Below are 72,089 nucleotides of genomic sequence, written 5' to 3'. Positions count from 1 at the left end.
AGTAGGGCCAGTCTTAATTATCTAATCATTGTAGAGAAACTCTGCTTTGCAGTTTTAAGAACATACTATTAAAATTGAGAGACTGAACCCAGCTTTTGGGATAAGAAATCACCATTTGACAAAACTGCTGGGAAAACTAGGGAAAAGATATGGCAGAGGCTGGATAAAAACCAACATCTCACACTCTGTATGAAGAGAAGGTCAAAATGGATACATGATTTAGACATAAAGGGTACTACCTTTAGCAAATTAGGGGAGCATAGAATAGTCTATCTGTCAAATCTATGGGTAAGGAAAGAATTTATGACCAGAGATAGAGAGAATTTTAAGATGTAAAATGAATAATTTTGATTATGCTAAATTAAAAAGGTTTTCCATAAACAAAATAAGGCAACCAAGATTAACAGGGAAACAAAGAATTGGGGAAAACATTTATAGCAAATATTTCTGTCAAAGGCCTCATTTTTCAAATCTATAGAGAACTGAATCAAATTTATAAGAATACAAGTCATTCCCCAAATGATAAATGGCCAAAAGATATGAATAGGCAGTTTCCACATGATGAAATCAAGGTTATCCATTGTCACATAAAAAATGGTCTAAATCAGTCTTGACTAGAGAAATGCAAATTTAAAAAAACCTGAGGGCCCACTTCAAACTTATTAAATTGACCAATGTGATAGAAAAGGAAAATAATAAATGTTGGAGGGAGTGTGGGAAAATTGGGACATTAATGTATTTTTGGTGGAGTTATGAACTTACCCAATGTAAAAAGGAATTGTTTATCCCTTTTTTAAATTAACAGGGGACCTGGAGGTTCTCTTACCATAGAGATGTGTAAGGATTAACCAGCCCATAGTGACAGGAAGTAAAAACCATAAAGACAGGAAGTGAGGTAGAAAAAGGGTAGAAAAGGGGCCAATATTAGTTGGTCAGGCTGTCAGTTGCTGACAGTTAGGTGCTGGCAGTTGTAGGGAAGTTGGCTGCTGGGATTGTGTTGGGTTGGTGGTTGGCATTTAGTTGCTGGAATATAAAAGGTGAGCCTGAGCTTTACTGATAAAAGCTTTTTGGCTTTAGTCTTTAGAAGGCTTTTGGCTTTAGCCTTTAAAGGATTTTTGGCTTTACCCTTTAGAGGACTTTTTGGCTTTTGGGTTTTTTCTTTCTTGAACTTTTTTGGGAGGTGGTTGATCTTCAATGACAGACCTAATTGGGGTTGGATTAAACACTGATTGGGCTGATTTTGATTGGGGTGGAACTTTGTGGGATGGTTGTTATTAGCGGTAGTTATAGACAGTTATAGGTAGACATAGGCAGTTTTAGGTAGTAATTATAGGTAGTTATAGGATAACTAATGTAGACATTGGGAAATTTTATTTCTCTACCTCTTTCCTATATTTCCCTCCTCTACTACATTCTTTTCTATCTCTATTTTAATAAAACTAAATTGTTAATTTTTAAAAGGTACTCTTTTATTTTTGTCAAACCCCTATTTTAACCCTTACACCAACTTTTAAAAAAATTTATTTTTTTTTTACCAATTACATGTAATAAATTTCCATACAAGTTTTCCTAATCAATGTGATCAAATTTATCTCCCTCTCTCCTTCCCTTTCCCTCCACTGCTGGCAGGAAATTCAATCTATATTATACATGTATTATCATGCAAAACACATTTCTACATTGTTCATTTTTGTAAGTGAATAATCTTATAAAACCAAAGCCCTAAAGCATAAACCCAAATAAGTAAGTGATAAAATTTATGCTTTCATCTGCATTCTAATTCTAACAGTTCTTTCTCTGGAAGTAGGTAACATTCTTTGCCAGAAGTCCCTCAGACTTGTCCTATGAGCCAACCATTATGAAGAACAATTTGAAACTATGCCCAAAGGGTTTTAAAACTGTGCAAACTCTTTGATCCAGCAATACCATTAATAGGTCTGTATCCCAAAGAATTTTTTTTTAAGGAAAAGGACCCATTTGTATATAAATATTTCTAGCAGCTCTTTTTGAAATGGAAAAGAATTGGAGGGATTGTCCATCAATTGGGGAATGGATGAACAAGTTGGTGTCTATGATTATAATGGAATACTATTGTGCTAAAAGAAGATGAGAAGGATGATGTCAGAAAAACCTGAAAAGATCTACATAAACTAATGCAGAGTGAATCAAGCAGAACCAGAACATTATAGACAGTAACAGCAATATTATGTGATGGACAATTGTGAATGACTTTGTTATTCTTAGCAGTACAATGATCCAAGACAATCCCCAACAACTCATGATGAAAAATGCCATCTGCCTCCATAAGAAAGAATGGATGGAGTCTGAATGCAGATTGAGACATACTATGTTTTACTTTTTTCTTCATTTTTTTTAATTCAAGTTCTCTTCCACAAAATGACTAATATGGAAAAAATGTTTTACATTATTGCATGTGTAAAATATATATCAGATTGCTTTCTATCTTAGTGAGGAGGAAGGAGGAGAATTTGGCTCAAACCTCAAAAAAACAAAGATTAAAAATTATTCTTTTCAAGGGGGCAGCTGGGTAGCTCAGTGGAGTGAGAGTCAGGCCTAGAGACAGGAGGTCCTAGGTTCAAACCTGGCCTCAGCCACTTCCCAGCTGTGTGACCCTGGGCAAGTCACTTGACCCCCATTGCCCACCCTTACCAATCTTCCACCTATGAGACAATACACCGAAGTACAAGGGTTTAAAAAAAAATAAAAAAAAATTTAAAAAATTATTCTTTTCATGTAATTGAGGAAAAATATAAAATAAAAAATAGATACTGCCATCCCAAAAACTTATAACTTCCAAGACATGTGAATAAAAAACTTTCAAAATTAAAAAAGGAACTAAGAGGCAATGCAGTACAATAGGAGTAGAGGGGGAGAACAGCCAAGTGACACAGTGGCTAGAGCACCAGGCTCATCTTCCTGATTTAAAATCTGGTTTCAAACAGTCACTAGTAGTATGACCCTGGACAAGTCACTCAACCCTATTTGCCTCAGTTTCCTTATCTGAATAATGAACTGATAAAGAAAATGACAAACCAAACCACTCCTTGCTAAGAAAACCCCAAATGGGGTTATGAAGAATTGGACATGCCTGAAAAATAATTGAACAGCAAAGTAGAATAGTGGACAATAGGCTAGCTTTAAAAGCAGAAAGACCTGGATTCATATCCTGTCCCTGGAATATACTAGCTTTGTGACCAAAGGCAAGTCAGTTGTAGACACTGCCATAAAGTATAGTCCATAGCTTATGCAAGTGAGTTGCTGATCTGCATTAGTGGCAGAAGTTTCCACACTAGGAGTTCATTATACCTCTGAAATCACAAATCTAGATCGAAATCTTTTGAAATTAACTGTGAAAACATCTGTCTTTAATATAATGGGTACACATGTCTCCTTTGTAACTAGCAATATTATTTGTGTACAAATGATGAAGGTACTTTGGTCTTAGAAATAGTCTATTCATATAGATACCCTCTGAAATCTTGTTTACATTATTCATTTATTCAGCAAAACTTGCTTCAGAAAGTAAACTTAGCCTAGCTCAACACTTCACAGATTTCCATTGAGTAGAGTCCAAAACAAGAAAGGTCCCACATGGAAGCAGAATTTGTGACTGCTTGTGTGCTTTGGCTTAAGAATGATGAAACACCATTTTAACCCCTAAAATATCTACCTAATTTGTCTGCCATAGAGCTAAAAACTGTCATAATTCAAGTAACTCCTTGGAGTCCATAGTTTCCAGAAATATAAGGTTAAAGATGTATATATGCTGTCTGAAAGGACTATTCTTTTAAGCCATCGGTTTTCTTCTCACACCAGTTTTCATTTGTTTAATAAATTAGCTAGAGAGGCCTTTGATGAGATTTGAATCCTGAAGGAACATAATACAGAACAGGTCAATTTAGATGAGCTAAGGCAATTGGCTGAGCTTATTGGATACTGATAAAAGAGAGTATGGAGGGAGCAACTGGGTGGCTCAGTGGATTGAGAGTCAAGGCTAGAGATGGGGGAGTCCTAGGTTCAAATCTGGCCTCAGACACTTCCTAGCTGTGTGACCCTGGACAAGTCACTTAACCCACCATTGTCTAGTCCTTACTACTCTTCTGCCTTGGAACCAATACACAGTGTTGATTCTGAGACAGAAGGGAAAGATTAAAAAAAGAAGAAGAAGAAGGGAGTACTGAAAAAAGAAGACAGTGGAGCAGGGATGTAGATAGTCAGCGACAACATGAGGTTATTAAGTACCTTTGAGAGGAGGTGGAGGTAAGGCAGTTCTCACCATTTTAGCCAGGAAAAACACATTGAAAAATGAATGTGGGAAGTAATTCAATTAAATAAACATTTATTAAGTATCTGCTTTGTGCCAGGCACTGTGTGAAGTGCTGGAGTATGCAAAATAATCTTTATAGATGTCATTATTTGCTGAATGACCAATCAAAGTGTTGCTTCTTGAGAGCCTAAATGTATTTGTGAAATCAGGACATCCATGTATTCATTATTTTGTTTAGGGGTTCATTCATTTTTCAGCTGTATCCAACTCTTCGTGACTCCACTTGGTCTTCTTGGCAAAGATACTGGAGTGGCTTGCTCTTTCCTTTTCCAGCTCATCTATAATACAGTTGAGGAAACCAAGAGAAACAGGGTTAAATGACTTGCCCAGGGTCATATATCTAGTAAGGGTCTGAAGTCAGATTTGAACTTAGAAGATGAGTCTTCCTGACTTGCAGCATTGGGACTCTATCTACTGTGATATATTTGGTCACCAATTTAAAAGGTCACCTCAATCTTGTGTAATTACTTCTTTAATTTTCTTTGCTGTAATGTTTGATGGTGCAGTAGATATGGCACTGTGCCTGGAGTCAGGAAGACCCGAATTAAAACTTGGCTTCAGACATTAACTGTCATGGGCAAATTGCTTAATCCTGTTTGCCTCAGTTTCCTCCTTTATAATTGAGACTCTATAAAGTGTATAAATTGAGACTCTATAATTACTCCTCTATAAAGTGAGACTAATAAATAGCACCTACCTCCTAGGGTTGTTGTGAAGATTAAAGGGATAACAATTCTAAAGAGTTTGATCACTGAGCACATAGTAGGCATTTCATAAATATTTATTTCCTTCTCGTTACTCTCACTTATCCAAGGTTATACAGATAATAAATAGCAGAGTTGGGATTAAAACTTAAAAGACTTTCACATCCACTGTTCTCATCACTATCCCACAACCCAAAACTTGTTATGAGATTGCCAGGCTGGGAGATCTGTGGGCACATTCAACCTGAATTTCAGCAAAGGCATTTGACCAATCCTTCAAGACATCCTGAGAAAAAGGAGAAAAAGGAGTTAAATGATAGTCTAGCAATTTGGATTCAGAACCAGATTGAATGAATACACCCCCAAAGAAGTGACCCACCTGAAGAGATCTTTGGTGGAAGCTCTATTCAAGCTTTTTGATAATGACTTGAATGAAGGCACAGTTATCAAATGACACAAGGTAGGAGGCATAAGTAAACAATGTGGAATCAGGATCCAAAAATATATCATCATGCTAGTAGGATAGATTGGATCTAATGAGGTGAAATTTAATCAGTGTGAATCCTTACTTTGGGGTTCAAAAAATTCAACTGCACATGTCCAGATGGTAGAAAGTATAAATGAATAATAGTTCCTATACAGAGGCAGCTGAGTGGCACAGTGAATAAAACACTGGATTTGGAAATCAGAAAGACTTGAGTTTGTGAAAATAGGATTAATTCTCCCCTGGACTATTTTTAAATTAATCAACAAAAACTGAAAACATCCCTACTCAGTGTTAAGTAAACTAAGTAGGGGGGCTTCGCAAGCCACTTGCTAAAAGTGGGTGTCAACTCCAGAAGCAACTGACTGCTACCTGGACAATGCTAAGCAAATTTAAAGACTGCAATTGGTTCCCGTAAAATGGAGGAAGGGATAGGAAGTGATGTGGAAAAAGGACTATAAAAGTCCTGAACTTCCTGACCAAGAGGTCTCCAGCCTGAATTTTCTGCTTGGAGGATCTTGGACTGGGACTGTGGCTTGGGACTTCACCCTGGGACTCTGGCTCTTGGACTGCTTCTGGTAAGACTGCTCCTGGATCCTCTCCTTTGGAGCTTCGCTTGGGTGAGTGAGACGCTGACTCTCCTTTCCTGGCTTCTGGAGAGATTAGTTCCCAAGAGGTCTTCCCCTTCTTGGAGGAGGCCACATGGATTGAACCCTTGTTTAATTAACTACTGAACCCTCCGGCTGAGGGGTTAATGAGCCCTGCCTGGGTTGAAGCTGAGAACCGGAACAACATTTAGGGCAGTGATGGGCAACCTTTTGAGCTTGGTGTGTCAAAATTTGCCCAAAAAACAAGCATAACTCGGGTGGTGTGTCACCTCGAGAAAAAAAAAACCATAATTTCACTATATTTATAGTTTAAATAACAAAAATGTATAATTATAATATATAACTGTATTTAATAAACTAAAATAGGTAAATTAATATAGGTAGAATTGTTATCTATAGTGCCCAGAGTGTCTACACTACACTACACTGCAGCAAATGTTTCATCCTTGGCATACAGCCCTGTACTTCTCTGTATGTGGCCACGTACGGCCGTGTGTCATCGAAAATGGCTACACGTGTCAGTGCTGACATGCGTGTCATAGGTTTGCCATCACGGATTTAGGGTGATAGGCTAGACTTCTTACTGTACCCTCTTTTACATTTCACTACTTTCACTCTTTCCACCTCTTTGTAAATAAAGCTACTAAAAGTTGATTTGACTTGAGCTATAATATTTTTAATTCAGCAACCATAGTATTATTTTAGAACTCTCATATATTTAGTTAAACCCTAAATTTTAATTCCTTAAAAGTTAAACTCTGGTTTCAAAAGTCAACTAGTGGCATGACTGACTTTGCAATTCATTTAACCTCTGTCTCAGTTTCCTCAACTGTAAAAGGTACATAATTAAAGTACCTATCTCTAGGGTTGTTGTGAGGATCAAATGACATGATAAAATGCTTTATAAATCTAAAAGTGTTATAAAATCTTAGTTACTATTATTATGATGATGATATAAAAAAAGATTTGATGGAGGTTTAGTACAGCATGAGTCAACCATGAGACATGGCAGCCAATAAAGCTAATCTAAAAAAACGAATCTAAGACTAATCTAAAAGCTACAAAAGAAAGGTCTAGGGATACAGGCCAGTTTGATAAGCTCTTTTACCTAGAAGAGTAGGGAGCATATATAGATAGAGATAACTAGTCGTTATTGTTCTTTAGTCATTTTCAGTTGTGCCTAACTCTCTGTGATCCCATTTGGGGCTTTCTTCACAAAGATCCTGCAATGATTTGTCATTTCCTTCTTCAGCTTATTTTATAGATGAGGAAAACGAAGCAAATAGGATTAAGTGACTTACCCAGGGTCATATAGCTAGAAAATTATTGTCTGAGGCTAGATTTGAACTCAAGACTTCTCGACTCCAAGCCCAGCACTTTTCACTGCATCACCAAGTTGCACCTGAGGCAACTAGAGGGACTAAGGAATGTTTATGACTATAACACCCTGATCCAGACATTCTACTAACCCAACTACTGTGTATCATCTCCAGAATAGTATCATATCCTCTCCCTTAGAAAAATCACATTTGGAGTTTTTGTATTCACTTCTGAGTTCCACATTTCAGGAAGGGCAAGCAACAAACTTGAAAATATTCAGAATGGGATAAGCAGAATTGAAAGAAGATTGAAGAATGTGTCATAGGAAGGTCAGTTGAAGGAACTGGGGATTATTAGCCTGGAGAAGAGAAGACTAATTGTTACGTGGAAGGAAGATCAGTTTTTGGTCCCCCCAAAACAAACAGGAAGTTCTAGAGAGTAGACTTGGTCTTTACATAATTAACAACTTCTTTTTTTAAAAAATAATTTCTTAAAGATAAAAATGTCCTCAAAGTGGAAATGATACTGTGTTCCCTTTTACTAGAGGCACATGCAAGCAGAAACTGGTCAACATCTTGACAGAGATACTATAGATGGAATTCCTCTCCAGATACAGGTGGAGAAATTGGCTCCAAGATCCCTCCTAGTCTTCAGAGTCAATGATCCTATGGTCCAGTCACACCAAATAACTGGGTAGAGGTTCACAACAAAGCAGGCCTTGAAGCTTCTCAGAGAAAAACTTAGAGCAAAAAGAAAGTAATAGTGTGAGAAGAGAGATGAGGTAATGGCTAGACAGCTGGTCAGTCAGCAAAACCTAGGTTCAAGTCTTGCTTCTTATACCTAATGACTATTTAACCCTGAACAGGTCCTTTAATCTTCCTCTGCCCCTAGAAACTCATTAGAACTCTAAGTTGCAGAACAACTGGTGAGATGAACTAGAAAAGAGAGCTTCTTCATCAGTGCAATCGTAAGTATGTACTTCTTCCCCTCAAATAGTGGGAAAATAAATGATAATTATTTCTATTTCATAGAAGTAGGAAATTCTCTCACAGATTTTGGGGTACTAGAACTAGTTTATTCCCTTATTGTTCTTTTTCCTCCTTGGCCACCATTTGATTGCCAATTAATTTTTAATTTGCCTCTCCATAAAGCCTTACTAGTATAATTTTTATTGTATTATGATCTGAGAAAGTTGCATTTACTATTTCTGCTTTTCTGCATTTGTTTGCAATGTTTTTAATTCTCTAGTACATGGTCAATCTTTGTATATGTACCATGTGCTACTAAAAAGAAGGTATATTCCTTTTTGTCCGTATTCACTTTTCTCCACGTATCTATTATCTCTAATTTTTCTAACATTCGATTCACTTCTCTTACTTCTTTCTTATTTGTTTTTTTGGTTTGATTTATCTAGATCTGATAGGGGAAGGTTGAGGTACTCCCCCCCTCAGCATAGTTTTATTATCTATTTCCTCCTTAAGCTCCAATAGTTTCTCCTTTAAAAAGCTGGATGCTATACCATTTGGTACATATATGTTGAGTACTGATATTTCCTCATTGTCTATACTGCCTTTTATCAGGATGTAATTACCTTCCATACCTCTTTTAATCAGATGTATTTTTGCTTTAGCTTGGTCAGAGATTGTGATTGCGACTCCTACTTTCTTTTTCTCACTTGATTCCCAATAAATTCTGCTCCCACCTCTTACCTTTATCTTGTGTGTGTGTCTACCTGCCTCATGTGTGTTTCTTGTAAACAACATATGGTGGGATTGTTGGCCACCATTTGGAGAGAGTCTTATGTAGCATGTTTCTGAAGGGTAACATAGATGGGTGAATTTCCCTTAAATATGTGTAAACAAATTCTCACCATGCTACAATTATTAACATGGTAGGTATATACCTCTTCCCAGCATCATTGCCCCCAATCCTAGAAACTGATAGAAATTCTAATGGTTTTATAACTTGCTTACTTGTTTTTCCATCCTGTGAAACTTAAAAAAATAAGAAGGAAGTCCACACATTTGTTTTGGGATCAACTAATAACATTGCTATCAAAACTTGGAAGAAAACATCTGATTCAGAATCTCTGGGACTATAGCCATTAATAACTCAATTAAAACTTATTTCCAACAGTAGTGAGACATAAATGCCCAATAACTGCTCCACTTTTCTCTCCCCCTCAACTTGACTGCTTTGGCAGCCTTGGGTTTTGGGTACTGGGGAGTTTGTTGGGAATGAGAAGCATTTTCCTTTGCTCCACCTGCTGGACAAAATGGACAAAAGCCACTGGGAATTGTCCAAATATTAGCAAGTACAACCTTGGCCCCTAAAACTTCATGTCTGGAATGCATTTCTCAGAGCCTATAAGTTGAGCATGGGCCAGAAACGTGCGCTTCAGTATTTATAATTTGTGTCCTTTGGCAGAATGTCTATAAAAGTGTTATAATTCAGCTCCCTGTGTGTGTGTGTGTGTGTGTGTGTGTGTGTGCATGCGCTTGTGAGTGAGTGTGTTTGTGTGTATGTAAGAAAGGGAGGTGAGGAGAGAAGATGATGGAACCGAAGATTTCTGACCGCATAAATGGATTCATATTAGGGATCTCCAGATTTCTCTCCATTCTCCTCACTCGCCTCTGGAAACACTAATTTGTCAGTGCCTCCACTAAAATGGGATGCCAAGAATTGAATATTTTACTCTAAATGTGGTCTGACCAGTGGGACTATCACTTCCTTTGAGCTAGACATTATATTTATGTTTAGTGTAATCTAACATTATTAGCATGTTTAGCAGTAATATCCACTAAATCAAAATGGTGGTGTTTTTGTTTTTTTAATGTAAATTCAGGAACTGCAAGGTCATTTCATCCCACTTTATTTTTCCATTGAAAAGCAGCATGGTGTGATGGATGGAAAGCTAGATTGGGGTCAGGAGGATCCACTCCTTGTCTTGCCTGTGTTACTTGTAGAGGGGATAGGGGATCATAAGCAAGTTGTTTAGTCTGTCAATATTCTCAGGCAACTTTCTGAGAATCTAAATTCCTGATCATTTGCTTATCAGCATCAGTATAAGAAATTTCCATACTAGGAGTTCTCTACATTGAAGAAATCACAGATACAAATGCTCCTCCCCACAAATTAAAAAAAAAATTTTTTTCTTCTCCAGGATAGCTGGATTGCTCAGTGGATTGAGAGCCAGGCCTAGAGATGGGAAGTCCTGGGTTAATATTTGACATCAGACACTTCCTAGCTATGTGACCCTGGGCAAGTCACTTAACCCCCATTGTCTAGCCCTTACTGCTCTTCTACCTTAGAACTAATACACAATATTGATTTTAAGATAGAAGGTAAGGGTTTAATTTTTTTTCTTTCTTCTCTAAAGACATACCATAGGTTGTTTTGAATTTTTTTGGTTTTGTTTTTGGTGTTTCAAAAGGTCCCTGATCTCAGCAATGCATTATCACTTGCTGTCTCCACTGATAGTGATAATGGTGGTTAAGATTAAATAACCTCTATGATGTCATCTAGTCCTGAATCTAGGCCCAAGCATTTATTAAGCACCTACTGCATGCCAGACACTGAGCTAGACTCTGGATCCTATAATCCAGTGGCTTGATAAGGTGATTTTTCTCCTAAGAAACTCACAGTATCAAGAAAATATAGGGAGGTGATTAGTATTTTTGAAGGCAAAACAGTTTTAGAAGGCAGGACTATTGTAAAGGCTGGGGCTATTGTTTGCACTTCGGAAACTCTCCTCTAAAGCTGACATCTAGATATATTATAATTCCAAACAATAAGAATAAAACCTGCTCAGCTCCCCACTACTATTAAATATAATATAACCTATAAATATAATATAACCTATCTTTATAGTCTCTGCTCTTATGGCAGAGAAGAGAATTTTGTTGGAGTTACAATTTCCTCTTGTGTTATGGGAGAAATAGCCCCACCACTGCAATTTCCCAGGACTCTTAATGTAATAGGGCCCTCTCATGCAGATGTTCTGCTGTGTGAATACTTCAGGTTTTTCTGTTCATTTCCACTGGGAATCCCGAAACTAAACACATTTGACTTTTCCAGGCTATAACCATTCCTGGCCCTCTGTAACCCGGGGTCACATAAAGTATGTTCTGTGAATTCGTCTGGTCCTGGGTCTCAGGGAACGGAATCACCGTTCTATTTCTGACTCTTTGGTTTATTGGCGAAACACAAGCCATGCATGTGGCATATACACACCAGAAGATTACCTTCTAGCATCTTTGTGCTAATGGGCTTCACCAGCCACCCCAAATCTTCTCTGGGTGTCCTGGGCCCTGAGAGGCAAAGCAGTACTTCTACGGGTTCCAAGAAACCAGCTCTGCCCAGAATAGCTGGCCAGATCTGAGTGGCCCCAGAAGCCGGAGCCAGGATAGTTTTATAACAAAAGGAACCGGAACATTTAAGCACCGGTTGGGAGTAGGTAAATGTGAGGCACCTTTAAACAACATCAATCCCGAGTGAGATATAAAGATAAACACATGGCTGGGTAGAATTCCTCCAGTGCCAGGGTCCGAGTTTTTCATGGACTCATCAGTCCTTCTAGCTGTTTCTATTTCGGTCTCCTCCCGCCTTCCTCTGTGGGATGGAGCCTAGTTTGGGCCAATTGCACTAGCCAGAAGCTGTTCTATAGAATATTTTGGAGAATGAAGGGTCTGAGCTGTTCCTGCCTATAACAAACCCACCCTCTATGGGTTTCTGAGCCAGTCTTTAAAAATGAATTTCAAAGACAGGAAGAATATAAAACTGGGAGAGCTACAGTGAAGTATGTATCTGTTAAGCCTGTCTCTGTCTTTATCACCAAACACTGTGGCAGAGTAAAGTAAACTCTTAAATTTAACATTGGTCCAAATAGGGTGTGCCCAACCCTTCATTAAGGTTGATATAAAAGACATCAAGGACACATTGAGGTTTGGAATGTTTATATAACAAGACAGACACCAAGTTTCAGCAGCTGAACATGTAAATTTAGCCTCTGTGACAGATGGAGATTTAGAGGTAAGGAAGTAATTGGGGAAACAACTCCTCTCCACATTACAAACATTCTAGGCCCATTAGTGGACCAAAAAATAGGCTTAACAATGTAGTCATTTTATCAGGCAAACCAGCTCTGTGGTTTTAAGCTATGATGTGTTTTTTCTCTTTTAATTTTCTAACTGTGGCCGAAAAGGAACAGAGTAGGATGTCATAGTATTTCAGCCACTACATGGTTACAAAGAGAGTCTAAAAGTTATTCTGCATATTTCTCTTGTAACCTGAGAAGATGTCATATGAAATATTAGGGGACAGGTGACGGATCATGGCCTCAAAGGTTAAAGCCTTCTGAATAGGCTGAGAGGAAGCATATTATGACCAAAGGCATGAGGACTTTCCTTCGTGTTATGTTGGAGGCTAAGGATCTTTTTGTGGGTGCCAGGGAGGGAACATGGGGGCGGGGGCTGAAAAGGAGTCAGTTCCACTTTTCATGGGCCACTCAGTTAATGGTTGTTGATCCAAACTACAAGAGGCAGGAGGTCGCTGGATATTGGGACTGTCTTGAGGACAGACTCCATACTGCCTCTGTCTTTTATTAATGGTGTGACCTGGGGCAGGACATTGAATCTCTCCGGCATCTTCTGGTGATCTATGAGGATAAAAGACTTCCCCAAACAGATGAAGTCAGAGATCCTTCACTTGGGCTCATAATTCAAACTGGAATCCTTGGAGATCTTCAAATGAGAGACACGCTTACAAATCCTACTGTGTGAACAGTCACTCCTAAATTGTTGATAATTGCTTTTGGGAAATAAATCTGTTTGCCACTGAGAAGGCAAAACCATAAACAGACAAATATACTTGATAGGTGGCTGCTGTTACGCTAGTGGTCAGTGTAGAAAACATAAAGTTTTCTGAGATGTGGGGATTTGCTGCTGCTGCAGATGGCAGGTCACTCCAATGAATACGATCCCTGGTGATACTTGACTTTCATTCTTCATTTAATGGCAAGAGTCACCAAGATGAGGATAGTTCCCTTACCCTACCCTAATCCTTGGAGGCAGAATGAAAGTTTTTTAAACTTGTTCAGAAAAAATTAGAAATTTAAAAGTCTGAATCATTTGTACCACAAACAGTGACTGCTCTCCTTGTATCTAGGTAGACATTTTTCGATGGCAAATGGGCAATTTTCCAGAAAGAGATGGTTTGAGATCCCAAAGGTAGGACCTTCTCTTTGCATGTGTGGCAACTCCTCTGAGTGTTTGGTGATTATTTTCAAAAGGATTGGCAAGAGAGGCAGCTAGGTAACATGGTGGATAGAGGGCCAGGCTGGGGTTCAAATCTGGTCTCAGATACTGTCTATCTGTGTGACCCTGGACAAGTCACTTAACCTTGTTTGTCCAGTCTTTACCCTTATGTCTAATGCAGAAGGTAAGAATTTATTTTTTATTCTTATTTATTTTTTTAATTAATGATAAATATTTATTGACTGACTGACTCTTGATTGATTCAACTGGATTAGAAGTTTCTTTTTTTAATTATATTTTTATTTTGATCATTTTCCCATAGTTACATGTTTCATGTTCTTTCCCTCTCCCCAAACCTCCTTAGCCCCCCTTAGCCAATGCACATTTCCACTGGGTTTTATATGTATCATTGATTAAGACCTAATTCCATATTATTGATAGTTGGACTAGAGTTATCGTTTAGTGTAGAAGGTAAGAATTTAAAAGAGGTAGGGAGAGACGGCAGGGAAGATCGTGGGGACAAAGTAAGGATCATGAGATCGCAGATTTAGAGCTGGAAAGGACCTCAAATACCATCCAGCCCCTTATTTTACAGAGGGTAGAAACTGGGGCCCAGAGAAGTTAAGTGACTTGCCCTATGGCACATAGCTAATAAGTATCTCAGGCAGAATTTGAACCCAGATCTTCCTGACTTCTAGTCCGAGATTCTATCTACTTTACCATACTCCTGGATGGATGAGGAAAGGGCATTCGGAGTTTTGACTAGCAATTTTATACCCTGAGACAAGTAACATAAATGTGCCCTCTAAAAAACTTTTGTAATTCATGATACGAAAATAATCAAAGAAATAATTAAGACAAATTCAGTTGAAAGGGGTTGATAGTGGTTCATAGATGAGAGCATCTAGCAGCTCCTATTTTAACTAGACTCAGTTGTTTCTACAGGGCTTCCAAATGAACTTCTACAAGTTTATAAGTTAAATTTTAATGCTCTTTAAAATTTTTCTGCATTAGGACAAAGCTCATCCTATCTAGGGCTATTCTGTAAGGAGAATTTCAAAGATTATAGGAGAGAAGTAAAGGGACCAGAGGTTTTAAAATAAGCCTTCAAGCTTCCTGAGTGCAGAAATCCACTGAGTCCAAGACTATACTCAGCTGTGGGAACTTATGGAATTTACCTTATTACGTTCATTCACATTATTAGTGGCAGATCAGAGTGGCAGAATTCACTGGTTTGTGATGTGGCTGACTTTAGAACAGATGGTTCCTGGGTAATTGTATTTCCCATCATCTTGTCTGTTCAGAAACAAATAGTGGCTTTGAAAACACTGATGAGCCAAAGGATTGATCAAGCAAAGGAAGGGTGGGGAGAGGACAGAACCAAATCTGATGGGGAGAGCAATTTACTCTAGGCACCTGGGAAAGCCAAAAGAAAAATGAGTGATATCTCATACGTAGACAGTGTAAATTCATACTACCTAACATTTTTCCATGGTGCCTGTGTGCCAAAACATAGGTAACTACTACATGCTGTTGTTGTTCGGTTGTGTCCAACTCTACTTGACCCCATTGGCTTTTGTCCATGGAGTTTTCTTGGCTAAGATACTGGAGGGTTTGCCATTCCTGTCTTCTTTGACCTGTGCATTGGGTTCTACCACAACTTTGTCATACATTGAGATATTCTGTGACAATCTAGAAAACTTTGGATTCAAAGACCTGTTTAAAGAGGCCTTTGTTTGGATTGACAGCTTAGAAAGTTTGATAAACAAAACCTGAACCTCCTCTATCCCCCTCCTCATATTTATCATAATGCTCTTTCTATTCACCTTCACCTAGAAGAATACCAAACTTCCTTCACAGAACATCAGGTGCTAACTTCTACTTGAGGTCTTTCTTGAGTTCCTCAATGATGAGTGCTCGCCATCTTGAAATGAACTCTTAATATACTTGGCATTTATTTGTTTGTTTCCATTAGAACATAGAACTAGAGGTAGAAGGAACCACAAAAACCAACTAGACTAATGCCCTTATTTTATAGATTATGAAACTGAGCCCTGGAGAGTTTAAGTGATTTACTCGAAGTCTCAAGACAATAAACTTCAGAGTCAGAATTTGTACCTAAAGTAAATTTGAATCTAAAGTCCTTAGGCTCCAGTGTTATTTCTGCCAACACTTCCTTCCACCCCAGTAGAATGGAAACTCCTTGAGGGTAGGAACCATTCCATTTTTGTCTTTATATTGTCCAACACCCAGCATAGTGTCTAGAATACAGTAGCTTTTTAAATAATACATATTTGTTAAATTGTATTGCCTTGAAAGGCAAGACAAACTCATTACCCTTTACTGAAACAAGCTAATTTAAAGGAAATCCTTTTGGCATTTTCAAGACATACATCAGTTAGTTCCTTAGGAAAACAAGCTGGTCGACCAACCACACAAACATTAACTCTTTTGATAGGATTAATAATACAAAGAAAGAGTATAACCTAGGTTATAGGACTCATTGCTTTGTAGGGATAAGGGATATATAATTCTTGGATCATTGTTTTTTTTGTTGTTGTTGTTTAATCATTTTAGTCTTGTCTAACTCTTGATGACCCCGTTTGGGGTTTTCTTCGCAAAGTTACAGGAGTAGTTTGCCATTTCCTTCTCCAGCTCACTTTACAGATTAGGAAACCGAAGTAAACAGGTGATTGAGGCAAATAAAAAATAACGTGCCCAGGGTCACACATCTAATAAGAATCTGAGGTTGGATTTGAAGCCAGTTTTTCCTGACTCTAAGACCAGGAATCAATATACTACTACCTTACATCTTAGATCACAAATCCCCAAACCTACAAATAGAGATTCACTATTTTCAATATACAAATAAAAATGAAGAAAGATGCTCAAAAAGTTATTTCCATGACAAGCAGGATGTTTTTAGAAAAACTTGAAAGATTTGCGTGAACAGAACCAGGAGAACATTGTATACAACAACAAATTATAGGATGATGAACTTTGAAGGACTAAATTTTAAATAGCAAGGCAAGGCAACCCCAAGGGACTTATGATAAAAAATGTTATCCACAGCCATAGAAGGAACTGACAGAATATGAATACAGATCTAAATATACCATTTCTTGCCTGATGTCCTTTATGAGTTTTTTTTCTTACATGTACAATATATGTTTTCTTTTATGATGTTAGAAATAAGGAAATTTTTATCGTATGGCAACACTGGTATAACCCAAATCAGAGTGTTTACTGTCCTGGGGTGGGGTATTTGAATTGCAAAAAGTCAGAAAGCATTGTGAAAAAAATTGTTTCTACATGTAATTGAAATAAAAATAAAAAGAATAGAAAATACAAAAAAAGTTTTAATTTTTAAAAAGTATTTTCATGTCAGTGATGCTGAGAAGGATCCTTTAGTGGAAAGCTAACTGGACATTACTTACAGGAATAATAAAGGCATTCTCAGAGAGTCATTCCATTATTGAACTTTTATTGAGTTTAAGTAAGGTGCTGAGTCACACATACAAAATGGGGAACCACACATTTCCATGGCTAGACTTTACCTACAGCCCCTTAGCTGGGTACAGAGTCCAGGCCCTGACTTTCATACCTTCTTAGGACTGGTCAGTTTGCCATCATTCAAAAGAAAGCTTCTGCTTTAGCTCCAGCCTGCACCCTAGCCCATGTCAACTGTCTTGCACCTGCTCACTGTTGGTCCCAAAGGGGCCACATCTGTCACCATGGCTGGAGTAAAAAAATAACAACACTAAGCAACGGAAAACACAAGGGCTCTTGACAAGTAAATAGGACAGGAATGTCAAATCCTACATCATGAGATGGGTTTACAAACAGGGACATGTTACAGACAGGTCAGAGACAAGGATACACTTAAGGGAAAGAAAAAATAACGGGAGGAGATCCATCCTTAATAAGAAACCCGAGAAAGGTCCAAATGGAGCAAGGAAAGAAGGAACCAAGCCCAAGACCACCAGGTTTGGGTCATTTTTCTTTTTGGAATTAGAAAGCTGTCCTCCTGGCCTGACACGCCCTTGGGAGATCTAAGGGGACATTGTATTAGGTGATAACGCGAGCTTTTTCCACTGATGGAAACTGCTCCATCTTTAGAGAACGGGACATCTGGTACTCAATTTCATTTCCTCAGTCAACCGAATAAAATGAATGAATCAGGCCACTGATTTTTGCATAACAGAAAGGATTGGATCTGCAATATGTTTCTTATATAACAAGCATCATGCCCTGGGAGAGCTCATAATGGCAAAATTTGGTGTTAGTGCACGATGAGTCATCCCAGGCACAAAGCAGCCAGGTCACATGACTTGGCAACTGTGTCCCGAATTGTTGTCACCCCGTGTCCCCACAGATTTTTGTTAGTCATGAAAGTAAACTGAATCAGTTTGTGGAAAAAACTGCTTCTGGGCAGTGGAGTCTCAAGTACGGGCAGTACCATAGAAACTATGGTGTGTGCCATAGAAACAGTAATGGGTCTAGAGCCAGAAGCCCTGGGTTCAAATCCCAGTTATGTTATTTCCTAACTCTGTGACCCTTGACTCTTCTGGGCTTTAGTATCTAATCCATGAAATGTAGGAGAAGCTGACCTTCTCCTACACACAGATGGCTGTCTGTGGTCATTTCTGGCTTTCAGCTCACAGTCTGATGATTCTCTAGCTTCTTCTTTGGTCCAGAGCAGAGTCAAGAAAGAACTAAGTTACTGGATTAATGGCAGCATCACGATGGGTTCTGTGACAATGTACAACTGGGTCTGCCTCTAAAATCATAAAGTCTTTCCCCATTAGTTAGCAACAGCATTTAATGATTCTTGAGCTAAGCTCAACGACAGACCATTACAGACTATTAGAAATCCCTTGAATTTCCTCTTTGGATAAATTTAATCTGGTTTAGATAGAATGGCAAGGAGATATTATCCAAGATTACCCTATCATTCCTAGCTCCTTTGTGGGGTTTATTAAAGGACAAAATGGGATAATTGATGTGAAAGGATAAAGGGAGATCACAGAAGGGAAAGGAGTGCCGTGTGGCATCATTAATTACAGCCTTAGCCACTTTATTTGAATTATTCAGCAGCATGGTGACTTGAAACACCTTTTCTGGGAGCTGTAACTTTTCCTTCCAATCTGAATGTGACAGTCCTGTTGCTAAGGTGTTTTCTCACTTCGCATTGGCTCAGCTCTCTCATAAAAACCTGTGATGGAAGCTTGGAACAGGCTTTGTTCAAGGTCCACGAGACCTTGCTCAAAGATAGGCTGTTGTTCTTCTCTGTCTTAGACAAGATACCCTTTTTTTTCTGATAGAGAATTCATAGCAGCACAATGGGAAACCAAAGACAGAGAAAGAGATTCTTCTTCTGTGAGTAAGTATAATAGGAGTTCTAGAGAATTGACTACCATATGATACTGCCATCATCCTTAATAAGTGAATACTAATGAGGCTTAACTGCAGGTGGTTTCTAGATTATGTATATGATTAAAACGTATGCTCTCAATAAATAATATGGAATAGTAAAGCTATTTAACAAGATACCAGCATTATAAGTCAGAGATGAGGAATATTTGTACTAGTTTGCTAGCCACATGGTTCAGGGTTTACTTCAAGCAAGAAGCATATTCGTAATAATGGAAATACTACTTTGCCTTTGGTAGAGTTGTACCCTTTGTGAAGAGAGCCTTTGTAAGTAAGTCCTCTAGATACTGTCCAGAAGGTACTCTCTCACCATTAGTGAAGGACTTGAAGTCAATATTTTTCTAGAGCAGGAACTAGGAATTTTTGTACCTGGCAGAATTATAATTAGCATGGGGTGGCTAGGATACCAACATCTTGGGAGAGAGGCATTCTTCTTGCGTGCTACAGTCCTCCTCCAGACCCTTGCTCATGGGAATCACTACTACTCCCATTCCTATTCCTTCACTGCCTAGATTAATCCCACCTTAGTGGTCTTGTCACTCTAAGCCATGCTCTTTTCTCCCATGGTTGAACCAATGTAACTTTAACCAGAATGAATTGCCCCCACTGAGCCAGGGGACAAATTATATTGATTAATAATGTACACTGCCTTCAGTCCACACATACACATACTTTCCTTTCCTTGGGTGCTGGAATTCCTAGTTACATCTTTGAAACTGGGGCAAATAAGCTGAGTTGGTGGTGGTCAGGCAGGGGTGGCAGCCCTGGTCAGTGCAGTCATGACCCTGGGAGTGGGCTGCCATGGCAATGAGATCCTGGAAGGAGCCAAACTAGGGTTGGACAGTCTGCCGGACTGTTCTGTGAAATCATGAAAGAAGAATGACCCATTACTGGATATCGGTACCCTACGTCCTATGCTACAATTCTGTTTTGTTACTTGCTTTGACTTTTTTTAATGTAGGCATACATATGATAAAGCAGTTCCTTGGAGTGGTTGGTAGACCCCCTAAAAGTAGGAGTTTTCAATTTTAGGTAACTGGTTAAAAGGGAGATGGTCTCTTTGCAAAGTTTCATTGGAATTTCAGAACTTAAGAGTTATTCTGCAGCTCCCTTGGCTCTTTTCTACTCATTCACATTCATTAAGGTTCCCAACATCTCTACAAACTGGGGTCTACAAACTATATGTAGTGGGAAGAACACTGGATTTGGAGTCAGAGAACCAGGAATCAAATCTTACCTCTACTATCTACTAGCTACATGGTAACCTTCAGCAACTCACTTAACTGATCTTGGTCACGGTTTCCTCAAGAGACTAGATTAAATAACTTCTAAGGTCTTTTTGAGCTCTATAATACTATGACTTCTGTTCCTAACGGGAGAAAGGCTCCACTATTTATATAGTCACTTTTTCCTTCCTTCTCTTTTCTGAATTCCTCCTATTTGAAAGCCATTGGACAGTAGATTTTCCCCTTTTTTACAACCTTCCCCTTAATTGATCAGTGCTTGATTTTCCTGCTTTTTCAGATCATCCTCATCTTGTACCCAAACTAAAACCCTTCTTTGGTATCTTCTGTCTTCGCAGTAACATTCTTCTTAAAACCTTGGAAAGGTTAAAGAAGCACAAAGATTTCTCTCAATTAGTCCTCCTTCTCCTCCTTCCAGGGGGGTCTTGTCTGGCCTTTCCCATTTACAGCCCTTTCACATCCACTTGGTTCTGCATCCCTGATCCTGCTTTCTGTGGGTGGCCCTCACCCAATCTTGTAATAAGTTACTCTGCTAATATTTGTGGGGTGTTAAAAGGAAGAGGGCTTTGAGCCAGGTGTTTGGGGGAAAAGAGCAGATGGGGTTTGCTCCCTCAGAGAGGAATTGTATGCAGTTACTAATGACTCATTTGGCATGCCCCTTAACACACTTCATTTGGCCCCATGCATGCACCTTTGCATTTGAGAGGCCTGTCCTGCTGCTGAGATCCACATAACAACGGAAAATCAAAACACAGCCCGAGACAGCCTGGCCTGTTGGCCCTAGCAGCATTTTGGTCCATTTGTGCCGAGTTTTACTAGTGCAAACAGCTTTGCATAAGAGGGACTAGGAATTTAAAAGCACATAACTTGCAAATAGAGGTGGCTGTTAATCTTAGGGTCAGGCTACCCAATAGGCAAAGGGACATTCAGGGCTCCAGAAGTGAGGGAAAGAGGTGTTTGAGATTCCTGGGATAGTTCTGGAGTGGCCAACACCTGACTTAGATTTCCTTACTCAGAGGACACAGGGAGGGGAAGGAACAGGATGGCTTTCTGGCCATAGTGAGTCCTGGGACCCTTTTTGCAGCTTCCATTCTTCTTGAGACCAACAAACCAATTTTTCTCTGCATGCTTCTTCGATGTGTAGGTGTTGTAATGATTCTCCTCCAACCTCTCCAGAAACAAGCATTCTTCACTGGGTGTCTGCTATAAAACAGAAAAATTATATTCATTAGAAATGCCTCCGAGGGGCAGCTCGGTATTTCAGTGGATTGAGAGCCAGGTCTAGGGATGGGAGGTTCTAGGTTCAACTCTGGCCTCAGACACTTCCTAGCTGTGTGACCCTGGGCAAGTCATTTAACCCCCATTGCCTAGTCCTTACCACTCTTCTGCCTTGGAACCAGTACATAGTATTGATTCTAAGACAGAAGGTAAGGGTTTTAAAAAAAGAAAAGAAATGCCTCCCTTTCTGTCCCTAGGACAATATGGACAAAACACTTAGAGGAGGAGAAGAGTCTAATCCCATGTTGGTGAACCTATGGCACGCATGGCAGAGCGTGCCATAGGGGGATGCTCCCTCCCCTTCTCCACATACACCTGAGGACATTTCTCCCATCACCTGCCTCTCTGCCCAGCAGCCCAATGGGAGCGCTTCCTCTGTCCCCTGTCTGAGGTAAGGTGGGGGGCTGACAGGCAGCGTGAGGGTTGCAGTTTGGGCACTTGGTCTCTAAAAGGTTTACCATCACTGGTCTAGTCTATGGCAGACAACCCCATCTATGGTATTCTCTTAACTATAAACTTGACGTCTCCTTTGGAAGGAAAATGGCCAAATGCTAATATTTCATACTGATGAATTTCACTGAGCAAAGTCAGAACTGTAGAGCCTCAGGATTGTTATTGTGAACATAAACTTCCATTATATACAAGACTAGGTTTAGAAGATGTAGGAAATTAGCATTTAATTCTAGCCCTTCAGACCATACACAGGAAGTTGCTTTCTAAAAAGAAACCCCTAATATCAGATCTATGGGACAGCTAAGTGGCACAATGGATAGAGTGCTGGGTCTGGAGTCAGGAAGATTTGTCTTTGTGAGGTCAAATCCAGTATCAGACATTTATGAGCTGTGTGACCCTGACCAAGTCACTTGGCACACTGTTTCCCTCAATTTTCTCACCTATAAAATGAGCTGGAGAAGGAAATGACAAATTATTTCCTGTATCTTTGCCAAGAAAACCCCAAATGAGGTCATGAAAAGTCAGAAATGACTGAAAAAAAATCTAAACAACAAATCAAATCTTTATCTCTAGCCCTGACCTCTCTCCTGAGCTCAGATTTTTCATTTCTAGTGGTATGTTGGGCTGATTCCTAAAGTCCTTTCCATTTCTGAGATGTGAGGATTCTTCTCTCCAGCTTGATGTCCCATTAACACCTTAAACTCAGCAATTCTGAAACCAAACCTTTTCTCTTTTCTATAAAATCTGCTCCCCCTCTTGACTTTGCCAGAATTTTTCCTCCTGATTTTTAAATGATCCATTGCACCATCATTACCTTTGGTTGGAAACCTTGATGCTACTATAGTCCAGAAATGTCAAACATTCAGTCTGCAGGCCACATGTGGCCCACAACACACTTGAGTGCTGCCTGAACCAGATTCAAATGTAGCAGCTATCAGATTTTAATGTGTTGGAAAAGTAATAAAAAAAGAAATATATAAACATGTGGTTTTCTAAGCCAATATGAATTCCACAGGAATTCTTATGTATAATTTAGTGAACCTGTTCCTATTTGAGTTTGATACCATTGCTATAGATTCTTCCCTTTTCAAGTCCCATACCTGATAAATATTAAAACTTGTCAAATATTGTCAATATCAATCCTATCTATCTACCTTCTCCAGAATACAGACCATTATTACCATCTATAAGGACATTTACAGTAGCACTACAACCGTCTGCTTTCAGATGCTTTCTCCTTCTTTCATCCTTCAAATATTTCCTTATTATTAATCTGATCATAACACAACTAACTTCAAAGGCCTTAAAGGGCTCCTAAACAAGGTAATAAATTATAGTGGCAAAAACACTGGATTTACAGACAGAGAACCTGAGTTCTAACTGTGGTCCTTTTACTTACTAGCTGCGTGTCCTTGGACAAACCATTTATCCTGGATTTTACATTCTTTATTTGTAAAATGAGAGAGCTGTTTTACATGAACTCTACAGTCCCTGTGGCACAAAATCTATGGTCCTAAGGGAAATTCAAAAACCACATTTTAGGAAAAATATCAATGAGTTGAAGAGTATCCAGAAGAGATCAACCAGGATGGCCAAAGACCTTGAGTTTTTGCCATATAAGGATTGGACAACTGTACAACTCTGCCCCTCTTAAATCCAACTTCCACCTGAGTCAAGATTTTAAGCCACCTTCATAACCAGTGGAACAAATTGTTCTCATTTGCCCGGTTTAGTCCCAAATTTGTCATACTTTCTGAAATATCATGATGTGCACCTAAGCCAAGTGGGTTGGTTCTTTCAACCAACATCTGTAGATAGATGAAATTATGGAACAGTAAAAACAACATTGGATTTGGAATTGGGATTGCTGGGTTCAAATCCTTCCTCTGTCATTTAGTACCTGCATGTCCTTGGGTAATTCACTGAACATCTTTAGGCTTTCATTTCCTCATCTGTAAAATGAGAAAATTGGACTAAATGTCTGCTAAGCTATCTAAGGTATCTTCAAACTCTAAATGTCTGATAATATGATCCTATAAAATCAGGTTAATAATAACTAGGTGATGAAGTAGATTGAGAGCCAGACCTAGAGACGGGAGGTCCTGGGTTCAAAAGTGGTCTCAAATACTTCCTAGCTGTATGACTCTGGGCAAGTCACTTAACCCCCACTGCCTAGCCCTTACTGCTCTTTGGCCTTGGCTCACTTCACAGAATTAATTCTAAGATGGAAGGGAAAGGTTTTAATAAAAATAAAAATAACAACTAATATTTGTATGGCACTTTCAAGTTTGCAAAATGATTGACAAAAATTGTCTCCTCTGAGCCTTCACAGTAATCCTATAAAATGGATGCTATTATTATCCCCATTTTGCAAATGGGGAAACTGAGACTGAAGAAAGGTTTAGTCTCCAGGGTCACACAGCTAGTAAGTGCCCGAGACTGCATTCAGATTTGGGGCTTCCTGGCTCTATGCCTAGCCCACCACCTAACTTACTGACTTAGGTTACTAGGACAAAGACAGACTTAAGGGGGGAAAGTACCAAGAGGAACAAATAATTTGATAGGAAATAATGATTCCAGAATGATTCCAGGAGGTTTATGGGCAGACTACATATATTTCAGGATGTCCGAGATCTCTACTGGCATCATTTTTACCTCCTCTTTTTTCTGGTTGCTGCCTCAGAGTTACTTCTATGCAGCTACATAGTACCCAGATACTTTCCCAGATTACCCCAATTCTCCTTGTCTTAGCAAGAATTCTGCTTTAGTCCCTTCCCTCTCTGCTTATTTCATTTGCTAAAACTGCTACAGTGACCAAAAGATCTGGTTTTGGAACCTGCAGATTGAAATCCCAGCTCTCTTACTATTTGTCACTTCACTTTCCTGGGTCTCAGTTTCATAAAATGAGAGGTTGGAGGAGATTCCCTTTAAGATCACTTTTAGCTTGTAATCTTATGATCCTATGAATCTTAGCCCTGAACAGATTGTGACAGTTCACCTATAGTAATCCATTCTGTTGAATGTGTGATTACCTGGCTTTCAAGAATTTATCATCAGGTCAAATCCTGCCTTGTCAATAAAACCCACTGAGAACTTGTTTAAAAACAAAAAAAAAAAAAGAAGATTATGCATGCCAAATAATCTTTCCAATATTTGTAATGTATTTTATGACTGGAAACTTTTTTGTACAATTTGTTGTTCAGTCATTCAGTCATATCCGACCCTTCATGATCCCATGGACGTCAATGGGGTTTTCTTGGCAAAGACACGGGAGTGGTTTGTCATTTCTTTCTCCAGTGGATTAAAACAGAAGTTAAGTGATTTCTTTAGGCTCACACAGCTAATAAATGTTTGAGGCTGGATTTGAAGTCAAGTCTTCCTGACTCCGGGCCCCAGGGTTCTATCTACTGAGCCACCTAGCTGCCTCCTTCTTAAACAATTATTGTTGTGGGCTTTTGTTGTTGTTCAGTCATTTTGTAAAAGTCTTATCTGACTTTTCATGACCCTATTTAGGGTTTTCTTGGCAAAGATACTAGAGTGGTTTGCCATTTCTTTCTCTAGCCTATTTTACAGATGAAGAAACTGAGGCAAAGAGATCCCATGGATGTCAATGCTGTCTCTGGGATTTTCTTGGCAAAGATACTAGAGTGGTTTGCTATTTTTTTCTCCAATGGATTAAAGAAGAGGTTAAATGATTTGCCCAGGGTCACACATAGCTAGTGTCTGAGGGCAGATTTGAACTAATAAAGTTGAATCTTCCTGACTGCAGGCCTAGCACTCTATCTACTGTACCATCTAGCCGCTCCTTGCCTACTGATAAATGTTTTGCTTTAAATATAAGGACCTACTATGGGCCTGAGTCTGTGATGGGCAGTGGAGATAGAAAGACAAAAAATAAAAGAGTACCTGCTATTAGGGAGCTTACATTCTATTAAGGAAATAATATGCACATAAACAAGTGTCTATGAAATACATACCAAAGTTGGGGGAGAATAATAATTGTTGGCATTTATATAAAGCTTTAAGGTCTGCGAAGTGCTTTGAGAGTTAAGTGAAATTATTATTATCTCTACTTTACATTTGCAGGAACTGAGGTTGAAAGAAATTAAATGAACTGCCCAGGGACACACAATTTTGAAGCAAAGTGATTTAAATTCCAGTTTTCCTAACTCCAGGTCCAGGATGCTCTCTATGATACCACGTAGGAATCAAGATAAGGAAAGGATTCCTATAGGAGGTTTCAAATGAGTAGAACTTTGAATGAAATAAAGGATTCCAAAAGGAGGTAAGGAAAGCATAGTTGCATTTTCATGCTTCAGGGACAGAATGTGCCTGGGATTTGTCCTCTACTTTTTGCTGTTAAATATTTTTAACAATGACTTGGATGATATGTTTATCAGATTTATAGTTGATACTAAATTGGGAGGAATAGCTAACATGTCAGATGATAGAATCAGAATCCAAAAAGATCCTTGCTAAACATAAAGTGGAAAATAATGGGGCAAATCTAATTTTAACTATTTTAAAGGAATGAGTTTAAGGCTTATATTTGTGTCCAGAGAGTTGAATCTACAAATGTAGGATAACACCAGTGTATTTTCTCATTTAACACTCCCACAATGTAGCTTGACTGTGTTAGAGTGGGATCTGGTCATCAAAGTGAGGGATAAACACCCCACAATGTCACACTTAGGACCTCACACCTTTTGGCTAGGTGTGTTAAATACCCCTACTTCTCTATGGGTTCTGCTTGATTCTCTAACCTGCTCTCACACTAGCAGGTCTAAGATCTTAGAGACAGACCCCCACCACATGGTTACATTCAAACTTTCTCAGGGTTCTAGAGTAATCCTGTTGAGGGGAAATACACTTCTCCTATTCACTACTTGAAATCCCATCCAATATACTTTTTTTCTACAGGGTCCTTCACAAAGCAACACATCCACACATTGTGTGAAATGCATACAATCAGCGACTCACAATAATGTCACCTTAAACATAACCATTTTCTTAACAATAAGGAAAAATAAATAATATAGATGTTAATGCATTAAAACAAAAATATAAATAATAAAATATAATATTCACATAACACTAATGTTATAATAGAATAACATTATAAATACTAATAAAGCAAAGGTGTAAATAATAAAGATAAATTATAATACATCTATAATATGAATATGATTATATAATCATATTATAGATGTTAATATATTATTATATAATTATAGGAACTAATATATTATAACATAATTATGCTATAATTATTATATTATAGATGCTAATATAGTAACACAAAGGTATAAATAATAAAAATAAATTATAATACATATGATATAATTATCACATAATTATATTATCAGTGTTAATATATTATTATAATATAATTATGCCAGAATTATATTATAGATGCTAATACATTAAAGCAAAGATATAATAAAAATAAATTATAATACATATTACATAATTATATTATTACATTATTATAGGTGTTAATGTATTATTGTAATATAATTATAACATAATTATATTATAGATATTAACATATCATTATGATATTATATTATAGATGCTAATATGTTATAATATAATTTTACCATAATTATATTATAGATGCTAATATATTAAAGCAATGATATAAGTAATAAAAATAAATTATAATACATACACATTATATGACATTATAATATTATGGATGTTAATGTATTAAAACAAAGATATAAATCATAAAAATAAATTATAATATACATATAAACCCAGATCGAATTCTTCCTGGTATACTCAATAGCTTTGTTAAACTGTAGATATACATTATAGAAACCTGACAGGAAAACACAAGAGGAAGAACAACACATGAGCTTCGAGTCACTCACAATCCTAGGCTTCAGGCAGGCTTCATTGTTATTGGTTCATTCAGAAACATCTCAGTCTCACCTGATCCTTACCACACTTCAGGGGAAGAAAATCCTCTTTTCTCTGCTAGGTCATAGTCTTTATAAGCTTGTTCTAAAAACCATTTCCCTTAAAAGGCCATTTGGAAAATGTTAATTTACTTAATATAAATAGTTCTCTTTCTACAAGACAACTCCTCAAATTGTATATCTCTGGGCTAACCAAGTCAGTCCAGGCAGGTATTTACTCACCCAGATGTGACACTGTCCAGTCAAAATGGCCCTTATAGCAATATAGTTCATCTTCCCTCTTTAAGCCAGCTCACCCAGATACCATGGTTGTAAAGCCCCCTTTGCTGCTCCTTCTCAAGCTAGAGGGGGCAGCAGAGAGCAACAAGCCCCTATGAAAGCTTTACTTTGCTGCCACTCTAGGTAGTGAAGGTCAGTGGCTGCCTCTGGAACTCTTAGCCAATGGAATCAGTGTCTGACCAATTGGGAATCATTCAGCTGAAACCTTCTCTCAGCTGCCTCCTTCCAGGCGCCATGGCTTCAACAGAGAACCTTTTTAGAACCCCCTCAAGTTTCCTGGTTGCTGCTGCCACTGTATCTCTTCCCCTTCATCTTCTGTGCTCAGTGACATTAAATGAGAGCCTCCTGAATATGAGTGACTCACCTTTAACAAGTCACAACTCACCCTGATTTCCTCTGTCAAATGAATAGTTTTTTTCAAAATCATACTTCAGGCTCCAAATGTTTATGATTCCTTTCTTAGTTTTCTCCTTTTTTAGGGGTAAAACATGGAAATAAAATATCTATATATAAATTATGTATCTTTGGTCCCTTGAAACTGTGTTACTTTTTAAAAATTTCTTTAGGTTTTAATAAATGAGAGATCTTTATCTGCCTCTTTATAACTGCTCAAGGTCATGGAATCCATGGATTGTTCAACCTGAGTCAGAAAGATTTGTGTGCAATTTATACCTCAGATCCATATTAGCCATGAACCCCTATGAAAGTGTTTCAGTTTTCCTATCTGGAGGATTAGGGAAATAATTTACATTAAAAAATCAAAGCACTTTGCAAACCAATGAAGTATCATATAAATATTAGTTATTTTAATGAGGTAACTAGGTGGTGTAGTAGATACAGAGAATTTTGGATTGGGAGTTAGGAAGACCTGAATTTGAACCCTGATCAGGCGCTTTCTAGCTGTATAACCTGGGAAAGTCACTTAACTTCTCTCAGCCTCAGTTTCCCCATATGTAAAAATGAACTAGTATTAGCACCTACCTCTAGAAAGTTATGAGGACCAAACAAAATGTCATACGTAGAGTGCTTTGCTATTGTAATGCATGATTTATGCAAGATCTCTTGCATTTGCAAAATTACCCTAGGCAATCCTTAAGGTGCTATATCAATGCTAGCTATTATTAGGCTTTTCCTACCCAAGTGAGGTACCACTCCTCCTTGTTAACAAAATATTCAAGTCCTCAACTCTCTAGTTTCCAAAATTGTCCAAAATCCTATCAGAAAGTTGTCTTTCTTCATAAATATATTTTAAAATAATACTCATATGACTCAAATGTCAATCTATAAGAACAGTATTACATCCTTTGACAAATTAATATAAATCTCTTCCTTCACACAATGATCACTTTTTCTATCTTCTTTATATCATTCACTGCTCCTCATCAAAAAGATTTTAAAGGGACAGAATTCCTTACAACAGCATGGGAAAAAATGGCTAGACATCCAATGTAGAAAAGTTGAGAAGGTTTAGTCAAGAGCACACTGAGTATGAGTCAACAGTATTTCTTGGCATCCAAAAAAGCTAAAGTGATCTTGGGTTGCCTAAAAAGAACCGATGTGTCCTGAAAGCTCATCCCACAGTGCTCTGTCCTAGATTGACCATGTCTGGAGTATTATGTTCAGTTTATGCAAGTCAATGTCAAAATGGCTTGGAAGAGGGGAAACTAAAGTAGAGATTCAAGCCTATCACCGTGTTGGTGAACCTATAGAAACACGTTCAAGGAGGGGGCTGCTCTCCTCCCCCTCTCAACCACATCTGAGGACATTTTTCACATCACCTGCCCCTCTTCCCAGCAGCCCAATGGGAACGCTTCCTCCTCCCTACCCTATCTGAGATAAAGGAGCTGCTCACATGCCTGTGAAGGTTGCAGTTTGGGCAAATGGTCTCTAAAAGTTTGCCATTGCTGACCTATCACATAAGAAAATCAGTTCTAGGAGCCAGGACTGTTTAGCCTAAAGAGAAGACTTGGAGGAATCCAATTTAATCATTGCTTCAGGAGCAGAACTAGGAACAACTGGTGGAAGTTACAGAGGGGCAAATTTAAGTTCCTTTTAGGAAAAACTTCCTGGTGATAAGGGCTAGCCAAAAGTGAAATGGATTGCCTCAGATGGCAGTGGGCTCCCTTTTATTGGAGGTGTTCAAGCATTGGATAGACTTTTCATGGTTACTATAAAGAGAATCAGTTAGAAGACTCCTAACATGTATTACTAATCTGAGATTCATAGGTTCCATTAATCCTGGCTCTAATATTTGTTATCCATGGAAAAGTCATTATTATTTAGTGGATATAAGATTTTTTTCAAGTTTCCACAATTACTTGGGGATAGTTTGTTGAAGCCAGCCCTGTGATTATATAATAATAATAATAATAATAGTAATAATAATAGTAATATCAATAATGGCAGAGGGGTGTATCCATGGGTAGACTCCATGTGCCTTTGATACTTGGGAGTAAGAAAGAGCTTCACTAATTACAAAGAAATTCTCAGGACTACACTTCCCAGAAGACTATGTAAACAACATCTCCCAGAATGTATTGGACCAAATTTATCCCAATAAAGGAAAAGGAATTTAATAGAGAGGGTATGAGAATCTTCTGGAGTTGGCAATTAAATAGGTAGTAATAGGTTCCAAGGACAAACAAGTCTAGTTTTCTCCTCAAGACACAAGAAGAAATAGCCACATTTGTATTCTCCTGAGAGTGTGGAGACGGATCATGAAAACTAGGATAGCATGGGAAGGGTTGGTGGTGAGGGAAGCAGAGCCTTAGACTAAATGCCTTGAACTTTAAGTTCTCAAAAGGTCAATTCCCTAACTGCTACCCCAAGATTGAAAGGGAAGTGACTAAGCAGAGACTGCCATAGAAACTAATCCCTAACACCCTGCCTTGAGTGATATGTTACTTTCCCACTGTGTTGAGAAGATAAAGAGATTAACTTGGGAACATTTATGACCTGATTTAATTCCTTGCTATTTACCTTGCATTTGGCCTTAATTAAATGTCTTTTGCTCTGGTATCATGAATTATCTTAGCATGGTCTGGCACAGAATAATTGATAGAGACTTGGGTGGTGAATTTTAATAAATGCTGACCACAAATAACACATCAAACCTTGGAGGAGGTAGCATGAAGTGAAAGTCTTGTGGTGAGATGTGAGTGGGAGGCAGTCTACTGCCTGATAATTCAGATTTCTCCCTGAAGTTTATAAAGTGTTTCCCCCAGCAACACTGTGAAATATTGAATTTATCTTACAGATTGGGAAACCGAGAGGTAGATTTTTGTCAGGAGGCATCTGGCAAGCATTTCTCATAGAGGAAGCAGACATGGTGGTGCCTTATTGAGAGTATACAGGGAATTCCTATGACTGGCTCTTAGTGATTATGGCTGTCACACAGATGACTGGAAACTGAGAGGAGGGTGAACTACTGTTAGAGGATCCTCCTTTCATGATTTATATAAAATGCATTGGTGGGACCTGTTTAATTCTTTGAAACTCCTTTTTTACCATTTCCCTTCTTCGAAGTACTGCAAAGGTCAAATACCAAGATTTCAGGGTAGAGGCAGAAGCCCCTGAATCTCTCTGAAAATCCCATCAAACCAACCTTAAAATAAAGCTTCAAAATGTTTACTAGAGTGGCAGAACCAACAGAAGGACAGCATGAGGCAATTTTCCTGCAGAAGAAAACTTGGAAAGTAGTGAGAGAAGGTCTCTTTCATTGGGGTGAGAGAGGAGCCCAGTCCAAAACGCGGCCATACTAACAGTGGAGGTACCCCTCTCTTCTACTGTTTAAAATTCTGAACTTGATCCCAAGCCTGCAGCAAGACACAGAGACCTTGCCTATCAGAGCACCCCCTACAGCCACCCCTCAAAGTTCTGTGCCCCAACATAACTCTCCAGTGGGCCTAGCCAGTGCAAGCATGTGGTGAGACCCTGAGCCCCAACAGTGTACCTGGTCTTGCAAACCAGTATAGCAGGTCTTGAGAGAGATTGAATCAGCAGTGGAAGGAGGCTTCCAGAGCTTTCAGCCCATGGGTTATCACACCACCTTGGAGGAATTGAAAATTATAGAAACTGTTGTGAGGAAGAACTAGAACCCAGAACTAGATCCAAGAGTAGCAGCAAGAAAATACTGAAATTCAAAAGAGTACCCTCGCCATACCCTGGAAATAGAGCTTACCTTTAAGATAAGTGGCCCGAGTTCTAGACTTCTCTTTTCTTTTCCTATTCTCCAGTTGCTCATGCAAACCTCCAATCCACTAAGCTGCACAGTCACAGCTGTTACTCCTCCTAAATCCAATGGTCCCACAAACTCTTCTAATCTGTCCTTGAGCCCCTTATTCAAGGTTTCTTGAAAATTTCAATCAACATTGACTCTTCCAAGCCTGAAAAAAACCCTCAAAATTTTGCAAAGACTACTAATGTATTCAATGAATAGTTTATTCTCCTGGTTTAATCCCAACATTAAGGCCCTAGTATCTTTTTTTGTCTATAAATATTCGAAGGTTTTGAGGAACTCAAGCTTTGAATACAAGATGTCTGAAGAAACAAAAATGCCACGTGAGATCTCAATTTATATCCTGACTAGAGATTCTGCAATTAATGTCACCTCTAGGAAAGTTAAAATGACCAAAGCATGATCTGAAAGACAGTGGCTACTTGGAGAAGTACTTCAGGACAAGAAAAGGACAAATGTCCTAATTTTTTTAAAACAGAAGAGAATGGAACCTACCAAATAGACTACAAGCTAATGATCTTGACTGATTCTTAGGAATATTATGCAACATATGATTAAAGGGATAATCAGTGAAAATCTAGAAGAGGAAGTAGAAGATAAAAAGAGGAAGCATGGCTTCATCAAGAACAGTCATACCAAGCTAATCTTACTTCCTTTTGTGAGACTGCTAGACTGGCAAATCAGAATATTGAAGGTATAATTTGACTAGAGTAGACTTTAGAAAAGTATTTGACAAAACTTCTAATGCTTTTCTTCTGGAAAAGAGGGAGAGATATTTCTTAGATCACAGTATAATTAGGAATTTGTTGAATCAATTAATAAACATTTACTAGGTACCTACTATGTTTTAAGAGCTAGAGAGACAAAGTCAAAAGCAAAACAGTTTCTGCTTTCAAGGAACTTATATTCTAATGGAGGGAACAACACATATTGACACAAATATATGCAAAATGAATATGAAGTAATTTTGGGAGGGAAGGTAGTAGCAGCTGGGGAGGATTAGGAAAGTCTTCACATAAAAATGGAGTCTGAGCCAAATCTTTTGGGGTTTTTATAAACCCTTACCTTCTGTCTTAGAATCGGTTCCAGGCAAAAAGCTTGGGCTGGGAAATTGAGGTTAAGTGATTTTCCCAGGGTCACACAACTAGGAAGCATCTGATCCTGAATTTGAACCCAGAACCTTCTATCTCTAGGCCTAGTGCTCTATCTATTGGGCCACCTAGCTGTCCCTGAGCTGAATCTTAAAGAAAACAAGGAGTTCCAAAAGGGAGAGGAGAGGAGAGGAAAAATTTATCACCTGGAGAGAAAGCCAATGTAAAATCATGGAAGTAGAAAATGGAATATTCTATGGAAGGAACACCAAGATGGTCTGTATGGCTAGACTATAGATATGTGGAAGGGAATAAGGTGTAAGAAGCCTAGGAAGGTAAGATGGGAATAATTTGCAAATAGCTTTAAGTGTCATAAAAAGGGGTTTATATTTCATCTCAGCAGTAATAAAAAAAGATTTGCTAGATGAATAAAGGCATGTATTAAGTGTTTACTATGTGCAAACTAGATGGTACAGTAGATCAATCACCTGGTCTGGAGTTAGGAAGACTCTTCTTGAGATCAAATTCTCCTTCCTGAGTTTAGCCTCAGAACTGTGTGACCCTGGGCAAGTCACTTAACCCTGTTTGCCTCAGTTTCCTCATCTGTAAAATAAGTTGGGAGAAGAAAATGGCGAACCACTCTAATATTTTTTCCAAGAAAACCCCAAATAGGGTCATGAAGAATTGGACACAACTGAAATGAAAGAACAATGACCACAACATGTGTCCGGCATGGTGCTCAATGATACCAGCAAAAAGAAAGATAGTCCTTACCCTCAAGGAGCTTACTTTCTAGTAGGGGAAGACAAACCACAAAAGGGAGCTGATGCACATGGATCATATCAATATTTCCTCAAATAGAAGTTCCAGGAAAGAATTCACTAATCAAATGAGGACTTATGGGGTAGAAGCATTTCTGGGGTGAGAAGGCAGTTGAAGTAGGGGCAGAAAAGTTTAAAGGGTCAGGAAATTATTTAGGGAATAGTAAGCATGAGAAGGGAACCACTGAAGTTCAGGGAGAGAGGTGACATGTTGAGATCTGTGCTTAAGGAATTTGAGTTCAATAACTAGATTAGAGAAGGAAGAGACCAAGAAAAGGAAACCAACTAGGAGGATATTGCAAATGTCTAGGCAAGAAACAGTTAAGACCTGACTTGTATACTTATATAGTATGAGTGAGAACTGGAGCTATCAATATGAGTGATATTGAAAAGGTGAAATTAGGGACAATTAGGTGGCTCAGGGAATGGAGAGCCAGACCTGGAGATGGGAGGTCCTGAGTTCAAATCTGACCTCAGACACTTCCTAACTGTGTGACCCTGGGCAGGCACTTAACTCCCATTGCCTAGCCATTCCTGTTCTTTTGCCTTGGAAATAATACTTAGTAAGGGTAGAATTTAGAAAGAGGAAAGGAAAGGAAAGGAAAGGAAAGGAAAGGAAAGGAAAGGAAAGGAAAGGAAAGGAAAGGAAAGGAAAGGAAAAAGTATTAAGACTTAGCAATTAATTGAATGGGAAGAGGATATTAAGAGTGAAAAGAATATCCAAAATTGTGAATGGGGTTCACTGGGGGAAAAAAATGTTGTCCAATGCAGAAATAAGAAGTAAGGAAGAGGATTAAGTTCAGGGAGAAAGATAATGAGTGTGGTTTTGACTCTTTTGTGCTTAAGAAGCCTATATTACATCCAGGCACAAAGGGATACTTAATACAATGGATGAAAGGGTCAGGATTTTTAAAGGATCTTGATAGTTTAGAGAAGAGATTAGCAAACTAGGATCCATGGGTCAAATCCAGCCTGCCATCTGTTTTTATGTGACCTGCAAGCTAAGTTTTTTGGTTTTGTTTTTTATACATTTAAAAATTTTTTTAACTTAATTTTTGTTTAATAGCATCTTAGCTTCTTAGACATAATAAACATGTATAAAAACAGGCTCAGGCCAGATTTGATATGTGGGTCATATTTTGTTAAAGAATCAAGTCATGTCTTATTCAGATAAAATTTAATAGGAATAAATATAAAGTCTTAGATGTGTTAAAAATCAGTTTTTCAGTTGTAATATGGTAGAATAGATGAGAGAGAGATTGAAGAAGGAAGGGAGGGAGAGAGAAATAGAGGAGAGACAGAGAGAAGGAGAGAAGGAGGGAGGAAGATGAAAAAGGAAGGGAGAAAAGAAGAAAATATGCCCAAGGTCAACACCAGAGGAAAAAAAGGTCTCATATACACCAAAATCATCTTAAGCAGCATTTTTCTTTTTTCTTTTTTTGGTAAAAGCACCAAAAAAAAAAAAAAATAGAAACAAGGTAGTTGCCTATTTTTTAATTTATTACTATTTTTTTTTATTTCAAACCCTTAACTTCTGTGTATTGACTTATAGGTGGAAAAGTGGTAAGGGTGGCAATGGGGGTCAAGTGACTTGCCCAGGGTCACACAGCTGGGAAGTGTCTGAGGCTGGATTTGAACCTAGGACCTCCCGTCTCTAGGCCTAGCTCTCAATCCACTGAGCTACCCAGCTGCCCCCGGTAGTTGCCTATTGATTGAGGAATGGCTAAACAAATTATAGTACCTGAAAATAATGAACTATATGCTGTAGGAGACAATGAATATGAAGAATTTACATTGCCAAATATGGAATAAAGTACCCTAAGATATATGTAGCTAATTAGATAGCTAATATTTCTATAACACTTAGTATATGCCAGGCACTGTACTAAGCACTTTACAATTATCTCTTTTGATTCTCACAACCACCCTGAGAGGAAGATGCTACTATTATCCCCATTTTACAGATGAGGAAATTGAAGCAAATAGAAGTTAAGTGACTCGCCCAAATTTGAGGCTGGACCTAGGTTCAATTTCTGCCTCAAATACATATTAACAATATAATGATAAACAAGAACTTTCTCAGACTCAGTTTCCTCATCTATAAAATGGGCATAATAATAGTGCCTGGCTCAAAAGGTTGTTGTATCAAATGAGAAAATATATTTGAAATGTCTAGTAAACTTTAAAACACTACATAAATGTTAGCTATTATTATTGTTATAAATGGCCCCCATCTTTTTTTTTTAATTTATTTTGGTACAGGGCATGGCTTGCTATGTTAGGAGAAAAAGGAGAGAGATATTCAGAAATGATAGTGGTATAAAAATAAAGTGAATAAAAATAACTTTGAAAAACAAAAAAAAAAGGCAGTGTTAAAAGTCCTATGTTTGGCCTATAAACCAATGGGAAAATATTAATCCATCTTGAATCTTGAGATTAACACATGCAGAAAATTCTAAAAGTTGCATTGCAAAGGGAAATGACAATCCTATAGACAGGACTACACATTTCAAAAATGCTTATAAGCATCAACTGGGGAATGGCTAAACAAATTGTGGTATATGATTGTGATGGAGTACAAACTATGCCATAAAAAGTGATGGGCAGATTAATTTTTTTAAAACTTAGAAAGAACTACTTGGGATAATGAACAGTGAAAGGAGTAGAACCAAGAGAACATTATACACAGCTATAGAAGTAACACTGGAAGAATAAATTGTGAATGTTGCCTCCAGAGAGTGATTTGAAAGTTGAAAACATGAAAGACTTAATTTGTATGAATATTTTGGTCTTCCATAAGATACCGTCTGTGATGTGGGGAGGGTTAGAAGGGGCTGGGACACTTGTGGATGGGATTTATTATGCAGATAAGAAGAAAAGTAAGCTAAACATATAAGAGATTTGTGATTTCATTTATGTACAGTCTTCTTTTTTTGTATAAGGAAATGTTTGTTTTATTTGGTTTCGTGAAATTTAGAAGAAAAAAAGAAACAATTTTTTAAAATGCTTATAGAATTCTATCATGCCCCACAAGTGGGTGACTGGTTAACCTCAACAAAAGGTTCCCTCAATGTTTCCTCTTCCAGATGTGCATGATAATATATTTCAGTGTTTTGAGAGAGTTCTGCAAACTTTAATTTTTTTTTAACCCAAAATAAAGCAGGGTAGGGGGTGGGAATCCATTTGGAAAAATAACAAACAGAGACTAATTGTTGCTTCTGTGTTACATTACTCAATACTACAAGATTTCTGGAAACCTCAAAACTTCCCTGTGTCTGGTACCACGTAAACCTCATACTTACTGAGCCATATAAAAGTCCATCGGTGTCCATAGCCAAATACTGGCCAGACTCAGTGCTCTTTATATACACCTCACCCACACTTTCCGTGCTCAGCTGCAGTTGAACTGAAATAAAAATAAAACAAGAAAAGTAAATAAACACCTAGCTGTTACAGATACAACCAAGTAGCAAAGACGGTGAGGCACGGAAAATTAGACTCACTCATATCCCAAAGCCCTTGAGGATGAGACCCAAAATAATGAAAACATAGAAATAGAACCTCTTTTTCTTTCCCCTCCAAAGAAAGTGAGTTTAGGGAATTAACAAATGATTCTACACTAATCTAGAAATCTCTGTACCCCGTTTAGCAAGAAGCTTCCCAGTGTTACTTTTCCTCGGGACTCTTTTCCTTCCCTCTCCACTTCATAACCTTGTACAATGAGACGGTTTGAATAAATGATCTTTCAGTGTTGACATTCTGATTTCTATGTTCTAAGGTCCTTTCCAGCTCTGACATTCTATATTCTCTAAAAGTCCTTTCTAGAACTGACATTCAATGGTCTAAGGTCCCTTCTAGAACTGATATTCTATGTTCTAAAATCCCTTCCAGTGCTGACATTCTGTGTTCTATGTTCTAAAGGATGTTCCGTCCAGCTCTGACATTCTATATTCTCTAAAAGTCCCTTCTAGAACTGACATTCTATGGTCTAAGGTCCCTTCTAGAACTGACATTCTATGGTCTAAAGTCCCTTCCAGTGCTGACCGTCTATGTTTTATAAAAGTCCCTTCTAGAACTGAAATTCTATGTACTAAAGTCCCTTCTAGAACTGAAATTCTATGTTCTAAGGTCCCTTCTAGAACTGACATTCTATGTACTAAAGTCCCTTCTAGAACTGACATTCTATGTTCTAATGTCCCTTCCAGTTGCTGACACTCTATGTTTTATAAAAGTCCCTTCTAGAACTGACATTCTGTGTTCTGTGTTCTAAGATCCTCCCTGTCCTAGTAACAACATAGCAGAAACTTAATTAACCCTTTTCCTATTCCATGACCCAAATACACATGGAATATAGAGCATAGCAAAGAATTCAGCTCTGACAGGTTCTGCTCTGTGTGGAAAGTATTTTTTATCTTTTCATGGCTAGTTTTATCTGGATATGGAAGGAGAGATTTGGAGTCGACCAATTTTTGAAAAACCTAATACTTATTTTTTCTCTAAACGGAAGGGGGCCCCTGCCAAACAGTATGGGTCTCTGTACCTGGAACATAGGGAAACTACCCATCATGTGGTTTGGCTAAACCATAGCGTCTGTAGCTCCCTGGCTCTGAAACAGGCAGGACTAAAATGTCTGAGTGGGAACACAAAGCAGTTATTTGGGAGTTCTCTGCTTAAAAAAAAATTATGCCTTGGGATGCACTGATAGATTTGCCCAGAGGAGAGCTATTGGGTGTTGGGTAGCTTTGTATGTCATGGGTGCTGCATCTTGGCACACAATAGAAGCTCAATATATGTTTACTGAGTGAATATACTCAGGGAGTCCATGGAAAGAAGGTTCTTGGGAGTTTTGCATGTAAAGATCTGAATTCAAGACAAACCCTAGGGGGTAGCTGGGTAATTTAGTGGCTTAAGAACCAATCCCAGAGATGGAAGATCCTGGTTTCAAATCTGGTCTCAGACACTTCCTAGCTGTGTGACCCTGGGCAAGTCACTTAACCCCCATTGGCCCACCCTTACCACTCTTCTGCCTTGGAATGAATACTTAGCATTGATTCTAAGGAGGAAGATGGGGGTTTAAAAAAATAAACAAATCCTAGTATCTGCCACTTCCTGCTTTACTGATTATCCTTAATAAAACATGGACTAAGAAAAGCTGCCTGCACTATGTTTGATGAGAATAGGACCTTGACCTTTTTTTTTTTTTTTTTTTTAAATAGACCTCTTACTTTGGGTATGACACTATCTCAGTGCCTAGGTGACAAGACAAGGTGGCAAGGACTGTGTGACAATGACAGATCTATAATCTGAAGTTTTCCTTATCTTTGTCAGAGATGTGCTAGAGCACGTTCATGTTGGGAGCCAATTGTTAAAATTTTCAACGTGAGAATATATACTCTGGAAACTGGCAAATACTACAAATCAGGGCTTGATTTATTGTTTTGTAGATTTTCTAGACTTAACAAAATGATGAAGAAAGTATAAATAAGAGAGATCAAACTTTAAAATATGAATTAAGATTAAATTTAAAACTTTTTAAAAAGATACCCCCCCCCAAGAAGATTGTTAAACATTTACTAACACAACTCTGACTTTGATCAGCACTAAGGAAAAATTTTAAAAGGAAAAGGGTGTGAAATCTGCTTTCTCCCCAAGAAATTTTAGCTACTAGGACTTAGGCCTTTAACATGGATTTTTTAATTATATATATATGTATATATACATATATACATATATGTGTGTGTGTGTACATACATAATTATATATTTATTGATTGATGTATTATATTAATATATTCTATATTATTCTATATTTATTTTTTATTTATTTAGTGACTAGAAGTTAAAAAGTTAATTGAAAGGAAATGAGTAAACATTCACTAATCTATTTTCTCCTTGGGACATTATCATAGATTTGGAGTCAGAAGGAAGCTTGGAGGTTGTCTAATATAATCCCCACATTTTACGGATGAGGAAAGTAAAGTCCCAAAAGGGTTAAATGACTTGCCCAAAATCACACAGGTAACAAATGGCAAATGTGGGTTTTGAACCTTTGACTCCAAATCCAACATTCTTTTAACTGCACCACCACTTCATCAACTCAATATGTTCTACATTGTTAGGGAGAACAAAAAAATCTACTTGGTATTGATAGGCTAACATGTCACGAAGGAGATGAAACTAGTGATCGATAATGAGCAGAATTCTGCATTCCGTAGTGGGGATGAATAGACACATACCTGACCACTTTGGGACAGAGAGCAAGCATTGGTTGCATGGCTAGTGGGGCAAAAGGTATAATCTATGGCCATAGCCCAGAGCAGAGCCAAGGAAGCCTGGCACAGTGACCAGAGCAAAGGATCAGAAGATCTGGGTTCCAGTAACAGTTTTGGAACTTAGTAGCTATATAGTCATAGCTTAAATACTTGGTCCCTGTGAGACTCAGTTTCCTAATATGTAAAAAGGGAAAGCTACAATCTCCTTCCCCCTAAGTAGGCAAAAAAAGTAAGGAAACTGATAATATTTAATGTAGGCAGACTCTGAAGGAACAGCAATGATAATAATTTACATTTATATAGCATTTTGTATAAGTTGAGGCACCTAGGTTGTGTAGTGGGTAAAATGCCAGGATGGAAGTCAGTAAGACTCATTTTCCTGAGTTCAAATCCAGCCTCAGACACACTTACTAGCTGGGTGATGCTGGTCAAGTCACTTAATTTTCTATTTGCCTCAGTTTCCTTATCTGTAAAATGAGCTGGAGAAGGAAATGGCAAATATTCCAGCATCTTTGCTAAGAAACCACCAAATATGGGGTCACAAGGAGTGGGACATGACTGAATAACCACAAAATATTTATATACATTACTTCAGTTGAGCCATGGTTTGGTTTTATGTGGAAGGTTCCTCACGTATTATTGCTTCCATTTTGCAGATTAGGAAATTATGGTTCAGATGAACTACATGGCATGGCCAGGCAAGATCTGAACCAAGGTTTTCCCAATTCCAAGCCCAAGACTCTACTGCCCAACACTGTCTCTCTTCAATACTTAATAGTAGTGTAGACTGACTGGTGTTGACTTTAGGGAGATGAAATATGAAAATGTGTAATGAGTTGTAAAATAGATCATAACCTTTGACCTAATAATTCCATTGCTAGAACTTTGCCCAAAAGAGAAAAATAGTAAAAAATAATCTAAAAATAATTATGATTGCTTTTTTAATATCAAAAATGGGAAATATTCTTTGTCTAACAGAGACTGGATAAAAAAATCACTATGTATTTATGTGACAGAATATTATAGTGACACAGAAAGAAAAAATGAAGCTCCAAAAATATGTAAAAACTTATTTGAAGTTACGCAAAATCATATCAATAGATCTAGAAAAGCAAACACTCTGACAACTTTGTCCAAAATAAAACAAAGTTTAAAAAATATTTTTTAAAAAATAAAAAAATAAAATAAAATCTGGCTTCAGACTTCCTAGTTGTATAACCTTAGACAAGTCACTTAATCTGTGCCTGACAAAAGGATCCCTCAGAGAAGAAATGGCAAACTACTCCACTGGTCTTGCCAAGAAAGCCTCCTGGATAGCTATGGTCCATGGAGTCACAAAGGGTTAAACATGAATGAATAACAACAAAAGTAGAAAGAAATAATAGCAATATCTATACAATTATGGAGTTGTTGTCAGGATCAAATAAGATAATATATGTAAAATATTTTACAAGCTTTAAAGTACTAGATTGAAATAAGTAATTATCATTACATAAATAGCTACCTGGATTGTTCCATCTCTGTGGAAAATACCATAAACACATAGAAAGTTAAAAGTTACCTGCAAACTACATGATAATCAAATCAGTATTTTTTTTTAACCCTTACTTTCCGTCTTGGAGTCAATTCTGTGCATTGATTCCAAGGCAGAAGAGTGGTAAAGGTAGGCAATGGGGGTCAAGTGACTTGCCCAGGGTCACACAGCTGGGAAGTGTCTGAGGCCAGATTTGAACCTAGGACCTCCCGTCTCTAGGCCTGGCTCTCAATCCACTGAGCTACCCAGCTGTCCCTCAAATCAGTAAGTATTTATTAAGGCACCTTACTAAGCCATGGAGAATCAAAGAAAAGGAAAAGCTAGTCTTTGTTCTCAAGGAGTTTCTAGTCTAGTACATAACAGGGTTAGGCTTTGTGGGGTGCATTTTAAAACCAGCAGGAATTTAAGAGGGGAACAGACCCTTTTGGAAAGATTTCACAAAGAGTCTAGAGTTTATTATCTTATGACAAACAACTTCCTCTACAGGTCTCCTTTAGAGAAGGAGCTGTCCTTGCTCTCCTGGGGATGGTGACTTATTTCCCCGTCGTCCCAGGCTGGACAGAAGTTGACTAAGTCATTTCTAGTACCCTTTCAGGATAATGTGAACATCTCAGGGAATGGGAAAAGAGAGGTTTGGGGCCGGCTAAGCACATGATTCAATGCCCAGACATGAGCTCCTCAACCAGGGTTATTCCACTGGCGAATGCTCGCTTAAGGAGTTCCCTCTGTAAATATTGTTTCTTCAGGATATCCAAGTTTAATAGCTCATTTTCACTGGGTTCCTTTCTGGCAAAAGTTTCCAAACATATATCCTTCAGCAGGTCTGGCTGGCAGCAGTGAGTGACACCCAGTCTGCACCGTTCATGTTAGCTAACCATGTTTCCTTCCTTTTAGCATGACTCGAGTCCAGGTTTCCAAACTTACATCCTTCTGCAGCCCCTGGTAAGGAAGAGTGGTCAGGAATGAAAGCGGGGTGTGATGTGGAAGGAAGCCAAAAGGCCTAGGAAGGGAGGGAACTTTTCCCTAATTCCTTGACTTAAAGACTCAATTTGGAAGGCACCGTAATATACTGAAGTACTGACTTTGCAGTCAGACAACAGGGTTTTGAATCTCAGGTTTATCACTTACTCCCTGTGTGGTCTAGGGCTCTTCAGTGGCCCCAGGTACCTTGTCTGTAAAATGAGGAAGAATTGGGCTCAGTGACTTTAAGAAACCTTCTTTTAGCAGGCAGTTGGGTGGCTCAGTGGATTGAGAGCCAGGCCCAGAGATGGGAGGTCCTAGGTTCAAATCTGGCCTCAGATACTTCCTAGCTGTGTGGCCCTGGGCAAGTCACTTGACTCCCATTGCCTACTCTTACCATTCTTCTGCCTTGGAACCAATACACAGTATTGATTTTTAAGTAAGGATTTTTAAAAGAAAAAAAAAAGCCTTCTTTTGCTCAAAATCTCTGATCCTAGTGATTCTTGCCTGGCAGGCCAGTAAAGAGGGTGATAGTGGTATTGCACATAATGGAAGCAGCACAGAGGCAAGGCAGAATAAGGAACCTCCCGCTGATTCCCTGATGGGAAAGTTGTTAAAGGCTTGGGACAAAGGAAAGCTCCCTGTTCTGTTGGGAATGCCTAGAGTTGGGACTGTAGAACTTGGGACTTGTGAAGAGTGAATGAAACTTTCTTTGTCTATCAATCAGCAACTTTTAAATTAATCAGTCAAAAACTTAAGCACTCCTACTTAGACTAAGTAAGAGAGTTTGCAAGTCACTTGCTAGAGTGAGTGACAACTCTAGAGGCCCTGGCCCTGCCCCTGGGCAGTGCTAAGCAAACTGAAAAATGGCAATTGGTTCCCGTAAAATGGAGGAAGGGACAGGAAGTGACATGGAAAAAGGACTATAAAAAGTCCTGAACTTCCTGTCAGGGATCTTCTCCTTTGGGACTTCACCTTTTGGACTTCTCCTTCTCATCTTGGGAGACTCTGTGTCAGTGAGCTGGACTGAAGGAGGAGACTCTTTCCCTGAATCCTATGTTGATTTGCTGGGTGAGTAGCTGGCCTTCCTTTCCTGGCTTCTGGAGAGATTGGTTCTGGAGAGACCTTCCTTTCCTGGAGGAGGCTGAATTGGTGGAACTCTTACTGAAGACTCCACCAGGTCCTCTGGCTGAAGGTGACTGAGCCCTGCTGGAGCTGAGCCAAACACTGGAGCAGTACTTAGGGCGATAGGCTAGACAATTTTCTACCTTCTTACATTTCTCCACTTTAACTCTTTCCACCTCTTTGTAAATAAAAAGCTACTAAAAGTAATTTTGACTTAAGCTATAATATTTTTAAGTCGGCAACCACGATATTACTTATTATTAGCATGAAAACCTAAATTTTTATATTCTTACAGTCTAAACAGATAACAATGGGAAAAGAATTTGACCTGATAAAAATAAGACCCTTTGATTACTATAACTTGCTCATCTAAAAATAAGACTTGAAAAAGAGAGCCTGGGCATATTGGATCTGTTGAGTTGAATCGAGAATGCCCTAATTTTCCATATCTATCATTGGTGCTGGTACAAAATTCTGCACTACTTCCCTCTAATCCACATAGAGCAAAGACCATGGCATCTTTAAGAACTGTTTTTACAGGAAATAATCAGAAGAGAGTATATATCCCTTTTAATCCTGAAGATATTCTGTTATGGTAACAAAATACTCCATCCTTTAAGACAGACCCAGCTACCATCATTAGTAGAATTAAGACTATTTATTGTAAGGGCAGCTAGATGGCCCAGTGGATACAGTGCCAGACCTGGAGTCAGAAAGATTCCTCTTCCTGACTTCAAATTCAGCTTCAGTCACTTATTATGTAATTGGAATTTTGCACCCCAGGACTACATTCCCCAGAATTCCTTTCCTCTGCGTCCTCACATACGTTTTTTACATTGGGTTGTTAAAAGTTTCTGTAACCATACCTTTGGGGTCTTTTTTTTTCTGCTAACATGGCTGGAAAAATGCTCTTTCTCTTTCTCACTTTACTTCCTTTTACTTAAAGTTATTATTATTATTAAATCTTATAAAAATGATACTTGGAGTATTTGGATATTTGATTTTAATATTACATACTGGCTGTATGACCTTGGCACCCTAATGGCCTCAGTTTCCTCATCTATAAAATGAGCTGAGCTGGAGAAGGAAATGGCAAATCATTCTAGTATTTTTGCGAAGAAAGCCCTTAATGGGGTCACAAGAGGCAGACACAGCTCAAACAACTAAACAACAAGTGAATCAAAAACAGGACCAAGGAGAAAGGTAATTGAGGTTCCATCCTGAGCTGCTACTTCTGTGACCTCTTCTAGGTCTATTTTTTTTTTAAAACCTTACCTTCTGTCTTAGAATCAATACTGTACATTGGTTCCAAGGCAGAAGAATAGTAAGGGCTAAGAAGTGGAAGTTAAGTGACTTGCCCAGGGTCACACAGCTAGAAGTGTCTGAGGCCAGATCTGAACCCACGACTTCCTGCCTGCAGGTCTTCTTCTAGTTTTTAAATCAGTCTTTATAGCAAACCTTATCCTGAGTAAGTGTTCTAGGGGTATCAGAAAGGAGAAAATAGATTCATCCCACCCCTCTCAGAACTTCTAATTGGAAAAATTGAAAGGCTGGGAGTGGGTCAAGATTTGGGGAGTAGAGAAGATGAGCCACTTTTTCTCTAGGCCAATGGAACATAGTTCTTTTAAGTCTTATAGACAAGGTAGGTCAGGAGAAGCATCAAATGTTACCAGAGGTTCAAGGTCCATTTGCATAAGCTTTAAAATACTCTGGTCATGGAAATCAGTGATTGTTGCAAAGTAAGACAACTCATTTGAGTCCCAGAATACTCACTTTGTCCCTCTCTCAAGTGGGAGTCATTGGTCTCCTAGTCTACTAGAGATCTGATAACAGACTTCCCCGAAGTTGCCAAGGAGATGAATTGCATTTCTTCATACAACTTTTTGGCAACCTTATAAAATTAAGTGGAAGATGGTAGATGATGGTTGTCACTACCTAGTAGACAGGTGGTTCCACCTGAATTCAACTTGATTCAATTCTGTTTAATTTTACAATCATTTATTAAGCACCTACAAGTGCCAGTCTCTCTGCTGGGTCCTGGAGATACAAAGATAAAAATAAAGTTCCTGTCCTCAAGAAACTTACATTCTGTTAGAAAGAAAGATATGTATTCAAATGAACAAACACACACATATACATTATTTTTTGATAACAGTATTCAAATGAACAAATACACACATACACATATACACAAAATAAATACTAGGTCATTTCTGGTGGAGTGAGGGAATTGGAGAGAAGTCACAAAAGTAGTTTCTAGTATGGTTGCTCAGGCACCTCCACCCAGTATACTCCCCATTAACAACTGGTCAACCAAACTTAATTAATTTTTTTAAATGATACAAAATTTCCTCTCCAAACCAGAGGCACATTCTCCCACAAATACATATAGAATTCAGGGAAAATTGATCTCAAGGGGCAGCTAGGTGGCTCAGTAGAGAGAGAGCCAGACCTGGAAATGGGAGTTTCTAGGTTCAAATCTAGCCTCAGATACTTCCTAGCTATGAGACCCTGGGCAAGTTACTTAACCCCTATTTCCTATCCCTTATCACTCTTCTGCCTTGGAACCAATACTAAGACAGAAGTTAAGCATTTAAAAAAGAAAAGTGGGCTTAAGCTTGGAGAGCACATGTGGCAAAGGGGTATTGCATAGGTGATCTTAGATGAATGGAAGTAATTTTCTTCTTTTGTAAATTTCTTATAGTTTCCTTTAGGCAGTGATGGCAAATCTTTTAGAGATTGAGTGCCCAAATTGCCACCCTCATGCCACATGTGAGCCCCCTGCTGTACCCCAGACAGGGGAAGGAGGAAGCATTCCCACTGGGCTGCTGGACAGAGGGGCAGGCGATGTGAGAAATATTCTTGGATGCACATGGAGAGGGGGAAAGGTGTAGCCCCTTCTGGCATGCAAGTCATAGGTTTACCAACATGGCCCTAAAGTGTGAGTAGCTCTTTGATGGACTTTGAGTATTGGTGTCTCTATATGGCCCTGAAAGTTGACAATCTTTGTGTTTCTTGTTTGTCCCTGGCTCCTGATACAGATTCTACAACAGTCATTGCTATTCTGGGGGCACTGCTATAGAAGGACAATGGGAAATCCAGATCTTCTGACCTCTTGAAGTTCACAAGATCATCTTCTGTTGGGGAAAGGGAAAAGAGACAGGCTTCCTTCTCTCCACCCAAATAATCTGCTCTTGGGGGTTTGTCTAGAACTGTTCCACCATGAGGCTGGTTTAGTATTGGAATGCTAGTTTTCCAAAGAGCTTTGGGCTTTAACTATGCCCCATAGGGCATGACTGATTTTCTTCACCCAACCACAAGACATTTCCTATATGGCTTCATCTGCTTCCACTCAATTAGTGTCTAATTGGATGGATGGATAGATTCTACAACTCAATCAAATAGATGTTCTTTCCTGATAACAAAGCATTGATAGTTAAATCAATTGGGGTTGAGAGCAATGGGTTGTATCCCTTTTACACAGAGGGACATGCTACAAATATATGGGTAGGAGACAGAGTTCTCATAAGGGGATATCAAGTAAGCTAGTTGATTAGAATGTATAGTTTGTGATGAGTAGTCAGCCTGGAAAGGTAGAATGAAAGGTAGACTGGAGCCAGATTGTAAAGCGCTTAAAAGTCAGACATGGGAGAAAACTTGTGTTTAGAGTAGCTATGAATTGGCTCTTTTTTCATTCTAAATCATAGAGAGATTCGAAATGAGCTATTGCCCAGACTCTATAGATCATATCTTTAGATTGGAATGGAAATAAGTATAGAAGGAAGGCAATTTTGACCTTATCCCCATATGGAATCATAGTGTAGGTTTAGGAATGAGCTCAATATTTTAAAATACTTAGAAAAAACAGACATTAAGTGTGTGTGTGTGTGTGTGTGTGTGTGTGTGTGTGTGTGTGTACACAAGACCTTGGACAAATCATTTATTCTCTAAGGATCTCAGTTTCCTCAACTGTAAAATGAGATACTTAGGTTAGATGACTTCAAATTACCCTCTCGACACAATATTTATAAGCCTATGATCCCAAGGGCATCTGATCTAATTAGAGACAGGTAGATGGCATAATGGGGCAAGTAGATGACACAATAGATAGAGCACCAAGCCTGGAGTCAGGAAGATTCGTCTTTCTGAGTTCAAATCTGACCTCAGATACTTATTATCTGTATGACACTGGGCAAGTCACTTAACTCTGCTTGCCTCAGTTTAATGATCTATAAAATCAGATAGAACAGGAAATGGCAAACCACTCTAGTGTTTTTGTCAAGAAAATCCCAAATAGGGTCAGGAAGACATGAGTGAAAATGAAGGTGGCATAATGGATAGAGCACTGAACTTCAAGTTAGGTAGACTTGCATCCAAATTCTACATGAGACTCTTACTAGCTCTGTGACACTGAGTATATCACAACTTGTTTGCCTCAGTTTCCTCAACTATAAAATAGGGGGGGGGGGAAATAGCATCTATGATGCAGGGTTGTTGAGTGGATCAAGTAAAATAATATTTGTAAAAGCACTTCTTCACAAATGCCCCACACTTAGTAGGAGCTTAATAAATTCTTGTTCTGTTCTCTTGCTTTTCTTTCCATTCCCTTGTAGGAGCCTATAACTCAATGGCCATAGAGACTCAGTTGAATTTTACCATTTGCCGTAAGATTTTGGTTTCTAAGGGGGAAAGACACTAAATAGTTGAGCTTCCTGAACTGGCCCAGGTCCTACAGAACTGAGCTAAGGAACCTCTTGAAGTATGACATCCTGTTTCAGAGCACCAAGCCATCCTAATATCCTCCTATTTGGTCCCAGGAATATTTTTTAATAAGGTTACAACTAGTGCAAGGAGCAGTAAAAAAAAAAAAAAAATGTGGTGAGAGAGCTCCTGCTTCCCCAGAGTCTCTGCTGCCTTGGAGTTTGCTTTTCCACCTTTACTCCCTGAACAGGGGCAGAACAAAATTACGTGCCCAGTTTATTCTGAGTCGGAGACTTCCCGTCCTTTGCCATGTTTACCCGGAGTGAAGTCATCTTCATTGAGTCCACTGTGAGGTTGTTTTGTGTCGATGGCATTTATAATTAAAATGTGGCCACAAATTGGCTTCATGAAGGAAGAGAAAAAGGAGGGGAAGGGGTAGAAAGTTTGGGGAAAAAAATTCCAGTGGTTTTATTTTTATACATTTATATATGAAAAAGACTCTTCTTAGACTATGTAAAAGCTGCCTGTCCCCTCCTTTAAGAGCTGGACAAGATTGCTTGGAAAAGTTTGGTGTATTCCAGTAGATGTATAACTGAAAAGTGTTTGGCAAAAAAAGGCCTCCTTCCTCCATACAATCAATTAACTAGCATAATACCTCCTTTGGCGGAGCATGTGGTTGGCGTTAGAAACTTTCCGGCTTTCGGTCTTTGCCTGGAATCTCCTTGTTCACTCTCTTCAGTCACTAGGCATTGTCCTCATCTTGGCTAGTCATCTGAAAAATTGGTTCGCTTCCCTCTTTTTTTTTCTTAAACACTTACTTTCTGTCTTAGTAACAACTCTAAAACAGAAGGGCAAGGGCTAGGCAAATGGGGTTAAGTGTCTTGCTTAGAGTTCTGGGAAGTATCTGAAGTCATATTTAAACCCAGGTCTTCTTGACTCCAGACCTGGAGCTCTATCTACTGTGCTACCTTGCTGCCCCCATTTCTTTTTAATACTCAACTGATATGGGGGTCAAAGGAGCTTCTCTATCACATGTTTAAGAGTTTTTAAACCATGGAATACTTAAATAAACTCAAAACAGAGGCAGGGTGGAGTAATAGACAAAGAACTGGTCTTGGAATCAGGAAACCAGGAATCAAGTCTTGTCTCCGAACCTACTAGTTCTGTGATCCAGGACAAGTCATTTAATCTCTCAATGCCTCAGGCAATTCTAAAATTATAGATTACAGATACATTGTCTATCTGCATGGATAGAAGGAGTTTCTAATATGGATGAAATTCTAAGTCTAAAAAGAAGGATTCTGCATTTCATAAAAGGGTTCAACATAAGAATCTGACAAAAGACTTGTAGAGAAAACATGAACTCATAAATGCAGAAAGGATATTCCCTGCTGTGTTTGAAACTACTTAGTAGAATAATAAATTCAAAGCAAGAAGGAATCTCAAAAGGTTGGTAGATCCAACTTCTTCATCTTACAGAGATAAGGAAACTGAGGCCCATAGATGAGAAGTAATTTACCCATGGTCACACAGTTGAGCCAAGATTTAAATCTTAGTTGTCTGATTCCAAATCCAGCATTCTCTCCACTATAACACATTCCTACATTTTACATGGTCCAGCCACCCAGAGCAAGAGAGATATCTAGTCCATTTAAAATAGGATTCCCTAACTTTTTAGGAACTGATCAAAAGGAATTCTTTATCCTTTTTTTAATTTAACGGGGAACCTGGTGGTCCTCTTACCATAGAGATGTGTAGAGATTAACCAGCTCACAGTGACAGGAAGTAGAAACCATAGAGGCAGGAAGAAGAAAACATAGAGACAGGAAGGAAGAACCATAGAGACAGGAAGTAAGGTAAGAAAAGGTTATAAAAGGGGCCAGCATCAGTTAGTGGAGGTGGGGGGGGGGGGTCAGTAGCTGACAGTTAGGGTTGGCAATTGCGGAGAAGTTGGCTGCTAGGAGAGTGTTGGGTTGGTGGTTGGCATTTGGTTGCTGGAATATAAAGGTGGGCCTGAGCTTACTGATAGGGTTTTTGGCTTTAGCCTTTAGAGGGCTTTTTGGCTTGGAGGTTTAGGGCTTTTGGTTTGGGCTGTTAGGTTTTTTTTCTTTCTTGAACTTTGTGGAAGGTGGCTGGTCTTCATTGACAGACCTAATTGGGGTTGGTTAGATTAAATACTGATTGTGTTGGAACTTTGTAGGGTGGTTGTTATTAGCAGTAGTTATAGGCTGTCATAGGTAGGTAGTTATAGGCAGTTTTAGGTAGTAATTATCGACAGTTATAGGTAGTTATAGGATAACTATTCTAGACATTAGGGAATTTTCTTTCTCTTCTTCTTTCCTATATTTCTCTCTATTACTATATTCATTTTAGTATATTCTTTTACTATCTCTATTTTAATTAAACAAAATTAATTATTAAAAGCTGCTAGAAGTTTTCTTTTCTCTGGCTTAAAGGGATAATATTAATTTACAACTCAACTATATTCTCATTAAAACTTAAATCATAAAAAGCTGCTCTCTTATTTTGTCAAAACTCCTAATTTAAACCATAAGGAGATATGGCAGTTATGGTCAGAAGAATTATTCTCCATGAAACTTAGACACAGTGTAAGACACAGAAAAGAACAATGCTTTTTGAGTCAAAGGACCCTGGTTAAAATGGCAGCCAAGACTCAGTTTTCTTGTATCTAAAATGAGAAGGTTGGACTATAATAGACTCTAGGGTAACTTCTAACTCTAAATTCATGATTGTGAGACTTGTTGAAACAAGAGAAGAAAAAGAAGCCCTTTCTTCTATATCTGTGGATTTCAAGTTAATTTTGGGAGTGTTTTGTTATAATTATTGGCCTGTGAGATTCCTCTTGAGAAATAAATCATTATTTTCCCTTACCAGTCAGCAAAGTTCAGGGGAAAAGAATTGAACACAGAGAACCTCTTTCCCTTTCCTCAGAGTCATAATCAAAATGGGAAAACTAAGATTTTTATCCAAATGTTCCAGTATCTGGGGTTTCTTCCTAGTGGCAATCATCTGGTCCCCTAGGCACAACCATCCCTCCTTCCTCATTCATCTCAAGGCCACCACTCCTTGTATTCTCAGGGTCCCATCTCTAGAGGGTTCCTCCTCCAAGGCTCGTCTTGCTCACTGAATAATCTCATTCCTGTGCCCAGAACAAATAGTTGATGGGGGGGGGGGGGAAGATGCAATGATGCAGAGGAATATCTACCCCCAGAGGATAAAGTGATTATATCTTCCCAATTTGAGAGGTTAGTACCTAAGCTTCCCATTACACATAGTCCTAGTAATAGTAGGTTTTCAAATATTTGACTAAGGAATTAACTTTTCAGTTGTTTAATTAATAGTATGATATCTTCTTCTGTTGGAAAGTAGTCTTTTTTTTTTTTTTTAACCCTTAGTTCTGTGTATTGGCTCCCAGGTGGAAGAGTGGTAAGGGTGGGCAATGGGGGTTAAGTGACTTGCCCAGGGTCACACAGCTGGGAAGTGTCTGAGGCCAGATTTGAACCTAGGACCTCCGGTCTCTAGGCCTGACTCTCAATCCACTGAGCTACCCAGCTGCCACTGGAAAGTAGTCTTGACTAGTGTCTAATTTGTAAACAAAAGAATAAGTAAGTTAGGTTAGCTGGATATCACTTTAGATGTTTCAGAAGCCATAGAAAGTTGTAGGGAATATGATGGAATAGAGTTCTAGGCCTAAAGTCAGGAAGACTTTGAGTTCAAATCCTGCCTCATATACTTACAAAGCTACAAATTATCATCTATTTCTCTTGGCTTCCTTGGTATTTCTAATTTCTAATTCTGTATTTCTAATACAGAAGGTTTTTTTTTTTTTAAGATATATGTACAAAAATATTTCTAGCAATTTTTTTGTAGTAGGAAAAAAAATTAATTAAGGGAGTGCCCACCTATTGGGAAATGACTAAACATTCTGTATACAAATGAAATATAATATTCTTGGGCCATTAGAAATAACAAAATGAACTATTGTGAAAATCTGACACTAGCCTACACCCCTTTTCTTTCTCTTGGTATTCCTAAGATCAACCTTGGATTTTAAAGGAAAAGTTTCTTATTAAATGTGAAAAGAGCCCATTCTCTGATGGAGGTTATAATTCAACTCCACCCTTTGATTGAATTAAGAACAAAGGCTGGTGCTTTATCTATCAACAAACTACTTAAAACAAAAGGGACTTGCACAGTGGGGGAAGATCCTTGCCTCTTGTCCCACAGGATTCCGGGTATCCTGAAGACCTGCTTCTGATCCAGACAGAGGTCAGAGTCCACCAAGTTAGAGGGACTCAGAAAAGTGATGTTACAAGGAGCATAAAATTGGACTGGGGAAAGGAAATAGGTCTCTTTGGCCTCAGAAACAAGGTGAGAGGAGATGGCTAGGTAAGCACTGGGCATGCAGCTGTTTGGGGGAAGGTGGCTAGAAGCACTGGGCATGCAGCTGTTTGGGGGAAGGTGGCCAGTGTGTGCGGGCTAGTTCTGGCTAGGGAAGAAGGCTTGTGAAGAGAAGAGCCAGCCACATGTGGCTAGTGCCTTTTCTTTCTTTGACTGGTTTTTAAAATTATTTAATAAATCCACATGAATTAAGATACAGTCTCCAGAGAATTTTAATCTTAACACCACTTGAGAGGAAACTGAAAAAATCTCTACAAACTGATGCAGGTTAAGTGAGCAGAACTAGGAGAACAATTTGTACATTATAAAGAAAAAACAGTTTGAAAAAATTTAGAACTCTGATAAATGGAATGATAAACCATGATTTCAGAGGATGGACAGTAGAGCATGCTATCAACCATGTGCCAGAGATGTGACAGACTTAAAATTCAGAATGGGCATGTGTTTTTAGAAATCAACAAGGTAGGGATTTGTTTTGTTAGACTATGTATTTTTGTTTTTAAGGTTTTCTTTTCTTTTTTTTTAAATGTCTAATTGAGGAGAGGGGAAATGGGAGAAAGATATTAAATTCTTGTAAAATATACCAAAAAAGCAAAATGGATGTTTTAAAAAAAGAATATAAGCTAGGCAGCAACTAGGTGGCTCAGTGGATTGAGAACCAGGCCTAGAGATGGAAGGTCCTAAGTTCAAAATTGGTTCAAATCTGGCCTCAGACGCTTCTCAACTGTGTGACCCTGGGCAAGTCACTTAAACCCCATTGGCTAGCCCTTACCACTCTTCTGCCTTAGAACCAATACCCAGTATTGATTCTAAGATGTAAGGTAAGGGTTAAAAAAAAAAAAAAAAGAATATAAGCTACTCGAGGGCAGGTTTTTTTTCTTGCTGTTTGTATCCCAGGGTTTAGCATAGTGTCTGGCACATGGTAAGAACTTAATGAGTCTTTTTTTGTTCAATTCATTCATTCATTCATTCATTCATTCATTCATTCATTCATTCATTCAATAGAATGTGGCAACCACAAGCATTGGGTAGCTGAGAAGCAGTTTGAGTTGACAGGTCAAATGGCATAGATCCTAATGATGAGATACCCTGTACAGACCCTGAAAAAGGAGTGAGAAAATACTAAGCACATGAATTTCTTTCACTGGAGGAAGCTTTCAGCAATATCTCATCTCATCTAGGGCTGTGCAATATGAATTTAGACTATTCTATGCTTGTTCTCTGGTCTTCTGAAAGCCATTGTAGATACTTTTGATTTCCCTGGCTTGAGCATACTCTTAAGATACAATCAGGCATTTATTTTTCCTTCTTAGGAAAGAGACATGGATGAGGAAAAGGTAATCCATTTACCACGTCTTCATGGAAAATTTGACTACCCCAAGAACAAAAAATGCCCAATTACCAGGAATCATTCTCATCTGTAGTCCTAACAGTCATCTTTGTAATTGACCTACACTTTCCATTAGACTATCACAGTGTTCTGCCCACATCAGGTTCTTCATAACCAATAAATATTTCTGTTCCACAGCTACAAAGACTCAACCCTGTGCTTCACATGATTTCTAAGGATTTTTTACTTTGACCATTTTGCTTGATATTAGGTGTGTCCACAAGCAACAAACCCACAAGGAATATAATTGTCCTTTGTATGCTAACATCTGTTGCAGAAGATGAAGAGACAAGAAATTCTATGAAGAATATGACAAACTCCTCTAAACCAAATCAAAATATACATAGTTAAATAGATTGAGTTGATAGAGAATAGAGAGATGATTGGATAAATGATAGATAAGAAATTAAATTGATGATAGATGACAGATGATTAGATAGATGATAGTTTAATAGTTTTTACAGGTAGATGATTAGATAGACAAGAGGGGAAAAAGATAAATTAAATGGATGATAAATATTTGATTAAATTAGGTGACTAGATGATAGAAATGAGTGATTAGAGAGATGATAGATAATAGATAATTAGATAGCTATTCAGTGACTTTGATGCAAAAGGGCACAGAAGAAGATGATGAAAAAATGTCTGAAAAACAATCCCAAACTAAAAACAAAAGAAACTAAGACATATAGATTACTCAGAAGCTTAATATATCAAAAACAGAACAGGAAATCACTGGATATGAAAGCACTGAACAACATCACAAACAAAATGAAACTGGCTGATATGGGCATCATTTCAACAGAAACTGTTAGATCACTAACTACTTGAAAAGGAGAAAATAGAGGGTAGAATAAAGGAGAAGATAAGAAAAGCAATGATAATATCTCCAACATGACCTATTCAGACAAAGTATTGAATGGGAAATTAATTTTTAAGGCAGTGATTCCGTTACTTCTTTGGGGGAGGGGTCAGATCTCTGTTTTATTTGGTATGGGAAACTCCCTAATGAGGAAATATTCATTTCAGATGAACAGACCTTCAACATATATTCTTGGTTGCTTGAGCCCTAGAAGTTAAATGAATTGCTTAGGATCATGCAGTCCTTATAGGTCAGAGACAGTACTTAAACCTACATCTTCCTGACTTCAAGGTCAGCATCATATTCATATTACATTAACTCCTATCACCATTTCCTACAGAAATTTAATCAGCACAATAGCAGTCATCACAACAAGTAGGCCAAACAAGTCTAGAAATAACCTCAACCGACAATCACTTGGTATCCTTGCCAAGTAGAGAGAACTAAGAACAACAGCAATTTGTTTTTATGTTTTTGTTTTGTTCTGGTTTTTTTTAAAGTTTATATTTTTTAATTATATTTTTTAACCTTTGTTTTTTACAATTTTGAGTTCCATATTCTCTCTCCTGCTCTCCTTTCCCTCCCCCATCATTGAGAATCAGGGAAGCAATTTGATAAAGGCTATATACATGTGCAGTCATGAAAACATTTCCATATAAGCCACGAACAACAATTTGTAATAAAAGCTCATTTACTAAATGTAGTGGAGAAACATATGAGAGGCAATACAGAGTTGACAGAAGGTTGTCCTTGGAGTCAGGAAGACCTGGGTTTGGTTTCTACTTCTAACACTATGTGACCTTGGATAAATCACTTAATTCCTCAGTGCTCTAGGCAACTCTCTAAAATTATACATTATAGAGAAGATGATGCCCTGAATTGGTGAAGGAAGTTTCCTAATCAGGAGCTCTCTTTGCCAATGAAATCACCTCTTCATGTCCCCTTTCCTAAGGAGAAAGGTCCCACATAAGCGTAATAGTAAAGAATGACAGAAGGAAAAAAGTCTTCAGAAAGCAAGGCATGAGCCTGAACTAAGATCCAAATCATCTTAACAGTATTTAAAAGTGAAATTAGAAAAAAGAAAAGAAACCAGTGAAAAAGAGAACATGACAGTAGCAGCAAATACTAGCGTTTCTATGGCAAACTATTCTTGGCCTAAATGACAAGCAACCAATCACATCTGGACCTGGTGTGCTAAAGGAGAAAGTGGATATGGTGCTAAAGAAAAAGACAGAGAATACCTGGGTCAGAAACAGATTAGATAAGAGAAACGCACCTCAGATGTAACATCATTTTGGAAAAACTGATATTTCATCCATGTTCTACTCCCTATTTGTAAGGATATCCTAGAGTTTTGTCCTGGACCCTCTCATCTTCCTTCTCCACACTTTCTCTTAGTGGCCTCATCGGCTCACAAGGATTCAACAATTATTTCCAAATAAACCTACCAAATCTACAAATCTAAACTTCATTTCACCTGAATTCTGATCCTGAATCTCCAAGTGCCTGTTGGACATCCTCGAATATCCCATAGGTACTTCATACTCAACAGCTCCAAAAGAAATGCTTTATCTTTATCACTAAATTCAACTTTCCCCCTAACTTTCCTATTTCTATCAGGGGCACCACCATCTATCTAAACACCCATTTTGGCAACCTTAATTTTTTACTCTCATTTATCCATTCTGCATCCAATCAAATGCCAAATCTTTTTAATTCTGCCTCCTGAACATCTCTTGTGTCCATCCTCTTCTCTCTACTCAAGCCAAAACAACTCCATTTCAAGCATTTTTATATCTCACCCAGACTATTGTAACAGATTCCTAATGAATTTTCCTGTACCCAGTATTCTCTCTCATCTATGCTACAAACAATTGCCTAGTTGATATTCCTCAAAAGCAGGATGAAAGGGGCAACTAGGTAGCTTAGTGGATTGAGGGCCAGACCTAGGTTCAAATCTGACCTTAGACACTTCCTAGCTGTGTGACCCTGGGCAAGTCACTTAACCCCCATTGCCTAGCCCTTACTGCTCTTCTCCCTTAGAATCGATACATAGTACTGGTTTTAATATAGAAGGTAAGGGTTTTTTTTTTTTTTAAAGACAGGATGGAAGTTCTTGAAGTTTCAGTGGCTCCCTATTAGGTCTTGGATAACATTCAAATTCTTTTCTGGTATTTAAAGCCCTTCCAGGTCTGACTCCAAGCTATCTTTCCTGGTTTAGAAATTATTTCTCTCCATATATTCTATGTTCTCAAAAAAACTGTCTTTCTTCTTGCTCCCTGTGCATAACATTCCATATCCTACATCTGCAGTGGTAACCCCCAGTGAGTGGAATACACTTCCTCCTTACAGAATTCTACCTATTGAAACTCCTGCTTCTTTTCAAGGCACTGCCCAAGCATCATTTCCTTGAAGAATCCTTTCCTAATTTCCCTAGTTGTCAGCACCACTTACTTAGAAATCACTTTGCATTTTTAAAATATTTATGCAGTCCTTCACAAAGTCCTATGCTGATGCTTCATCATGGTACAGAGGTAATTCTCAAAGGTTATGTCAGTTAAGTGGCACATTCTATCATGTTGTAAAAACTTCAAGTAGAACCCCATTAATAGATAATTTGTTTTCCAAAGCCCAACCTAGTGAATTATGGAAAGGCATATCACTAGTAAGCTGGCCACCTGGTGGTGATTTTTTTTTGGCCTTGTTAACTTATGAAAAAAAGAAAAATAAAAAAATGGTCTTCCATTTTGTGGAGCTTTATTTTATTTCTGCTATGATGCTAGCAGAATGGATGGAAATAGGAAGTTTTTAGACTGGTTTTTAGATCAGAAACACATTTTTATTTCACCATTGGTATTCTAAATGTAAAATTACTCTTCAAAAACCAGCAAATGGATATTTTCTAGAGAATCCGAATCATATCAATCTTGACATTCTTGCTATAAAAGGAAACTCAAAGAAAGAGAGATGTTGTAACAGATTAAAGAATGTTTCACAGATTCTTCTTATGGAGGCAAAGAAGGGAACTGATGAAGTGAGGTTTATCCTATGTCCAGAAGCAAGAAGAAACATTTATTGGAATTCTGATCATCATGTTATAATACTAATGATCAGTATTTGCAAAAAAGACTTCCATGAAAATAATTGTAGCTTATGCACCAATATGGGTTGATAAGGTAAAGAAATTCTGTGAAGAATTTGATATGATGTTTCAAATCAAATCCATATCTACTCTGATTCTTGGTGACTAAAATGCAAAGGATGGTAAAAAATATACAAGAAAGCATTATTAAAAAGGAGTGAAAAAGAAGTCAAAGACTTGTAGATTATATAGAAGCCTCATGCCTCTATATCTTAAAAAAAAAGAATGGGTAAGTATATGGATATGGTGAAATGTAAGCTTAAAGCACAAAATAGAATCATTAAACTAGAAAAGACTCGTTTTAACGGGGAAGTTATTCACGGATCAGTTATCTATGAACAGACCATCAACTCTTCAGAGCTAAGATTGGAATTAACAATAATAACAAAAACCAAGGAGAATATTAATGAGAAAAGGATAGTAGATAATTGAAATGACTTAACTCTAAATTAAACAAGTCATTGAAAATCCAAAATGGACAATGGATGGCAGAAATTACACTGAACCAACTATAACTTCTAAAAATTTAACTAAAATAAATTAATTGTCACAACATGGAGACCAAAAGAGCCCAGAAAACACCTTATTCAGCAAACATCTGACTACTTTGCCAAATGGAGAGAGGTGGCTGCCAAAGGCAACACTGGGTTAGAAAATAAACTCATTTGTAAAATCATACAAAGAAAAGTAATGGATAACTATGAACAGTATTATCTCACAAAGCAGAGAGAAGCCATTAAAACTAGTTTAAGGAGAGTTTGGCAAGGGGTCCACATAAGCAAAATCATGCAAAGGCATTCAAGAATGAAAATGAGAAGACTATGAAGAGAAGAGAAATGGAAATGATTTGCAAAAAGCATTTAAATAGACTTTTCTTTTCCAAAGATGGTGGAACCACCACCCTAACATCACAATTCCAAATGTGCTAATAAGGGAAGCAGAAATGACACTAAGGACAAATACAAGAAAAGCAGGAGGGTCAGACCAAGTATATATAGAGGCAATTGAGAGTGGAAACAATAGAATTGTGAAGGCATCAAGGGACTAATATATGATGTATGCATTGAAGGAAAGGAGAATACCAATTTAGGAGAATGCCATTTAGAAAATATCTGGGACTTCCTAAATGCTGAAAAGTATAGCCATTGTAACATCAGTAACTACTGAACTATATGCCTACTCTCCCATCTTATGAAATCTTTATTAGTCATTTATACATGAAGTAAAGACATGTTCAATGAGGATATTGGTAGGGAAGAAGTAGGTTTTTGCAAACAGTTTTCAACAATGAACTGTGTCTTTACCATTTACATTAATCAAAGGATGTAAAAATATAAGATCTTATGCTTATTGGGATGTTTTTACTATTAAAAACATTTGATTTAGTAGAACAAAACCTAGTCTTTCAACAAGTGCCTTCCATTTATTTACTAAGCATATTCAAGATTCTTTGGAAGATATAACAACAGAAAGCAATGGAGAGGTAAGTGGCAGATGTGAGCAGGCTAAAAAATACTAACAAGGAGGAACTCTAAAGAACAGGAACAAAGGATATATCAAGAAATGTTATGTTGGGGCTGCTAGGTAGCTCAGTGGATTGAAAGCTAGGCCTAGAGATGAGAAGTCCTGTGTTCAAATTTGACCTTAGATACATCCCTAGCTGTGTGGCCCTGGGCAATTCACTTAACCCCAGTGGCCTAGCTCTTACTGCCTTTCTGCCTTGGAAGCAATACTTAGTATTAATTCTTAGACAGAAGGTAAGAGTTTTAAAAAAGGAAAGAAATTGTATGTTATTAGAAGATAAGCTGGACACATAGAAAGAGTGAGGAGTTGACAAGCAGGCAGTCAGAGTAGTCCACTGGTACCACTATACTGTCAGAAGTGGGGAAAGGAAAACCACCAGTGTGTTAGTGAACCCTCATGGCCAACTTATGAGAGAACATGGACAAGAATCAGCAGGACAGATAGGCATGGATGGGTTGCGGTCTGCATTATTGGAAGGAACTCCTGAAATGATGAGATCACAGATTAATTTGAGCATTGGGTGCTTACATATTTATTTTGTGTACATATATATAATATATTTACTTATTTGTTAAGATATTTTATCCCCCCAATAGAATGCAAGATCTTTATAGTCTAGGATTATCTCATTTTTATATTTTTATCTCCAACTCCAACTCCTAGCACAGACATCTGAAATATGCTGAATGATTAATGGTATTACTCTCTCCAAAAAAATGGCAATCAAGAGGATGTTAATAATTACTCACCCATATATCTGCCTTCTTTAAAAAATCCTTATGAAAACAATTTAGGTATCCATCAAAGGCCCATGTTACTTTTATAAATATATGAGAAGAAAACAAACAGGATTTACTAGATAATTTTCTATAGCAGACCACTTATTCACAGGCATTAAAATGTAGAAAGCTGCTAGGTTTAGTATTTGATTTTTTAAAGTGTTTGACTCAATAGAAGAAAAAAAATAGTCTTAAAGGCTCTTCTAAAAAGCTTTCTCTCATTCAAAAGGCTAAGATAATATAATCTTGATCATAATGCCAAGATTCTTTTGTTAAATGTAACTAAAAATATAACTCTCATCAATTACCTACTGATTTCAAACAATGTTTAAAACAAGAAAATATATCCTGGCCAAAGGTATATGCCCTTGTTATAGAAGATGCCCCATGCAATTCTCTAATGGAAAGGGATTCCATAGTTCATGAGGAAGGCCTACAGATGCTATTTGCTAATAATATTATTCTGATTCTACCAAGCTCCAGAATACAGAATGCTTCCTCAAAAAGATCATATTCATTCAAAAGAGATCAAGATAGAAATCTACATTAGAAAAACCAAGCGGATGAAAGAATATCTAATGTTTAGAGTATATCACACAATTGGCTGGTTTTTTATTTTTTTTTTATTTTTTAAAAACCCTTACCTTCCGTCTTGGAGTCAATACTGTATATTGGCTCCAAGGCAGAAGAGTGGTAAGGGTAGGTAATGGGGGTCAAGTGACTTGCCCAGGGTCACACAGCTGGGAAGTGTCTGAGGCCGGATTTGAACCTAGGACCTCCAGTCTCTAGGCCTGGCTCTCAATCCACTGAGCTACCCAGCTGCCCCCTGCATCACACAGTTGGATTGGCAGCCCACTTGAATCTCGAAAAGGCATTACAAATGGACAATGAGGAAGGAAGAAAAGAAGGAAGGGAGGGAGGGCAATAAACACTTATTAAACATTGTGTACTAGGCACCATACTAAGTTCTAGGGATATAAACTGAAGAAAAAAGAAAAATAGTCCCTGCCCTCAAGGAATTTACATTCAAATGAAGGAAAGATGACACATAAAAGGGAGATGAATAGCAGGGGGAAGTCCGGAAGTCTGGAAGACAGGAACAGGAATTATGAACAGGGCCTCAAATTTAAGAGCAGGAAGAAAAGTCTGGGGTGCATTTAGAAAACTGTTTAGCACTCTTAATAATCCCAGACTGAATCATGAAATAAGACTCCATGTCTTTTTAACACTGGTATTCCTCCAGTGAAGCTGTATTTCTGTTAATCATGCAACGCTATAATCCCCAAATAAATGAAATTGAAGGTGATCCAAAGAGTAATAGAAAAACATATGGTGGGGGTAATCAGGGTTGTAGCAATGTTTATTGAGCCTAAGAAGTATGATCCAGTGGAAAGAGTACTGGCTTTGGAGTCGGAGGACTTTGGTTACTTTGGAGAAGTCACTCAACCCCTCAGGGAGTCAATACCACCTTGTGAAAAAAGAAACTAGATGGTCTCTGAAGGTCATTCCTAGCTTTATGTATATAATTCTTTGATAAGCAGCACAGAAGATATCTAGGAAATGTCCAGGCAGAAGTGTACTACTCATGTGGTCAGAGCAACAGGTAAGAGATAACTGGATAAAATGTCTGAAGACCTAGAGGAAGGCCTTCAGAGAACTGGATGGATTGTCTCTGATGGGTTTATGGAAGATGATGAAAGAGTGAGAAGGTATGACTAGGTTGTTATAGACTAACATCAATTAATCCATCTACCAAGTGTTTAAGTACCTACTGGCACCAGGCATTGTGCTAAGTACTGAAGTTATAAATACAAAGAATGAAACAATTCCTATTCACAAAGAGTTTTGCTCTAATAGAGAGACCAAATCACATATGTCAATATAAAAAGCACAAATACAAAGTGAATAAATACCTATTTGGGGTTTTCTTGGCAGAGATAGTTTACCATTTCCTTCTCCAGCTCATTTTATAGTTGAAGAAACTGAGGCAAACAGAATCAAGTGATTTGCCTAGGGTCACACAACTAGAAATCATCTGAGATCAGCTTTGAACTCAGGAAGATGAGTCTTCCTGACTAAAGTCCAATACTCTATCCATTGTACCACCTAGCTGCCCCTCCAAAAAAAAACATACCTGAGAAAAGGAAAATACTTTTCAAAATATGACTCAGGTGGAACTGGAACCCATAACCTTCAAAAAAAAAAAACCTCACCAGTCACTGAGCTAGAAGCCCAATGAGCTATCCATGTAAAAATACAAAGAAATTTAGGAAGCAGGGCACTATTGTTTAGAGGTTTCGGGTCATGATCAGGAAAGGCTTCATGCTGAAGATGGTGCTTGAGATGGGTGAAGTCTGTGCTATTTTACTTTATTTTTAACCCTGTTGCCTTCTTATGAAGTGGCCTCAGACCTAAGAGATTTGTGAATAAAGGCACCACTATAAATAAATGAGCTGATTGCTAATGGAGGTCAAACCAGTGGCCAAGAAACATTAGGCCCTGCTATCCTTGTGGAACTGCACTCGGCACAACCATTCATAGGTTTAAGAGCCAGAAGGAAACTCAGAGGTCATTGATTTACAGATGAGGAAACTGAGACTTAGAGAGGGTAATAGCAATTTCCTCATGGTCATAGCAATAGTAGTAGGCGGGATTGGAACCTAATTCCAAGCCCACCCACACAGCTATCCACTCTCCTGGCTAACAATGGTTGGTTGGTTTACAATGACTGACTTAGTTCCCTAAGAGTAATTAATCTCTCTCCCAACTAGGAGCTGGCATTTGGGAGGGGTTACAGTAATTTGCACTTGTGCTACTGAAGGGGAAATAGCTGTGTCTCTGAGTGGGAAGTGTTGCAATGTATGTGACTCTGGACTCTTGACCCTCTGACCCACTTTCTGTTCATTTCCATCCTCATACCTCCACTTTAATCCACATTCAGTGAAAAAAACTTAGTCTCCGCTGTTATTAGCAAATTAAGCTGATGGTCAAACAGGAAACTGTAAGTATCATAAAAGAGAATTTATGCCCAAGTGTTGTCAGAGGGTAACAGAGCTATTTACTCAATTAAATTCAGATCATAGAATTAAGGACCAGAGATGTGAAATTGGAAGGGACTTTAGAGGTAAATTAATCCAATCACCTCCTTCCAAAGAAGAGGAAACTGAAACCCCAAGAAGATAAGGGGCTTTCCCAGAATCCCATTGAAAGTAAGAAATAGCATAGGGAGATGTATGCTGGTAAATGTTTACCAGCCAACTTGGGGGGAGGGTGGATAGAGTGAGAAATAATTTATGCACACACACTGTTAAGCTTAATGGCATTATTAGACCTTAAATCTAGATAATCAACAAAACAGTAAATCAAGCCCTGATTTTTCAGTAATTACCAGTTTCTGTATTTCTGGGGTGTAAATGCTCAGCATTTAACATTAGAGCTGGCTTCAGGCTACCCCAAGTTTAGGGATTTGAGCAGATTCTTTCTTCCAAAATCTAGTGCTCTTTCCACTGTATCATACTGGTAAATGCCAATTTAGAACTGCGGAAATGGCTCTGGAAACCATCTAGCCTAACCCCGCCCCCCCCCCAACTGATAGCAGCACCAGATTAGATACAGATTGAAGGATAACAGTTGAATAGCCCCAGAGCTATACCAACATTCACCAAATGTTAAAAGCCCTAAAGCAGTGATTCCCAAAGTGGGCGCCACCGCGCCCTGGTGGGTGCTGCAGCAATCCAGGGAGACGGTGATGGCCACAGGTGCATTTATCTTTCCTATTAATTGCTATTAAAATTAAAAAAAAATTAATTTTCAGGGGGCTAAGTAATATTTTTCCTGGAAAGGAGACAGTAGGCCAAAAAAGTTTGGGAACCACTGGTCTAAAGGAAGGTCTCCAGTACACAAGCCCTCAGACTCTTAGAAGAAGGTCCCTAGAATTAGGAAATGCCACAAATATTATCTTGGACTGAGTTGTGGAAAGCTGAGGTTTGCAGTTTCCCAAACTAGACCTGATATCTTAATTCAGGCATGGATAACCTCTAACCAAAATAAGGATTAGAGGCCTTAACATGCTTTTGTGTATGGAGATCTTCAGAAATAGCTGTCTGTCTGTCTATTTATCTATCTATCCATTTATCCATCCATCTATCTCTCTCTCCATCTATCCATCCATCCATCTATCCATCTCTCTGTCTCTGTCTGACTCTGTCTGTCTCGCTACATATCTATTTTATAGCCCTTACTTTCTGTCTCAGTAACGATTCTAAGACAAGGGCAAAGGCTAGGCAAATGGGCACTAAGTGACTGGTCCAGGGTCACACAGCTAGGAAGTGTCTGAATGTAGATTTGAATCCAGATTTGAATCATGACTAATGCTCTGCCCACCATAAATTTTACAGAGAAGGTAAGAGCTGTTGTTTGTGTTTTTTTTTTGTTTTGTTTTGTTTTTTTTTTTTTAAAACCCTTGTACTTCTGTGTATTGTCTCATAGGCGGAAGATTGGTAAGGGTGGGCAATGGGGGTCAAGTGACTTGCCCAGGGTCACACAGCTGGGAAGTGGCTGAGGCCGGGTTTGAACCTAGGACCTCCTGTCTCTAGGCCTGACTCTCACTCCACTGAGCTACCCAGCTGCCCCTGTTTGTGTTTTTTTAAGAGAAAAAAAAGAAAAAGTATCAGAGGCAAAATTTGAGGTAAGGGGCAGGATTTGAATCCACATCTTCCTCACTGAAACTTCAAAACTTTATTCCCTATACCATGCTGCCCTTAAGAGTACCCTAACTATGAATAGAGAGCATTACTTAATTTGTCACAGTTGGATATGAACATCTAATGTCAACAATACAAGTCAATAGAAGAAATGTTCACAAGTATATGTGTGTGTATTTTTATAGATAGACATATAAATAGAGGCAACTAGATGGCTCATTGGATCTGGAGTCAGGAAGAAGACAGTTCAAAAGAGGCCTTAGACAATTACCGTGTGACCCTGGGCAAGTCATTTAGCTTCTGTTGACCTCTGGAGAAAGAAATGGCAAATAATTCCCATATCCTTGCCCAAAAAATCCCTTGGACAGTATTGAAGTGATATGATCCACAAAGGTCATGAAGAGTCAGACATAACTGAACAACAACAAAGATACATAGATAGATATATACACATGTAGAAAGATAGATAGAAAGGTAGGTAAGTAAATAGGTAGAGAGACAGAGAGATTTAGATAGATTAGATCAATAGAATTAGATAGATTTGGATAGATATAGATAGATAGACAGAGAGATCAACAGGCACAAAGACAGACAGACACATTAGACAAACAGACAGATAGATTAGACTGATAGATCAATAGAAGTAGATGGATAGATAAATAGATAGATAGATAGATAGATAGATAGATAGATAGATAGAAACAAACTCCTTTCCCCAAACCGTATATTCATTTATCAAAATTGTCTAAGATGGGGAACACGGGGGCAAGTTCCTGGCAGAGCTGTTACAGGGAATTGGCTGGAATTGTTACTGTTCTCCAGTTTCTGTAGGTCTGGAGAAGTACTTTAACACTCTCGGTGACCACAACCACATCTGCGTGATGCGTAGAAGTAAAGCTGTGTAATTTATTATGTGTAAGGCTAGGGTTATAAACTGGGATTTCACAAATCAAACCCAGTGTAAGCATAGCCTAGACAACCATACTTCCTTGAAATAAAGCCTATGTATGCAGGCAGGAGTTACCTTCCCTTTCCCATCTGACGTCTCATGTTACCGTAGTAGAATCTGGGTTGGAATCTAAAATTGGATCTTTTGTTGGCTACAGAACCTTGGGGTAAGGCATTGAAATCTTGGAACTATGGAGACATTTCACTCTAACCTTCTCAACTAGAAAAGAATGTCAAATTTTACATTATATCTTTCCAGATTTCTCTCTATTCCTTATGCTTATTGGTTATAATTACATTATAATTTGGTGCATTAATGTGCCACAATTCATTTAAAGATTTCCCTATTATTGAACATTTCAGGCTGCTTCCAGTATTTTTTTGAAAAATGACATGAAGAAGAATATCCTCACTAAGTAGAATCACATGAGGAAATATGAATGAAAATGAAAGAATCCTAGGAAAAACTTAGTAGGATGGGTTAAAAAAATCTTATGATATTTTGTTTTGAAATCATTAAATTTAAATGAAAATCAGCAAGTTCAGCTATTCAGTGCCATTTTTCAGTTGTGCCCAGAACTTTGTGGTCCCATTTGAGATTTTTCTTTGGCAAAGATCCTAGAGTGGTTTGCCAATTCCTTCTCCAGCTCATTTCACAGATGAGGAAACTGAGGCAAACAGGGTTTAGTGATTTGCCCAGTGTCACACAGCCAGTTAAGAGTCTGAGGCCAGGTCTTCCTGACCCCAGGTCCAACACTCTATCCACTGCACTACCTAGCTGTCCTAGTTCAATGTTAAGTTTCCAAACATTTAGTAAGAGCTTGGTGCAGAGGAAAGTGCACTGGATTTGGAGTCAGAAGATTTAGATTCAAATCTCAATTCTGCTGCATATTATCTTGTGACCTTCGTTAAGTAATAACCTTTCTAAGTCTATTTCCTCATCTATAAGTAAAAGAGTTAGACCAAATGATCTCTAAGGCCTCCTCTAAATCTACAATCAAATCATGTTCATTTTATAATAAAAAGGAAGAAAGGAAAAGAAAAAGAATAGAAAGGACAAAAAAGTAAAATCAAATCAATTTAAGTCTTTCCCTTGAAAAGTTGGGGGAAAACATGAGGGTGAGGAAGAGAAACATAAAAGAGCGCGTGACAGAAGAGCTTACTGTGTTGATCATTTCTGTCCCGTGTCCCATCCACTTTGCCATCAGGAAGGATCCTCAAGAAATGGCCCCCATTGCTACAGTAGAGAAGCTTGGGCTTCTTGTAATTCCCCAGTGGCAGGTTAAATCTTTCCGTCAGGGCTGTGAAGGTTGTGATCTCCCCTTCGGCCATGCCTCAGATGCTTATGGGCCCCTTCGAGACTGAAAGAAAGTCAATAGGCTCATAGTTAGCACAGCAGCAAAGAAGATGACATTTATACTTCTAATGGGCATCAGAGGTATTCAAGAGGTTAGCCTTCCTGGCAAGGTCTCTACAACAGACTGCCAAGGTGATGCCCATAGCTATCAGAGTTACAGGGTGGCAAGTGATGACCAAGGATGAGGCTTCTTTAAGACTAGACAGACCTCAGCGTGGGAGGGTTTTTCAGTGCATCTCTCAGATCCCAATTGGACACGCAGATTTGGCACAAGAGGAATCCTTTTTTAAGCTTCAAATTTAATCATTTGGCCAAAGGAAAAAAAATGTCGAGATCCCTCCTTCTGATCCACACACATCCTCAAATTAAACACCAAAATGGCACTAAAATAACACCAGGGGGCTGGGTGAAAGCCACAAAAGCCAAAGAGGCCAAGGCTGAGGCTTTCTTCCTCCACCCTCACACTGTTTTGACTAGGAATTGTAGCCCCATCAGGTACAGATAGCACAGATGGCCTTTGAGGCTTGGAGTCTGCAAGCTAAGGTACAGGAAGTCATTTTGGCTTTGGAGGCAGTCTGGCCTAACCTCAGTGACTGGGGAGGGGAAACCACAACAGTGAACCCTTTTATAACCTCTAAAATGACTGGAAAGAAGAAAGGGTTAAGACAGGAAGGACACACATCCCAGTTTCAGGTCTTCAGGGTCAGGAAGAATTCAGCACCAGAGAGTATTAGCTTGGGATTTTTTGTAAAAGATCAATGATCTTTAGATTAGATTTAGAGAGTCTAAACGCTGATAGAATATAAACTCCCTCAGAGCAGGAAACATTTCATTCTTATCTTTGGATCCCCAACACTTAGCACAGTTCTAGGCACATGGTAGACACTGAGTAAATGCTTGTCAACTGATTGATGGATCAGTTATTTCATTATGAGGAACATCTCTGATTTAGTGCTTGCCTTAAAAGTCAAAACAAAACCTTCCAAATCTATCTCTCCACAACTCTCACCAAGAGTGTGGATTCTTCCTGTTGTACAGAGAACTGAGGCAAAAGAAAAGGTTAAATGTCTTCTTCAATATCATATAATCCCTTAGCAATGCCATCACAATTGTTCCTGCTTCACTTTCCTTTCTCTAATCATGTCCTCCCTTCTTTTCTTTCTTTCTCTCCTTTTCTTCCTTCACAGAATCATAGAATTTCAGATTGGGAAGGGACTGCTCTCACCCTCTAGTCCCATACATAAACCATAAAAGTGTCCTTACTACAACACACCTGCTAAGACATCATCCAGCTTGTGATCCCCTCCTGGGAGGGGGGACCCCACAACTTCCTGAGGTTGCCAGTTCCACTTAGATGCAGCTACATTGATTAAGGATTTCCTTTGCTTTAAGCCTAAATTTGCTTCTTTGTAACTTTGACACTTTGTTTCTAGTTCTGCCCTCAGAACAAGTCTAGTATTTCTCCCATATGATTGCCTTTCCAGCACTGGAATGAAACCTTCTGTTCTCCTCCCCTGAATCTTCTCTTCTTTCAGCTGAATCCTCAGTTGCCTCATCTGATTCTCATATGGAATGGACTCCCCTGGCTTCCTTCAAGTCCCAGGAAAATTCCATCTCCTATGGGAAGCCTCTCCTGATCCCCCTTAATGTTAATGTCTTTCCTGTATGGATTATCGCCATTATATCTTGTATGTAGCTTGTTCAGATACAGTTATTTCCATGCTGTCTCCCCTCATTAGATTTTGATCTCCTTGAGAACAGGGACTTAAAAAATTTTTAATTTATTTATTTGCTTGTTTTACATTAAAATTCCCAGGTAACTCCCTCCCCATTCCCCTCCCTCACTAAAAAAGGCATCATTTAACAAAAAGATATATGTAAGGGGGCAGCTATGTGGCTCAGTGGATAGATCACCAGGCCTAGAGATGAGAAATCCTGGGTTCAAATCTAGCCTTAAATACTTCCTTGCTGTGTGACCTGGGCAAATCATTTAACCCCCTAATGCCTAGCTTTTATTCCCCTTCTGCTTTAAAACCAGTACAAAGTATTGATTCTAAGACAGAAGGAAAGGTATATATAAATCAACATAGATTTACACATAATTAACATATTATACATAAAATAATATATAATATAATTTTCTCGATGTAATATACATAAAACAGTATCTTGCTTGTTTCTATTTATCAGTTCTTTCTCTGGGGATGGACATACACAAGACATTATTGAAATAATATTTTTGTTGCTATAGATAATGTTTTCTTGGTTCTGCTCATTTTACTCTTTATAATATATAGATCTTTCCATTTTTCTTTCTTTTTTATAAATCCTTATCTTCTATCTTAGAATTGATACTACTGGGGCAGCTGGGTAGCTCAGTGGATTGAGAGCCAGGCCTAGAGACGGGAGGTCCTAGGTTCAAATCTGGCCTCGGACACTTCCCAGCTGTGTGACTCTGGGCAAGTCATTTGACCCCCATTGCCTACCCCTACCACTCTTCCACCAAGGAGCCAATACACAGAAGTTAAGGGTTTAACAAAAAAAAAAAAAAAAAAAAAAAAAAAAAGAATTGATACTACCAAGTATCAGTTCCAAGGAAGAAGAGAGGTAAGGGCCAGGCAATTAGAGTTAAGTGATTTGCCCAAGGTCACACAGCTAGAAATCCATGTTTTAAAAAAAAATTAACCTGCTCAACATATTTTATGATGCATTAGTATTCTGGCACAATCATATACCACAACTTGATTAGCCATTTCCCAACTTATGGACATCCCCTCAGTTTCCAGTTTTTGCCACCATAAAGAGAGCCGCTAGAAATATTTTAGAATATATATTGTTTTCCATTTTCCCAAATCACCTTAGGAAACAAAACTAATGGTGGTACTATTGGGTTAAAAAGTATTCACAGATTTATAACTCTTTGGAAATAATTCCAGATTGCTCTCCAAAATGGTTGGACCAGTTCACAGTTTCACCCACAGTGTCCCCATTTTCCCACATCCCCTCCAACGTTCATCATTTTGTCCTTTTTGGTGTTGTATCTCCTTTACTTAATACAGTGCCTGGCACATAGGAGCACTTAAAATGCCTACTTACTTATTGACTGACTGACTTAATGCCCATTTTGCTGGTTGGATTGCTCTCCTGTAGACAGGCTTCAAGAAAACCCAAAGGGAGTCACAAAGAATCAGACACAACTGAAACAACCCCACAACAAAAGAGATTCTCATTTATCAATGACCTTCCTATTGTGGTACCCAAAATTAAAAAAACATATCCTGCCTGCCCTCCAACTAGAAATCAGAATAAAGTTAATTGGGGAAGAGGTTTGATTTAGTTCTAAACAGTAGCAACACAGACTATAATAGGCCCCTAGGCGCTAACAGGATGATTAAACACTGTACCAGCCTCAGATATAAAAAAAGGATGACTCACCCCTTTATCTCTTCCCTATCTTTTCCAGGGTGAAGAGAGTAGCATTTTATGAGTCCTTCAGAGCTATTGTTGAGATACCACCGTGTTTACAGAAGGCATTTCCTTTCAGAGCTATAATTTGATTCCTGTCATCAACACAAAGTTTACTGAAAATGAAGATGCAGGAAACAAAGTAGTGAAGAGCTCGATAGACTTGGGAGAAGAGGAGCAGGAACAGATATTGTGCTTTAGTTGAATTCAGGGTGTCGATAAAGTCTTAGTATAATTTTAAGCTACTAGAGCTTAGAACTGCAGTAGGACTTTAGAGACATATATATACAACACTAATTCTTCTTTTTTTAATCATATAAGTAAGCCCCAAGCAATGAAGAGCAATTATTTTCCAGTTCTCTGACTTACAGTCTACTAATATTTTTAGCAATAGGCAAAAATTCCAGCCAATAATTCAATTCAACAAA

General features: G+C 38.3%; 1 protein-coding gene across 2 annotated transcripts; it reads right to left on the bottom strand.

The window, feature by feature from the left end:
• Positions 1-21,205: 21,205 nt before the first annotated feature.
• Positions 21,206-68,171, bottom strand: FGF1 (fibroblast growth factor 1). 2 transcript variants are annotated; one of them, XM_044661817.1, is made up of 3 exons: positions 68,003-68,171; positions 37,781-37,884; positions 21,206-21,598 (listed from the first exon to the last, which is right to left on the bottom strand). In XM_044661817.1, the coding sequence occupies exons 1-3, from the start codon at positions 68,169-68,171 to the stop codon at positions 21,404-21,406; spliced, it is 468 nt and encodes a 155-aa protein (XP_044517752.1). In that variant the 3' UTR covers positions 21,206-21,403. The 2 variants fall into 2 exon arrangements, with proteins under 2 accessions (XP_044517752.1, XP_044517753.1); XM_044661818.1 differs by having other exon boundaries at positions 21,206-21,595.
• Positions 68,172-72,089: the final 3,918 nt, after the last annotated feature.

The sequence above is a fragment of the Gracilinanus agilis genome, chromosome 2 (genome assembly GCF_016433145.1).
Source record: "Gracilinanus agilis isolate LMUSP501 chromosome 2, AgileGrace, whole genome shotgun sequence".
Taxonomy (NCBI): domain Eukaryota; kingdom Metazoa; phylum Chordata; class Mammalia; order Didelphimorphia; family Didelphidae; genus Gracilinanus; species Gracilinanus agilis.
This window is presented reverse-complemented; position numbering and strand designations above follow the sequence as displayed.

Coding starts and splice junctions, on each gene's coding strand:
- FGF1 (XM_044661817.1), bottom strand. CDS start 68,171: ATGGCCGAAGGGGAGATCACAACCTTCACAGCCCTGACGGAAAGATTT. Junction 37,885..68,002: donor GGACAGAAATGATCAACACA/GTAAGCTCTTCT, acceptor TTTTTATTTCAG/TTCAACTGCAGCTGAGCACG. Junction 21,599..37,780: donor ATGGACTTTTATATGGCTCA/GTAAGTATGAGG, acceptor TCTGTTTTATAG/CAGACACCCAGTGAAGAATG.